At 34.9% G+C, this 57500-nt stretch overlaps 5 protein-coding genes and 2 long non-coding RNA genes across 10 annotated transcripts in view; 3 read left to right on the top strand and 4 right to left on the bottom strand.

Annotated features, from left to right (window-relative positions):
* Positions 1–16517: 16517 nt before the first annotated feature.
* On the bottom strand, positions 16518–17648 carry LOC116002107. The gene is made up of 2 exons (XR_004094370.1): positions 17521–17648; positions 16518–17312 (listed from the first exon to the last, which is right to left on the bottom strand). It is a non-coding gene; the product is annotated as an uncharacterized LOC116002107 (long non-coding RNA).
* Positions 16800–19999, top strand: LOC116002105 (LRR receptor kinase SERK2-like). The gene is made up of 4 exons (XM_031242132.1): positions 16800–17251; positions 17482–17742; positions 17844–18701; positions 19299–19999. Exons 1-4 carry the CDS (start codon positions 16831–16833, stop codon positions 19847–19849), a joined length of 2091 nt encoding a protein of 696 aa, XP_031097992.1. The 5' UTR covers positions 16800–16830; the 3' UTR covers positions 19850–19999.
* Positions 20000–20040: 41 nt separating this feature from the next.
* On the bottom strand, positions 20041–23140 carry LOC116002106 (putative transferase At4g12130, mitochondrial). The gene is made up of 5 exons (XM_031242133.1): positions 22405–23140; positions 21488–21732; positions 21200–21298; positions 20621–20779; positions 20041–20550 (listed from the first exon to the last, which is right to left on the bottom strand). Exons 1-5 carry the CDS (start codon positions 22845–22847, stop codon positions 20306–20308), a joined length of 1191 nt encoding a protein of 396 aa, XP_031097993.1. The 5' UTR covers positions 22848–23140; the 3' UTR covers positions 20041–20305.
* A 1304-nt stretch (positions 23141–24444) lies between these two features.
* Positions 24445–27546, bottom strand: LOC116002935. 2 transcript variants are annotated; one of them, XM_031243125.1, is made up of 7 exons: positions 27462–27546; positions 26196–26580; positions 25891–26063; positions 25703–25783; positions 25532–25607; positions 25363–25455; positions 24445–24789 (listed from the first exon to the last, which is right to left on the bottom strand). In XM_031243125.1, the coding sequence occupies exons 2-7, from the start codon at positions 26560–26562 to the stop codon at positions 24662–24664; spliced, it is 918 nt and encodes a 305-aa protein (XP_031098985.1). In that variant the 5' UTR covers positions 26563–26580; positions 27462–27546; the 3' UTR covers positions 24445–24661. The 2 variants fall into 2 exon arrangements, with proteins under 2 accessions (XP_031098985.1, XP_031098986.1); XM_031243126.1 differs by lacking the exon at positions 27462–27546 and adding an exon at positions 27327–27391.
* A 13038-nt stretch (positions 27547–40584) lies between these two features.
* On the top strand, positions 40585–42471 carry LOC116001628 (60S ribosomal protein L6, mitochondrial-like). Of its 3 annotated transcripts, none has more exons than XM_031241520.1 (2): positions 40585–40730; positions 41834–42471. In XM_031241520.1, the coding sequence occupies exon 2, from the start codon at positions 41839–41841 to the stop codon at positions 42145–42147; it is 309 nt and encodes a 102-aa protein (XP_031097380.1). In that variant the 5' UTR covers positions 40585–40730; positions 41834–41838; the 3' UTR covers positions 42148–42471. The 3 variants fall into 3 exon arrangements, with proteins under 3 accessions (XP_031097380.1, XP_031097379.1, XP_031097378.1); XM_031241519.1 differs by having other exon boundaries at positions 41816–42471; XM_031241518.1 differs by having other exon boundaries at positions 41810–42471.
* Positions 42472–51906: 9435 nt separating this feature from the next.
* On the top strand, positions 51907–52215 carry LOC116001128 (60S ribosomal protein L6, mitochondrial-like). The gene has a single exon (XM_031241021.1). The coding sequence runs from the start codon at positions 51907–51909 to the stop codon at positions 52213–52215; it is 309 nt and encodes a 102-aa protein (XP_031096881.1).
* Positions 52216–56290: 4075 nt separating this feature from the next.
* LOC116000887 overlaps positions 56291–57500 on the bottom strand; it is a 4110-nt gene continuing 2900 nt past the window's right edge. Inside the window, exon 2 of the long non-coding RNA XR_004094183.1 lies at positions 56291–56768. This is a non-coding gene — a long non-coding RNA (uncharacterized LOC116000887). The remainder of the gene's footprint in view (positions 56769–57500) is intronic.

Here is a 57500-nt window from a genome sequence, read left to right as displayed (position 1 = left end):
TAGTAAGTCCAATCCACTATCTCAACCAGTCAATCATACTGATGGTAAAGAGATCGTAATCTCAACCCAATGTGTGTTATACTTCACAAGGTAGCAACCCAATCTGATGATGCCTATAGAGGATTGTTGACGTGGAGATCCAAGCATTAAGCAGTCCAAAGAGTCCCTCGTTTAGAGATCCACGTTGTCACTGTCCAACCCACTGACTTACTCACCAGTGCACCACATTTGTATGGACTACCGTCGACAATTCAACACAGAGAAACTTGTCTTCTCAATAAAGCAACTTAACACAAATCAGATGGTATTGAGAAGATGATGATCCAAAGAATAAATTGTTAAACGCTCATGGAAAAAGAAACCTCTAAAGATGTAGAATATTCTCTCGTGTGTAAAGTCTCAAGCTACAAACTTCTTCAAATATAGAAAGAGTCTTCGAATCTTGGATCGCAAGTAATCTTCTAAGGTTACCATATAGACGTAGATTACTTGCCATACTTCTTCTAAGGAAATTCTGACTTCTTAAACTCTGATTTCCAAAAAGCATGAATATGGAAAACAGCTCTGCCGATTCTAAAGGTGACATGGTGAAGTCAACACATTTCCAAATCTTCACTGATGTAGGCCCTGGTCCATAAGTGCTTCTTCAGTAATAAAAACCTACATTAATCTAATTTGCCACAATATAGCCAATTATATAATAAGGGTTTTTTTTTTCAAAAAAAAATATAATAAGGGTTTACAATTATAAACACTAACATTGATATTTTGCCAACAAGCTTCTGAATAAGGAGCAAATTGGTCGAAATATGACTTAGCTTTTAGAGGCGAAGAACTAGTCGAAAAATATTCTAAAGATACTTTCATAAGACATTGACTTCGCAAAATTTCAATAAAGTGGGAAACTAGATGATGGATGGTGTACTAGGGCCCATGGCCCATGACCTGGCACAGGAATGAATGAGCAACTTGGGCCTAGTTATATTATGCTTATTATTTTCAATAATGTAATAAAGTTGGGCTAATTATTTATAATGTAATAAAGATTAGACTTATTATTCACATTGTAATAAGAATTGAACTTATTTTCATAATGTAGTAGGATTGGGCTCCTTATTCCCAATATAACAAGGACTCCCAATATGAGATAGTCTAAGATTTCTAATCATTGTAGGACTCCAAGTCCAAAATATGTGTTGGTTTTATGACTTTTGAGCAGTCAACGACTGGCTAGCACAACCGTTAAAATAAGAGTATATGGGAATAATATAGAGAAAATATATGGAGAGGATTTTAGAGAAAATGAATATTTTGTATTGCTTAGAATTGCTTATGAATGATGAAAAGTGCTTCAATGTGTAAATTCATGAGGGGAAGTTAATTGAAGAACTCAAATTTTCTCTCTTTTTTTTTTTATTTAAGAACTCAAATTTTCTCCTTTTTTTCATGTGGAGAGACTAGTCTGGTCAGCTTCACCGATCGATCGATCAATTGACAGACTGGTCAGTCTCAACCCTTTCCACCTTTTATTTTTTGGAGAGAATATATATGTATGCCCAGTCCTTTCATCTAGTTTGTTTAACTGGTCCACCTGACCAGTGACCTGACTAGTCACTCAACTTGCTTGATTGGTCTTGCTGACTAGTCGCTCAACCTGTATGACCAATTTACTTGATTGGTGGGTTCGCAAGAATTTTTTTATTGAAAACGTTCGAGTTCCAATCCCTCAGCATTTATGTGCCTAAACCTCTAGGGATTTAAAGAAAACTACAAGGGTTCAAAGAAATCTAGTAAAAATATGTCGACCGCCTCATGCCCAAAGGGTGTCTAACTATCGGGTAACCTGCTTAAGCTGAGTAGCCAAGGAATCTTGCTCTTTTCCGTTATAAAGACTTGAAAAATTATGGTCAGTCGACCTCGTTGCGAGGGGTGACTGGTCGGCTCCCGACCGAGCAGTTACCTGACCCTATCATACGCCAACTAATTATTTGGTGTGGCACGGTTCTTGACACGCAAACCATGATGCCTACGCACCGACCTCGACCGCAAAGGTCGGATCTCCTTCCCATGCTCCAATTAAGGTCAGCCGCCTCGCAGAGAGGAGTACCTTAGTCCAACCACTACGCTCCGAGTAGTGCATCCCTTATATCTCTACTGTGATTTTTGTCATATAGGTGACAGCATGGTGCTTAATTACGGAGTAAGATATTTGGTAGCGCGAAGATTACCATGTGATATGCGATTAGCCATCCACCGCCAAAATTCTTGAGAACTTTCGAGTTCTCAAATTAATCATCGAATACTCCGATTAACCATCCAGTACTCTGATCAACCATCCAGTACACCTCTCCGCCAAAATTTTTTAGAATGTTCCAGTTTTAAAATTATCTGTACCATTCTCCAATCAGGTAGCTTCCTACCTACTAGGCTCTTTACGCCGACCATACTCTGCTCTAATGAGTTCTAGACACTACCAAGAATACTCACCTATAGCCCCTATAATCTACACTAGACCACGCACTGATCGTCCACTAGATTCCTCATCGCCTGACTTTGTCAAGTGATGTTTTCAGCAGTGATCACCATTTTTACCACCGTGACTCGATTACCACATCACTGATGTTCGGGTGTAAACTGTCTAAATGAGGGTCTTGAAGATTGTAGTTACTAGTTGACCACCGAGTGGAGGGAAGACTTGTCGACCATCGGGAGGTGAAAAGGTTAGTCGACCACCGAATGGTGCGAAGGTTAGTTGAACACCGAGGGGTGGGAAGACCAGTCGACACCGAGAGGTAGGAAGTAGGGGTGGAAATAGGCCAGGCCGAGCTAGGCTTTAGAAAAATAGGCCTGGGCCTGCTATAGAAATCTTAGGCCTGGGCCTGAGCCTGGGCCTGTATATAGGCTTTTTTTAAGGCTCAAGCCTGAGCCTACAATTGACTTGGCCTAGCCTGAAGCCTACAATTGACTTGGCCTAGCTTGAAGCCTTTTTAAAAGCCTATTTAACATGTAGGCCATTAAAAAGGCTTAATGCCCGGGCCTGTTATCAATTTTTTTCTTTGATCTAGTTTATCATTTACATACTAAACTACTAGAATTACTCAGGTAGTTCTGGTGAATACAGTGAGCGATTCCAAAAACTAAAAGCAATATAAAACTAACTGTAATAGAAAAAATCATATATACAATTGTAGTGCCCTTACATTTTCTTTGACCATAAATCCATAATAAGTCATGGATTAAAAAAGAAGCCAAAACTATCACTGGGGGAAAAGCACCATACAAACTCAACTGGATATGATTACATCATTGATTATTTGAACAAAATTACTTGTGTTTAAAATAAAAATTATATAAAGTAGCCAGAAGGCATACAAGATCATCCATGAACAAAATGCTCACAATCAGACTTCATTAAGCAGTGAATCTGCAAAATTGGAAGGATGAAAAACACAAGGCAAATTCAGTTAGGCTGATCCATCTACACCATCATCTCCAGGGGATCTATGCAAAAACAAAATCGTTAACAATTAAATCTCCATATGCTACAATGCAAAACAAAGAGTCAAAGATCCAAAATACACCAAAATTACCAATAAAATTACAGAGAAAAAAAATTAAATAGTCACTAAAATTTTAACCAATAAATACTGTGAATTTTCATTTGTGCTCTAAGATCGGAACAGAAAACTAAAGCAACTAGACAAGTAATTACCAAGATAATCAACAGGATTCTTTCATTGTAGAAGCGGCCAGTAGGTTGGTGACTTGGCGAGTGTCGAAATCCCATCCGTAAGGAAGCCTGTCGGTCGAACGAACTTTCCAATTTCTATAATCAATAGAGGAGTCTTTGATCACGAACAAAGCCGGAACCAGCAACGGAGAACGAGTGTTGGGAGACAGAGCAGGAGCATCGTTGTCCGTTGATGAAACCTTGAATGTATGTACGTAGGCTTGAGTAGACGGAAGGAAAGGGGAAGGGAGCGGTGGAAAGGGGGAGGGAGCGGCGGAAGTAGATAAGAAGCAGAATTAGAATTGAGAATTTTGGATTAGGGTTTACACTTTACATGTATAAGTAGAGTTATATTTTAAATATAAAAATATGTTGGATATAATATATATATATATATATATATATATATATATATATAAACAGGCCTCGCCTGCAGGCTTGCGAGCTAGGCTTTATTCATATAGGCCTAGGCCTATTTACAAAATAGGCCTTAAATTAGGCCTAAGCCTGGCCTATTTATTAAATAGGCCAGGCCTAACCAGGCCCTAAATAGGCTAGGCCATAGGCCCGTACAAAGGGGCCTGGCCTATTCCCACCCCTAGTAGGAAGGTTAGTCGACCACGGAGGGGTGGGAAGGTTAATGCACCACAGAGGGGTGGGAAAACTAGTCGACTACCGAGAGGTTGGAAGACCAGTCGGCCACCAAGAGGTGGGAAAGTCAGTTGACCACCGAGTGGTGGGCAGACCAGTTGACCACCATGAGGTGGGAAAATACTCGATCACCGAGAGGTGGGAAGGTTAATCCACCATCAAAGGGTGGGAAGAGCAGTTAACCACTGAGTGGTGGGAAGGTCAGTCGACCAACGGTGAGGATGATTGGTGAGGATGACCAGCCAGGATGAGGGGTCAGTCGACCACCAGTGAGGCCCAGAGTCACCTCGCTTTCTCTTCTTTGTCTCGCCAAGCTTACTCATCTCCTGTAATTTCTAATTAGACCTTAGATCTTATTTTCACCCATTAACTTCTCTATATAACTTTGATGTATTTCTCTCCAAGTCGCCAGGTCCCCTCTTTCACTCCCCGCCTGCTAACTTACAGGCTCCTTTCACCTTCTCTTAAATATTTTTTTCGACTAGTCCCTCAATCCAGTTAGTCTGACTAGTCCATCCATCCACCTTGTCTGACTAGTCCACCTGACCAATCCCTCCACTTCTAACCAACAAAATATTGAGAACTTTTGAAGATCTTTAATCATCAATTTTGGAAGTAGGTTGTTAATTGTGACAACTTGTTCGGAATAGTCTCATACACAATGGAAATTACCTTCGTGTGATAATCACACGATTCTTATCGGTTTTTCATGATGCATGTTCAAAAGGTGGCCAACTACAGGGGGCCGAGTGACCAATCATCTTTCCTGTTGTTCAACTATGCAATTTTTGAATGTATTTATTTAAAGGATAAGCGAGATAATTCGTACGAATGGCTTTGTTACGATACCATAATAGTCGAAAGTACAAGGTAACTAGCTATACAAGTTTATCCATCTAAATATAGATAGAGTTTCTTGAGCCACCTTGAATACCAGATGCGCTCAATCCGTCTTTCGTCTATTGTCTCTAGTGAATTACGGGCTTGTGTTTCCAGTTCCATTCTTTATGTTTCTCACAGTTATTATCTTGTTAATTGGGACATACCGGTGTGGCTTCTGTGTTTAGATCGACAGGGCTCGAATCCACGATTGGGTGCCTAGGGTGTCGTAGCCCTTAGTTGGGGCGAGCGGCCGACGCCTCTTTGGATGAGGTCTTCAATTTTTTTAGGGTGGTGCATTCTTCGGTGGTGTGTCCCACGCTCTTGTTGTAACGGGAATATTTAGGCTCCCTAGTAGATGGTTGAACACGTTGTGGCTAATCATGTGGTTGTATGGGAGGTGGTTGCGGCAGGTCCGCTGTGGATGTGGGGCGAGGTGGTCGTCCGTGTGTACTTCGTCTAGTTTTCCCTTTTAACAGTCGGTCTGTTGGACGTGTTCCCGTCTCGTCGCAAGCTCGCTTTGCTTCCCAATTTTGCTTTTGTTGTAAGGCTTCTTCCGTCTCTACATATTTATTGGCCCGCTGGATGCCTTGGGTATATGTGTCGGGGGTTTCCCTCCACGGACTGGTGAATAGGTCTCTAGATCTTAAAGTTTCCATGAACAACGTCAAAGTCGTTCAGTCATCCAATTCTTCTACTGTTTACACCTATTTCTACCACCTCTTTAGAAATTCTTTCAACATTTTAGTTTCCCCTTGTTGTGCGGTGGCTAAGGCCATAAAGTGCTTTTTGGCTTTCATGCTTATCGTGAAGTGTGTTAGGAACTATTCGGCCAGGGTCACGAAGTAGTTGATAGATCGAGGTGGTAATGACATGAACCATCGTCGCGCTGCCCCCCTAGTGTCAAGAAGAATGCTTGACAGTACATGGGATCATTTGCTCCTATCACCATCATCTTTGCCTCAAAGCTATTAGGATCATCTATCATATGTAGGCATCATTGGGTACTGAAAGTATCTTGGCACGCGATATTCTTAGATCTATATAGAGAACGAGCTGACGGACAATAGAGATCGAGAGGTCGACCGATCCTTTCCACCCTCAATCTTCATTTGGAGTTCTCTTACTTCTTTAGCATGCTCTATCAACTCTCAGTCTCAGTTTTCTCGATCAAGGTCAGGGCTCTCACCATGCCCTCAAGAAACCATTCTTTACTATGCTCTACCTGTGGTTCCTGTGAGCGAAGACCGGCTGTCTGAGCGGCCACCGCTCGCCACTAAGGGTGGAGGCTAGCCTTTCATCTCAGGATTGGAGGTCCTAGACGACCAAGGATTGAGACTGTGCGATGATGCTCTCTAGGTGGGCCCAATCCTTGTGTTCTCTCGAGTGATCAGTACCTGTCGCCCAACCTGCGTAGGTTATTTCGTCGAGAGGGGTTCAATAGGGACTCGCCTCTAGGTATGCAATCAAGCTGTAGAATTTCAAGGAGACGTTTGGCGACTTCCACCACAGCAGGGGGATTCCGACCGGTTGGGTCCATGGGACGCTAGTGACCGGCAGGAGTGTGCTTAAATGAACCACCTCCTCCTCTCAAGGGTTTCCCAAATCATCATCCCCTTGGTTGGCGCTTTTTTTTTTGTTCCATCAAGGTGTCCATATAGATCATGGCCGATGAGAGTCAAATGCACCTGACCATACTAGAAAATTGGACTCAGTTAATCGAATGGGGAAATGAATGGGAGCATTTAAATGTATGATAGTAGTAGTTGCAACCATCAAGGTGAATACGGTGCACGGAAAGGAAAAGAGAGGGAAAAAATGAAGAAGGATCAGATAATCTCATAGGAGAGAAAGGCTCTTGATACCATATAGAGAAGTAATATTTCAAGCTTTATTAATGAAGTAATGCACCATTATTTATACAAGAGTACAATAACAGAATACCAAAATACAGAAGAAATAACGAAATAATAATCCTACTCTAAAGGAAGCACTACAAGTAATCAGGAATTCAGGATGACCAAAAACATAATATGTTCAGGCTTCCATAATAGAATGTTCATTAGACGGTTTTTAATTTATCCCTGCAAGTTTAGCAATTGCAAGTCTGTGTGAAAATTTTTTAAAACATTTTTAAATTATATGGTTTGAAAGCTTTCAAACAAAAATTGTATCTTTTTGTACTTTTTCGTATTTTTGTATTTATTTATTACTTATTATATTATGATTTTTTATTACTCCCCGGCCCATTCCTCATTTTATCGTTCTACTTACTATTCATTGATAAAATTAACTCTTTCTTCTTTGTTTATTTCTATTAGAATATATTTATAATTTTTAAATTTAATGTTTTGTGTTTAATAGTACTTGTATGTAGTTTCTAATATATAAATTTTACATACTAATTATAAATTTAATATTATACAAAATGAAATTTAAAATAATTTTAGTCAAATCTCGTTAATCAAACTCGACATTTAAAATGGGACGGATGGAACATTATATTGATTTGAAAGTGAAATTACTTTTAAAAGTGATAAAGTATTGCACGATATTAAAAAATAAAAAATAATAAAATAATAAATAGAATGAGTCAAAAAATTATAAATTTGATAATGTAAAAATATAATCCACTCTTAAAAAAAAAATTGCCTTAAGATTACGTACAACTGTTAAATTACTTTTTGTCATTTCAGGAATATGAAATAACCTTAATTGTTGCTACCTGAGCTAGCTGTTGGAAAGTCGTTGTACTTTACTCTGTTGACCACCTGTCAAGCCTGGAAAATGTTTCATTACCTCTCCATTTAACTCAAATCATGTCGTGAATGGTGGGGAGATTTCTAGATATCAAAAGCCACCACCTGTCAAGCCTCCAAAGCTTCTACTCCGTATTACACGTACGCACTTTTGTATTACCTTTTTTTTTTCTTAATCTTTTGAATTGATAATTAATTTTAGATAACAATGAGAATGTCCAACATTAATAAATTCTGAGTTGTCACTTTGTCCAATTCAGGGTTTCACGAAGGCGTTAATTGAGAGAGAGAGAGAGTAATTCAAAAGTGACGGTTGATAAGATTATTAAAATTGATTTCAAGTTGAGTAGTTATGGAAGCCTTTTCTCTATATCATTTGATCATTTCTACTATTTGTAATCTTATAGGGCGGGACCAGAGTTGTATCAGTAAAATTCATAGACAGACCAATATCGTACCTATTCAGTCTAATTGACAGTTCATTTATTTTATTCTCCTCATTTATATATATATATATATATATATATATATATACACACGAGTGCGGTTGGTCTTTTTCGGTGCGGTTGTGCGGTTGCTTAGATACGTGATTTTCCTTTTTAAGGTGCGTAGTTTTCCTTCTTAAGATGCGTGGTTTGTGTGTTTAAGGTACGCGGTTTTCCTTCTTAAGGTGCGTAGTTTTCCTTCTTAAGGTGCGTGGTTTGTGTGCTTAAGGTGTGTTAGTGCTGAAACTTAAGGTGCGTCAACTTAAAGCTTCAGGTGCGTGGTTTTTCTTCTTAAGGTGTGATGTTTTCCTTCTTAAGGTACGTGATTTGTATGCTTAAGGTGCGTCAGTGTTGAAACTTAAGGTGTGTCACTTTAAAACTTTAGGTGCGTTATTTGTGTTCTTAAAGTGCTTAGTTTGTGTGCTTAAGGTGCGTAGTTTGGTCGAGATTGGGAGTTGTGAGGAACGCCGCCTTCACCGGCGGTGGGGAGATAGTGGAAGTGCGAGGCGACGACCACATTCTGAGATGGATGACTCTGACTGATAACCTTGCCCAGGTGACCTCCGATCGTCGAGTTGAGGCTGTTGATCGATTGGAGATTGCGCAGGGATGGATTGCGACTGCAAAGGAAGAAGATCGTCGGTGCCCAACTATTTCAAAAGCCCTGGGCCCATTCTCTTCCATTTCTTTCACTCCACACAACACATTACACACGCACTCACTCTATCTTCTCTGCAAACAGGAACAGAAAACCCCACATTTTTTACAGAACCCAAACCCCTTCGTTTCTCTCTCCACTTCCCTTAGCCGGAGGCTATGCACTAATGGCAGCATCAAGGCCGATCAGGCTTTCCCCATGTTCCCCAGTTCTACCAAGAAGCGTGGCTCTACTTTTGAGAATCCCGAGCCGTCTTTCCCAAAGGTTACTTGCATTGGGCAAGTCTAGGTGAAGACTAAGAAGAAGGTGAAGAACAGCAGAAGCTTGTCGAAGAGAAGGGGTGGGGATTTGAGTTTCAGGAAATTAGAACAGGGCTAAGAAGGGATGAATCTGAGCGAGGAAAGGGATAGGCTCTGAGGACCACGGGTGTTAAAATATTTGGGTGAAAGGATAGTTTTGCATTCAAATTTAATGCCCTTTTGACAGCAAACTTAACTGAGGACCATGGGTGGTAATTGTTTTTTAAACTAGAAGGACGTCTAGTGGTCGTTTTAAAGATGAGAGACCACACCTGGTAAATCGCTAATTCTCGGAGGACCATTGGAGGTATTAACTCATATATGTATATATAGGAAAACTATAGGGTCCGAAGAGGCACGGTGTATGATACAAAAAATGGAATGTGTGTGTGGTTTGATATGATGTTGTTTAGTTCCAAGACAAATCCCTTAACCCTATATATGGTTAAGGGTACTTTTCTGTTTTCATTTAATGTTTAGTCAGTTCTAACATTTAGAATTAATGCGTTAAATGGGTGTCGTGACACGTGTGTAAAGTTACAATTAGTTTTTTTTTAATTAAAGAATCTCTCTCTCTCTCTCTCTCTCTCTCACACACACACACACAGATATATATATATATATGTCAATAATCAGGTGAGAACCTGTGGACAAATCTAAACCATTGATCTAATAGATTTAACGGTTGAAAATAAACAAAACTTTATAATATTTATGAAAATGACTTCGCTCTTCTTTTACTTAATTTCCCATCCATCAGATCTTGCAGATCAATGGTTTGAATTTGTCCACAAGTTCTCACCTGGGGAGTGGTTCTCAAATGATTAGAATTATATATATAATTCAATTTTCGCACAATTGGTTGTGTCCCGTGCATTTGTGCGATTAAATCTTAGCCATTGACCTTGTCTAAATCAACGTCCAGGATTAACAATGATTTAAAAAACGCGGTGGCAATTTGGTCTTTTTACATCTAGGTAAAATTTAAGGTGCTTGGTTTTTCTTCTTAAGGTGCGTGTTTTTTGTGCTTAAGGTGGTGCGTCAGTTGTTGAAAACTTAAGTGCGTTGATCTAAAGCTTTAAGTGCATGATTTTCCTTCTTAATGTGTGTGATTTTTGTGTTTAAAGTGCGTCAGTTGTTGAAACTTAAGGTGCGTCGGCCTAAAACATTAGGTGCGTGGATTTCCTTCTTAAGGTGCGTGATTTGTATGCTTATGGTGCGTCAGTTGTTGAAACTTAAGGTGCGCCATTTTAAAACTTAAGGTGCATGATTTGTGTTCTTAAGGTGCGTCATTTTTAAACTTTAGGTGTGTGGTTTGTGTTCTTAAGGTGTTGTGTTTGTCTGCTTAAGGTGCGTGGTTTCTACTTAAAGTGCACCATTTTAATGCTTAAGGTGCGTCTTTTTGTGTTAACCACACAACCGCACAGGAAGTTATATTTGCTCCTGATCCACTATATATATATATATATATATATATATATATATATATATATATATATATATATATATATATATATATATATNATTGGAGGTATTAACTCATATATGTATATATAGGAAAACTATAGGGTCCGAAGAGGCACGGTGTATGATACAAAAAATGGAATGTGTGTGTGGTTTGATATGATGTTGTTTAGTTCCAAGACAAATCCCTTAACCCTATATATGGTTAAGGGTACTTTTCTGTTTTCATTTAATGTTTAGTCAGTTCTAACATTTAGAATTAATGCGTTAAATGGGTGTCGTGACACGTGTGTAAAGTTACAATTAGTTTTTTTTTAATTAAAGAATCTCTCTCTCTCTCTCTCTCTCTCTCACACACACACACACAGATATATATATATATATGTCAATAATCAGGTGAGAACCTGTGGACAAATCTAAACCATTGATCTAATAGATTTAACGGTTGAAAATAAACAAAACTTTATAATATTTATGAAAATGACTTCGCTCTTCTTTTACTTAATTTCCCATCCATCAGATCTTGCAGATCAATGGTTTGAATTTGTCCACAAGTTCTCACCTGGGGAGTGGTTCTCAAATGATTAGAATTATATATATAATTCAATTTTCGCACAATTGGTTGTGTCCCGTGCATTTGTGCGATTAAATCTTAGCCATTGACCTTGTCTAAATCAACGTCCAGGATTAACAATGATTTAAAAAACGCGGTGGCAATTTGGTCTTTTTACATCTAGGTAAAATTTAAGGTGCTTGGTTTTTCTTCTTAAGGTGCGTGTTTTTTGTGCTTAAGGTGGTGCGTCAGTTGTTGAAAACTTAAGTGCGTTGATCTAAAGCTTTAAGTGCATGATTTTCCTTCTTAATGTGTGTGATTTTTGTGTTTAAAGTGCGTCAGTTGTTGAAACTTAAGGTGCGTCGGCCTAAAACATTAGGTGCGTGGATTTCCTTCTTAAGGTGCGTGATTTGTATGCTTATGGTGCGTCAGTTGTTGAAACTTAAGGTGCGCCATTTTAAAACTTAAGGTGCATGATTTGTGTTCTTAAGGTGCGTCATTTTTAAACTTTAGGTGTGTGGTTTGTGTTCTTAAGGTGTTGTGTTTGTCTGCTTAAGGTGCGTGGTTTCTACTTAAAGTGCACCATTTTAATGCTTAAGGTGCGTCTTTTTGTGTTAACCACACAACCGCACAGGAAGTTATATTTGCTCCTGATCCACTATATATATATATATATATATATATATATATATATATATATATATATATATATATATATATATATATATATTGATGCAATTTACACCACTAATGTTAACAAAATACACCATTAGTGGTAGGAAAAAAATACACAAAAATAAAAATGCACAGAAGCACCCCCATAAGTCCCCTGCCCCAAATTGTGCATTTCTAAACACTATGTGGTGTATATTTGCATACCTAGTGGTGTGTTTTAGGTGATGCATACCTAGTGGTGTGTTTTAGGTGATGCATACCTAATTGTGCATATTTGTGTTGTGCATTTCCTAACATTGAATGGTATATTTTGTTAACACTAGTGGTATAAAACGCACCGATCGCACGGGAAGGCGCGGCCGTACCTATATATATATATATATAGGTTGTGTTTGGCAGAGCTTATAGCTTATTTTAAGCTACTAATAAGCTATAAGCTTTGTTTGGTAATGTTCTCAAAATAAGCTAGTAGCTTAAAATAAGCTATAAGCTTTGTTTGGTAATGTTCTCAAAATAAGCTAGTAGCTTAAAATAAGAGCTTATTTTGAAACGCTACTTCAGGTAGCTTTTCAAAAATAAACTAGTAGCTTCTTAACTTTTTTCCATCTTTATCTTTATTATTTTATATAAATAACATAATTTATCCATCCCAATTAAAACTCTTTTGGCCTTTTTTCTTCAATATGTTTCATTGTAATTTTAATTTGATATTTCTGTTTGAACAATAATTTTTGTATGAACTAATTTTATGAATTATAAACATCTTGTTTTACTTTATATATTTTCAAATATATGTTCTTACTTTATATTTTATTAAATTATATTGATTTCATTATTTTATATTTTAATAGGTAAACAAACCTATTTAAATTTAAAAATATTTTGCTTTTATGAAAATGTCCTTTTTAGTCTTTTTACATTTATCAACTTATCAAAAAGCTAATTTTACCAAACACTTTTAAGTATAACAGCTAACTTAACAGCTCTTCAAATTTCAGCTTCGAGCTTATAGCTTTTCAACTTTCAGCTACTTTTCAGCTTTCAGCTACCGTTTCAGCTAGGTTTGCCAAACATAGCCATATTGAAAACAACAAATAGTATTTTGGGAGCGGGTGTGATGGTAAGTGGTATCCCTTTATGGCATTGCTCTATCGACAATGATGTTAATGACAAATTGTCTGCTAAAGAAGTTGGTCATCTGCTCTTTCTACAACTTAATGATGGACCACAAGTTGTAACCCATTAACCTAGCTAGGAAGTGGTAATAGAAAAAGATGGAATATATCAATAAAACAATAATATTGCTCTATAACCCATAATAACTATATTACAAAAAGAATTATATACTGAGTGAATATTTACCGAGCCATATATTTAATAAAATTATATTATGTGTTTTACTATTAATATAAAATAAATCAAAGAGATTGCCAACCCCAACCAAGTTTGTTTAACTTAATAACCACAAGGTTACAAGTTCAACTTTCAACTCTCAACTCAGGTCTAGTTTACTCCGTGCACATTCTTAGGTAGTGACTACGAGTTTCACTCGTCACCCAAAAAAAGATAAAAGGAGTGTGTACAACTTCATTATTTACAAACTATTATGCATTATATATGATACTGTAAAATCATCCATACTCAAATAGACCATCAAACTATTGTAAAAGATGAAATTTTTACTCTTAGAATAGTATAGACATGTATTACTCGTAATAAAAGTAACATGATATATTGTAATCTAAATAGTGTAATTTTATCTTTTTTAAAAATCAAAAATTTAAAATATAATGAAAGTTAGAAAATTTGTCTTGACATGAATGAAAGGCAATTACATAGTATACCTACCAAGTCAATAATGACTCTTCAATATTTTTCAAATTCAATTTTGTGAAAAGGATATGAGGAAATGGAAAATGATACCCACGTCAGCATGACAGACGCCTCACCTCACTCGCAGTTACAAGAAAAACAGTTATATTATGAATTATGGTCCACATTATAATATAGACAATATATAAATATTTATTTTTAATGTAATGATAATTTATTTTCTGTCTTTCTGATAATATACATAAAAATAAATCTTGAATAGACAAAAAGTGAACATTCAATATAATAAAAATAAATCTTTAATATACTAATAATAGACATTATATCAAATAGTTCATCTTGTAAAATGAATCATGATCCATGGTATATTTATTGTACAACAAAACAAATCCGTATAAGAGAATTGTCTTCCTATTTGTCTCGCTTGTCTTTTCCAATTTGTCATATTAAGAGAAAAAGAGAGATAACGAAAATAATAATAATAATAAAAATAAATTGTCATTATCTATACATTTAGTATTTATGTATATATATATATATATATATATATATATATATATATATATACATATATATATATGGGCGCGCTCAGGTGCGTACGCTTGCCCAAGAAAGAAATGAGAACGCTTCGCAGCCGTCTACGTGTCCAGATCAACGAATCAAATGTAATTTTTAAAAAAACGACGTGGTGGCATTTTTGTAAATAAATCAAACTTTGGTGCAAGTAATTGTGCTGTAAGTGCACCTAGTTTCACTTACAAGTGCACATATTTTCACTTACACGTGCACATATTTTCACTTACACGTGCAAGTAATTTACCTTGTTAACATTCAAGCACCTAGGTGCACCTAATTATAACATTATGTGCACCTAGTTATAACATTATGTGCACTTAGTATTGATACTCAGTGTACAATTTACTTGCACTGTAATACATTTTACTTGCACTTGTGCACCTATTTTCACTTACAAGTGCAAATAATTTACCTTGTTACTTGTTATATATATATATATATATATATATATATATATATATATATATATATATATATAATTCCAATCGCTATTTACTATTAACCAAATGCTCTTTTCACTTAAACTCATTATCATTACAAAGTATTTGATTCTAATGCTTGAACCAAATGTTTCTTGTGAGAACATGTTGAGCACCTAATATATAAATATAAAGAGTTTATTTTTCTTAAAATTCATTGTTAATATCACGTTATGAGATGAATATATATTGGTGATACAATTTAAAAAGTAAAAATCTCATATATTTTGAACTGAATACATTATACACTCATGATACGATTTTTTGAATTATTAATTGATTAGTGGGATGATGATTATCTTGGCAGACGGGTTAAAGAGATTTTGAAGCATATAAAAAGTGGATAATTGAGGTCATTAAAAACAGTTTGGGCTGACTAAAGTGCACAAGTCAAAGTTTGTTGTCCACTATTTTGACTTTAGAGTTTGCACTTCAATTTTTTTTTTATGTTGGTATGTCAGATGGGAACATGAAATTCCAACTCTTGATTATAAAATTAATAAAAATGAACTAGTTAATTGGTATAATTAGTTAATTAATTGAAATGAAATTCCAACCTACTTTTGAATTAGAGTATTCCCTTCAATTCTTTTTTATGTCGTTAGTCACCATTCGTTACAAAAGTTCAAATTTAAATATTTTGGAGGTGTTTGGCAAATAACTTATAACTGATAGTTGATTAAGTTAGTTAAAAGCTTATTAGGTTAGTTGGTTTAACTAGGTGACAATAGTAGTTGGTTGTAAAAAAAATATTTAGTAAATTAATTGTTTACTTTTAGTTGATGGTATGTAAAATGACCTATATGAGTATAAACATATTATGCTAGTTTATTAATTCTTAAATTACTTTTATAATTTTTATTTATTTATTTATTTATTATTATTATTATTAGAGTGAAATCAAATGATAATTATTGTTGTCACGAAAACAAAAAGAAAAAGGGACAAAGCTGATTAACAACAACAAAAGAAATATATTATTACGGAGGACAACAGTGAAATGGTCCTTTCATAATTAAAATAAATCAGCTAATTAAAAATTAGAATTTGACTTACTGTCCAAATAAGCTAATGTAATAAGTCATTTTACGAAATATTTAACTTATTGACCAGTCAAACCAGTCAAAATTAGCTTATAAACTATTTTACCAAAGAAGCCTAACTCAATAGTCATAACTATCTTATTTATTTTTGGTACAAAAGTTCAACTCTAAACCTTTTATCTCAAATAGTCATGATTGTCTTGTTATTTTAGGTACAACTATGAGTTATCCGTAGATAGCTACACATGTTTAACAGTATAATCAACTTAGTTGGCTTAAATAGTCACATACTCTTACCTCTCTTAAGATCGAAAATTCAAATCTCCCCTCAATGCAAACAAAGATTAAGATTAGATCTTCGTGGTCTAAGCAAAAATATAACTATCTTAGAAGACCTACGGTGACTATTTGCAGTTAATTGTAAGTTTTTAGGTGCTTTAAAGTTTGCAGTAGTTTATAGTCTTGTGTCCCAAAAAATACTGCAGAAATGGGGAGGAAATGATTGAAAAAAGGGTATAGTGATTCAAGAATGTGCATGCATGTGTCAGCTTGTACGCGCAAAAGTCGTACACCATACGCCCTTTATCCCACGGTATACGTTCATCTCTCTCTCTATCTCTATCTCTGCCTCTGTGAGGGTCTGACATGCGCTTTCTCTCACCCCCGAGAAAACTCCCCAACACTTGCTAATCTTTCTCGAAATTGCAGAGCAGAAGTTAAAAAAAGGTTGCGACGAAAACCCAGAAATGGTTTCACATCTTCTCTGCATTTGGCTTCTTCTATTTCTTGGATTTTCTTATGCTAGTGCGAATGCAGAGCTGAGAGCTTTAATGGAGATAAAGGCGTCACTGGACCCAGAAAACAGGCTTCTTTCTTCCTGGACCAGTGGTGGTGATCCGTGCAGTGGGTCCTTTTTGGGGGTGGTTTGCAATGAGCACCACAAGGTGGGTAACATTTCGCTGCCGGCCATGGAGCTCACCGGAAAACTGTCGCCCGCGCTGGCGGAGCTCAAGTGCATGTCTGGTCTCTACTTGCATTACAACAAGTTGAATGGGGAGATTCCAAGAGAGCTTGGGAATCTCACTGAGTTGACTCAATTGTATCTGGATTTCAACAATCTTTCTGGGGCTATACCTCCTGAGATTGGAAGAATGGCCAGTCTTCAAGGTGAGTATCACTTCAATCATAAACTGCACTCAATTTGCTTCACAAATTTTCTTCTTCCTACCTACAATGACAGATTTCCAGAAAGCACTGTCACAGATGAATGGGAATTGGGATGGATTTAAAAATTCATGGGGTTAACCTATTTATTTACAGAGCAGTAAAAAAGTTTGGGTGGGTCTGTCTTAGCTTCTTGTTTGTTTGATTTTGATATTTGCTTTGCTGTTTTTCAGTGATGCAGCTGAATCACAACCAGTTGACAGGAAGCATACCTAAAGAGATTGGAGAATTGGCCAAGTTAGAATATCTTGCTTTGGAACATAATATTCTGACAGGTGAGATTCCAGGAAGCTTGGGGGACCTGCAAATGTTAAGAAAACTTTATTTAGGCTTCAATAAGCTCGGGGGTCTAATTCCTGGTAGATTGCATTTTGCTAATAAATTGGAGGTTCTTGATGTCCAAAACAACACCCTTTCTGGTCCTGCTCCTTCTGGTTAGTTGCACTTCTCATTCATTTCTGTAAATGGTTTTCATAAATTCATCATTCCTTCTGAGTTTAAAATATCTTAATCTGTGTATGGAATGGATGTGAAGGCTTAATAAGGAGGCTGAATGGAGGATTCAATGGATCAAATACCAGCCTTTGTGGTGTCAGAATTCCATCGTTAAGAAATTGCACACCCTGGGATTATACAAAGGTTCCGGCTGAACCCTTCGTAGTACCTCCAGCTAGTATTCCCCAGACAGCAAGCATGCTTCCAGGTTGCAATCAAACTCATTGCCCAAGTTCATCCAAGTTTCGGAAATTTGGTATTATCATTGGGGTGGTTTCGGGTAGTGTCTCACTGGTGGTTGCAGGGGTTTTTATCGCATTCGTTTATTGGAGGCGGAAACAAAAGGTTGGGAACACTTGCGATGTTTCTGAGGCTAGTAGGGTTAGCACTGATCAGGCAAAAGACTTGTATAGACGAAGTCCATCGCCCCTCATTACTCTCGAGTATTCGGAGCGATGGGACCCAATGACCCCAGAGAAGACTTTTAGTAGCTTCTGTAATGAGTTTCTACAAGAGCTAACGTTTAACTTGGAAGAAGTTGACTCCGCAACACAACATTTCTCGGAGGCAAATTTGTTAGGGAAAAGCAACTTCTCTGCTGTCTACAGAGGAATTCTGAAGGATGGATCTGCAGTAGCCATCAAGAGCATAAATGTGACAGCTTGCAAGTCAGATGAGGACGAGTTTATGAAAGGGCTAAACTTAATAGCCTCGCTGAAACACGATAACCTTGCCAAGCTGAGGGGTTTCTGCTGTTCAAAGGGGAGGGGTGAATGCATTTTAATTTATGATTTTGCTTCCAAAGGTAATTTGTCACAGTACCTCGATGTTGAAGAAGGTAGTAGCCATGTTCTGAACTGGCCCACAAGAGTTTCTATCATCAAAGGCATTGCCAAAGGTGAGTTTACCTGATTTTATTCACCAGGCTCTATCTAAAAAATTACACATGATTCACACTGGTTATGCCACAGATAATTTTTTCTATAAATTCAGAACGGAACTTAGAAACAATTACCTGTTTCTTCTTCTTTTCAATGTGCTTCTTGCTGTCATAGTACCTCTAGAAATTAAGGATGAAGACATAATTAGCTTTTCTGTGGATACAAGAATGACACTCTAATTGTACTTCCAATTTTAAACAGTGCCATATGATAATGGCTAAAGGATAAAGCATTTATTGTTGTTTCCTAAACAAAACTCCAGAAACAGTGTTGCATTAATTGTTTTTGGGTGCAAGTAATTTTCTTGGTCCACAAAAAGGACTGACCAGATGAGCCTGAATATGAATGAGCTAGAAAATCTGTGAATTTAATGAGTTGTCTATTCTCTCTCTTTGGAAATTGTCTTTCAGATCATCATTAGATTAGGTAGGTGAAAGACCAAGTATTAACTCCTAAAATTTCAGGAATAACAAAGTTTTATACACTGAAAACATCAAATTTTTGTGTTTAAACTGATATATGCATTGTGTATTTGTGTTTTTCATAAACTGCAGGTATGGAGTACTTACACAGTTCTGATGCAAACAAGCCCTCCATTGTTCACCGCAACATATCTGTGGAAAAAATCCTACTTAGCCAACAGTTCAACCCAGTAATCTTGGATTCTGGCCTTGTAAAGCTCTTTGCTGAGGATGTTGTGTACTCGGCCCTCAAGGTCAGCGCCGCCCTCGGATACATGGCCCCCGAGTACATTACCACCGGCCGCTTCACAGAAAAGAGCGACGTCTATGCATTTGGAGTGATCATCCTTCAAGTACTGTCCGGGAAGTGTATGCTCACAACCTCAACACGAGTCGCGGCTGAATCTTGTAACTTGTTAGGTTTCATTGACCCGAACCTCGAAGGAAGGTTTGATGAAAGCGAAGCGACGAAGCTTGCAAAGGTTGCTATGGCCTGCATGAACGAGGTCCCAGAGAACAGGCCAACCATGGCCGCTGTCGTCGAAGAATTTAAGGAGGAACCTTGCGATGAACAGAGTTTTGTGTTCAGAATTGCCCAGGATGAGAAATGCATAAATGGTGGTTCCATGAAGATGTTTGATTGATTCTTTAAGCTGCAGCCTCTCAGTACTAACACTGTTCTTCTCATGAGCTGAAACCTGCCTTGCATGTAACACATACACGAGTGTAGATGTTATGTAAATGAAGACAATAATTATTAATTACTACTTACCGCCATTGCTTTTGGCTTTTAACTCTGCAAGAACATTTTTACAGTTGGTTTTAGAAGCCAGCATGGTAATAAATTCATGTAAACATTTTAATACATATGGGATATAGTTTTTCAGAGAACATTTTGCAAAGAAACAATATTACAAGACCTAGCTATAAAGAGGTCTGCATCTATGAAACTGGGGTGATAAATCAGTATCAGTGTTGCAGAATTCAGAGAAAGAGAACTGAATATGTTCTATTATTTTCCCTTTCAAGAGATTATTTCTGAGTTTTTGAGAACTAAACAGAACCTTTAAGAGAGGTGAAGCCTGTAAAAAGGTATGTTCTTAAGTAGCTGCAGTCTGCTCTTGATGATCATCAACCCATTCGGCAGGCCACCATTTTGGTTTAATAGCCTGGACCTTAACATCTTCCTGACCTTGTATGGCCAAATTACCTGAACCCTTTAAGGCATCATCTATACGCAGAATACCAAGACCACGACATCCTAGTGCAGTTGTGACAGTCCCAGCTTTCTTTCTGGATTGTGCATCGATTACATCGGACCCTGGAGCAACTCTCTTTTCTACCTCTGGATAAGAACACAAATGTTAGACACAGAACATGTAAATATTATGTAAAGCAAAATCCAGGCAACTTACCGTTCCCACCATCATCCAGAAATCTGAGAGGAAACAAGCGTTTCCTAATGACCCCACGGTGATGAGTACGAGCAATGAGTTCTTGGCCCACATAACACCCTTTGTCAAAACTGATTGCATTTAAAGCAGCCAGATTATACTCAAGTGGGATAGCTTCACCTGATAAATAACATTAAAAAATGAGATCCTCATGACATCTATACAGTCAAACAGAGCTTTAAAAGCTCACCACAAAGTTAACACAAAAAATTTTCCAAATGTGAGAAAATTGAGTTCTTATCATGCTATCCAAGTATCTTGATAAAATCACTCACTCTAAAGCCATAATTCCATAAATAACTTAGAAACTCAACAAGGCACCATATGGTTGGTATTATAAGTGCTTAAAGAACTAATAATTCCTCCCGGCCCAAAAAAAAGGAAAATGAACTGTGAAGATAATGAACTACAAGAACATATACATTTAGATACTAATATGCTTTGCCATATGACAACTCAAGTTAAAAAATTATAATAAAATTTAAAGGAGATCAAACACAGCCAAAAAAAAAAAAAAAAAAGAAGAGAGAAAAAACAAACCTTTTCGAATCTCTGATGGTCCTTCAGCAACCCCCTTCTCCAACCTCCATAGAAGATAATTTTCTTCACTGGTTTCTTTGCCTGCCTCAACTAGAGGTGCTGCAATAATGTAGTTACATAAATGATTGGAGTAAAAGATCTGAAGCTCAAATTCTCAAAACATACGGGCTATAATTATGTGGAGTTAAGTTAGGATGCAAGATCAAACAGCTATCGCAAGTCACATGCAACATTGAATATTTGAATAGAGGCTATGCAGGCTTGGGAAGGTAGGTTACCAAGACTTACGTTCTATGTTAGAAGGAAAGATACCCCTAAATCCAAGACAATATAATCTAGGATCTCTATGCCATAACCATCCCTGGCTATTTCCTCTTGCAGATGATTCACTGGAATGATCAGCTCTGGCACCCCATCCGACTGTATCTGCTTCAGGCTCTTCAGAGGATTTCTCCAAGTTTTTACCAAACCTTTGCCAACAACAAAAATCACCTGACAAGTTCTCAATATCAACCTTAGACCGTAATCTGTATCTGCAAGTCAAATATAGAAAATTTTAGCTGAAAAATATTGGGCATCAGTTTCTGGGCGTGAATTTGAGTGTTCCCTATGCAAGAATCCACCCTCTACTCCTTGACAATTTCTTTTGCCATTTCCCATGTAAGCAAATGCATTTATAGCATATAGTTTTCCTTCCGTTTATAGTTTCCTCAATCTTTCTCTGTTCAATTTCTTTGTTCAAAATGAGGTGAAGGGAAGAAGAGAATGAACCACAGAAAAAGAAAACCAAGAAAGCCAAAAACAAAATCAAGTCGATTAATCTTTCATGTATAAAACTTGTTCACATCAAAATTTTCATCTTATCAGAACTTCCCAAAGCTTAGTAAGCTGCAAGTCTAGAAAAGTAAGCCCTTAGAAAAACAACTAGTAACTTCATACTTGAAGGAAATGAGTAGTTAAGAAAAAGGTACTCCCTAATATTTATCATAAAGTATTTTATCTGCAATCTCAGATGCAGAGACATTCATTTCTTGCTAACAGTTTCAATTGCAGGGAAATCCATTATTTGTCCAGATAACTAATTAATTTAATACATTAACAAAAAATGAAAGAAAAATTAAATTCAACGTCCAAAACTTGAATGATGCTGCACTGAAAAAACAAAAAAGAAAAGCACCCCAAAGCAAGAAATGACAAGAGCTTACTTTTTTAGTGTTTCCAGCAGTTCATCCAACACAGACCTATCAACATCAGCATAGAGTTCCAGCTCGCCCGGGCTGGGGCCGGGCATTGAACCCGTGCTATCGAGCTTTTCATCGGACTGTGGCGGTTTGTACAGAAACATATCGTATAGGAACCTTCCTTGAGGAGTCAAGAGCGCAGCGTAGACAGGAAGCGGCGTCGTAAAGGGCACGTTTGAAGTGGCCAAGCTGGTCTTGTCCTTATCCTGCTCCGGAGGCTCCGCGAGGCTCCGTATATCGTTGGTGAGCAAGCCCTGAAGGAACTTCACGGTGTCGGCTCCTCTGAACCGGATCACGGACCGGGTCTTTAGCAGCGAGGCCATGGTAGCCGCATTCGCCAGCTGGGACGCCTCAGAGGAGAAGTATCTCAAGTGGCTGGGTTTTAGGAAATGGCGGAAACGCTGCATTGCCGGAAAATGTTTTAGATAGCGACGGTCGAAGTCGAAGTCGGCGGCGTGTAGCGGCGATTACTAAGCTCTGGAAATGGCGATCATGAAAGATGGAGGGGATAAGTATACGGACACGTGGGGTTTGGAGGTTGTAATGGCGCGACACGTAGTGCTTGGGGGGGATGGTCGTGTGGTGCTGTTGATCGATAGGTGCTCGATGAAATTTCTCAAAGAAACTTCGAATTAGCGCAGTTGATTTGCTTCCGAGTTGCGGCAAACCGATGGACCAAACTCTGCCCAATTTCAAACAGTTTCTGGGCCTTTTGCCCATATACCCTCCAAAAGCTCAACTGGGCAATCCCTTAAAAGGGAGTCCGTTATATCATACTACGTATTTATTTATTTTAAAAAATACTAATGAACTTTTACAAAGTATTTTTAAAAACAAAATGATTTTTTACAAAGTAATATTTGTTAAATTTAGTTCGAATTTATGATTACCCATTTAAAATGATACTCCGTAATTGAAATATCATTACACTACATAGTAGTTAGCATATCATATTTATTAATATAATAAATATACAATTGCATTGTTATTGAAAACTCATTATTAAAAATATGTCTTTTGTTAAGTAGCGAAATAAATTAGTAATCATTACTCTTTTTGTGTTAGTGAAACTAATAGGGTGAAGGATATTAGGGGGAAGGGACTGCAATTTTATAAGAAAAGAACAGCATAAAAATTTAAATTTCGTTTAATTTGTAGAAATAGAATTACTAACATTTCAAGTCTAAATCCTAAAAAATGACTTTCTCTAGAGGAAGTTATTTACCAGGAAAACATAGCTAATTTCTTTTTGACTGGAAGTCATTTTCCTTTACTTAATAAACTTTGATTCCAATTTAGTGATCTCGGTGGGAAGAAGATGGTTGTAAATAGGGGTAGCATTTCGGTCTTCGGTTCGAATTTTTTTAGTTTCGGTTTTTTGGTTTTAAAAATTTTAAACCATTCAGTTTAACATTAGAATTCAGTTCGGTTTCGGGTTCGGATTTGTTTCGGTTTGATTTAAGTCCCAAATTTTAGCGTTTCCTAATTTTCCGAACATATCATCACATTATCCATATCCAAAATCTAAACATTATAAAACAAAACTAGCAATTCAAAGTCCAAACATACTACTAAGTACTAATTGTGAGGTAAAGAACAATTGTAACAAACAACAAAAGTGCAAAATAGAGAACAAGCTATAAAGAAATCAAATAAAAAATTTAAGAGATATCAATGAGAATAGGAATTAAACGACGAAGCGCGTCAAGGGACTTAGATATTAGTATTATCATTATTAATTTATTACTATTATTATTATTATTATTATTATTATTAAAACCTAACAAAGTTCGGTTCGATTCAGTTTTTACTAAACCGTTCGGTTCGGTTCGGTTTTTAATCGAACTGTTCAGTTTACAAAAATCCCAAACAGTTCGGTTTTGTATTACTAATTCGGCTCGGATCGGTTCGGTTCGGATAAACCAAACCAAAATGCCCACCCTAGTTGTAAAGCCTTATGCGGTCAAAACGGTTGACATGAAACACATTTCTGTAACCACTATATTGCAAAAGTGATACGTATATAGATCAAAATGGTGAATTCTTGATACAAGAACAGAAGCAAAGACTATTGACTAAAAGTAGGATAAGCAGAGAAAAAATTGGCTTATGACAAGTGGAAGCAGAAGGCAATTTGTATGGAAACTCATCCAAGGCATCCTAAATTTACCAGATGCTTTTGATTTAGCTCCAGAGGAAAGTTTCGTATCTTCAACGCCAATTAAGTTTTCCTATCTTTGAAGCTTCTAAATTTACCAGATGCTTTTGGTTCGGGCACTCTGGCTCTTGAAAATAGTGCCCAACCTCCTCCCCTTCTTGGTTCTCCACTCTGAGCTCTCCTTCCAGCTCCTACACACAGAAACATATAATTTTTTTGGTAGAAAAAGCAAAACTAAACAAGATGATTACATAGATCTAGGACAAGTCAGAACCCAGAAGAATAATGGGTTGACTCCATTTGACAGGATAGGGAAAATGATCAGACCAAATCAAACTGTTGAGAGGCCAACACAGATGTTTTTAGTGCATGGTTTAAGCCCCATCAACTGTGAGGAAGAACAACAAAACCATCAGCTTTCATTAGTGTGTATAACAGTCGAGCATCTTCGACTGTCCAAACAGATGGACACTATTAGCATCAAGCGCTTACCACTTACACCAAAAGCTATAGCTCGTAGTGAAGGCGCAACTTTATTTTCTTATACCGCCACACATTTTCAATTTTCAAGACGCGTGTGGGACTTGGCCTTTACCGGTTTCCTCCCAACAGACACAAATAAAATGAGAGGTGGGGGATTTGGAATGACAAACAGAACAAACTGTTATTATATAAACCCCATCTTGTCCATTTTAAAATCAGCCCTGAAGTCTGAAATCAAGGAATGCTGAAAACCAACAGAGTGAAGATGCTCTCACTCTCACCTGTGGCACCAGGGGTGTTTAAACCCTCAGTCCATCCAGGAAGACGCGTTTTAGATTTAGCCCTCCAAGCCCCCTCGAAACTTGTAAGTTCATCTACAAGATCAAATTTTCAGCAAGAAGTTGATGAAAATTTTGAAAGAATAAAGCAAAATAGTGACTGTTGTTTTACCTTCATTGAGATTGTGCAAGGTCTGCATTGTGTCCACCCTACCATCTGGGTTGAGTTTCCGCGTGACAGAATGACCCTATAATCATACACTGTGATCTATAAGGTGCTACAAGGAGAAAGTTTGTACCTGCATCAAAGTTGCAGAATAAAGTTTAAGATCAACTCAAATACCTTATCATGGATTCCCCTTGAGATCTTGTGCTTGGCTTTACCAGTTGCTGAATTAGCTTCTTTGCTTTCTTCAAATGTTAACTGTTAGTCCAATGCAAATTAAGGCCACAGCCATAAATAGGGGGTGAAGGAAGGCCAAAAAAAAAAAAAAAACTACGATTATTTTAAACACTAACAAATTTACTCACACCATCACTCCCTGTCCTCCTGGTTCTAGATGAAGTATAATACGTTCCATTTGCATCACCATAAGTAACAGTTGAGCTACTATGGAAAGTGAAACTATGAGCCCGGTGCTGTGGTCGAAAATTATTTATCCACCCATGCTCATTCCCATATTGAGTTTTCTTACTCTTCCTCTCTATCACAACATAATACAATAATCAACCACCATGCACTCCAAAATCAAACAAAGAAAACAACTAAACAAGGGAAGCGGACATAACAGATGTATAAAAATAAGATGAACTGTAGGGTAAAAGATAGAAGACACCTCCAATTTCATCATCTGGGACCTCAACAAAAGGCTCATTAATCGATCTCCTCTGTTTTCGTGTATTATCATTCTTCTCTGTCCCTTTCTCTTCTTCATTTTCATCATCAGAGCTTAACTCTTCAATTATAAGCCCCGTAGATCTAGTGCGCTGAATGGTTTGCTGTTCATGGAATACATTTGGACTCAAGCCCACAAATGGATCTCCATTAGCACCAAAAGAGCTGGACTCCAACATTCCCCCAAATGGGCGTTGGAAGAAAGGATCATCAAAGGGATCCCTCCCACCGAAAACACTAGGCATCAAACTTCTGTGATGACCAAAACCATCACCAAAGCCAAAGAAAGGGTCTCTTCCTCCCTGCATTTTCTACTTGTGATTACCCTGAAAAGTTAAACAGGTATGATCAATCATTAAACTGAAACTTGCAACATAAAATGAAATTAATGGTCCAGGGAAAGAAAAGAAAAGCCACCAATATAAAAGCATCAAACACATACACACATCGATCTATGTATACTCCAAGGCACCAAAATTAAACTACCAAAATGATTACACAACTCAAAGAATCCCATAACACCACCCCCAGAAAAGATGACATGCATCAAGCAAACAAGTTTGATACAGCGCAAATGCAGCAGCCAAAAAAAGCCAACATGAAGAGTTCATTCAACACAGTTCCACAATCCACAACTTTCAGATTAAACAACTCTTCTCACCATCTCTTATTCAACCATCTCCTGATTTCTAGAACGAAAAACCATCACAACAAATATTATATCAACCGAGCCTTAGAAGCCTGCTATTTATTATCAATCTCAGCATTGGCACCACCTCCACTAGATACCAAAACTGCAAAAGAGCACCAATACACACGTCTATGTCTATATGTTTACTGCATTTCATATTTTCATCATGATAAAAAGATGTACAGAATTCTCAGAAGAGCAAAATCATTCTAACTAGGGATATAAACCACAACCAAAAGCGTTATCCACCCCGCCATTTGCCATTCCTACAACGAGATGATCACTGCTACCTCGACGTAAACTCAGGATAATCCACAACCAAAATTGAGAAACAATCCATCCACGATCAAATAGCACAAAGAAAGCAAGCAATAAATAAACCTTTGAAATTCGAAATATCACGAAACGAGGCCTATCAAGGCGATAAAACAAGAATTAAAACTTTGTCATCCCGACCGGAATCATTGGCTACATTATCTGAAGTGCAGGAAAATATAGAGAAAAACAAGAGAATACCTGCTGAATTTCAGATTCCGATGATCATGGATATAGGAGGAAGAGCCGGTACGGTCTTTACCGATATCTTGGGCTTTCTATATATTTGCAAAAAAAAAAAAAAGTAAATAAATATAAAAATTAAATGTTTATTGATGATTGCGGTTTTCACTTTGGTTCTCAAATTTAAAATTAAATTGGGAGAAGACTCTGAAGAGTCAAAATAAGCCTCCAAATTTTACGTAATTAATAAGTTTTTGAACATTCAAAAAGTTTAATTAAACATATTAACTTGTCATTTTAGTATATTTAAACCCAGATGACCGGTTGTTCACCTGAAACAACGGGATCATAGATTTTCCGACCAACATTTGGGCGGGCGGCGACAGGAAGACGACCACACTGTTCAATTGGAGAAGACGACTAGCACCAACGGAGAAGACGACCTCTCCAATGGAGAAGACGAACGCTGTAGTCATCTAGACCGTTCGGTCGACCGTAATATAATTTCATATTTTCTACTATAAAAATTATTCTTTATCAAAAAAAAAAATTTAAAATAGATATAATTTCATTAGCTATATTGTCTTTATTTTGTACCATACAAAGATTCATTACCTTCAAATTCATTAATTAATTATATTCAGTACATTATTATTATTTTTCTTTTTATACTGTTTTGTAATTAAATACTTTATATCAAAGTTATAATACAAAATAATGTTAAATATATTACTTGGGTATTCTATAGTGTATTTCTGTACGTATTCACATGGATGGCAGGACCAAATTTATTGTTGAATACAGAGTATACATAATAATAGCATACGCTTAGCTATTAATCTTTACTGTAATTTAAATATAAGATCGAAATTATATATAATTAAATTTGAATAAAATAAAATTATTTCAATTTTAAAAATTTTGAATGGAAATACAAAACAAATAAATTTAAAGATATCTACCAAATGAAGATATTAAATTAAATAGAACACTTCAATTCTATCTAATTATAATAAATTCCACATATCAATTTCAAACATGAAATTTTCATTTTATTTTATTAAATTTTCTTTTCATTTTATATGTAATTTGTTGCCATTAAAATTTTAAATTTATTTTAATAGAATATATATTTTCCTTTTTTATGAATTCTATTACCATTAAAATATTATATTATTATTTAATCACTATAAACAAGATAGCAATATATGTATATATATATATATAAATTTTATTCATATGCGGCCTGCACAGTACGATCGTGTGGCCTAACATATGTTGTTGGATTGAGGTGATCTGACGGTGGATGTTATATATTAGGATTTAGGAAGTTTAATTCACCTAAGGTAAGTGGGGCTTTATGGTAATTGTAAGTGGGGGAATGTAATGTTATGGGTACAAAATGCACCAACAAACGTATTAAAACACATCATTCTACGTACTAAAATGCATCAGTTCTCATATTAAAACACACCACTTAACCACTACACACCAGATGCAACTACTCTCGTAAAACTCACCAACATGTGTATTAAAATGCACCACTGGACAAATTAAAACGCACTATTCCCCACCATACCCAAATACACCTAGTCAATTCAAATGCACCAACAAACGTATTAAAACACACCATTCTACGTTGTAGAATGCACTAGTTCTCATATTAAAACACACCACTTAACCACCACACACCAAATGCAACTACTCTCGTAAAACTCACCAGCCACCATGTGTATTAAAACACATCATTATACGTTATAAAATGCACCACTAGACAAATTAAAACACATCATTCCCTACCATACCCAAATACACCTAGTCAATTCAAATGCACCAACAAACGTATTAAAACACACCATTATACGCTATAAAATGCACCAGTTCTCTGATTAAAACACACCACTTAACCACTACACACCAAATACACATACTATTGCGAATTACACCAATATTATCTCAAATATGAACCAAATTAATGATGATAATGCACAGACTATTGTGAATTACTCCATTCTCGTTTCTCGGTTAGAGTCGACCTGTGCGTTTTGTTCAGGACGGAGCGTTCGTTGCTGGTGATGGAGTCCTTCTACGCTCGTCTGGTGTTCATTGCTCAGTGCTCATCGACTTCAAGTCTCCGTCGTCGTCGTTGCTCGTTGCTGAGTTTTGCTATCTTGCTCATTACGCAAAATTGTCAACATTATCCTTCCGGTTCGCGTAACAAAAGATTAAGTGCCTTTATTGGGTGGATTAATATGAAGCCTTAGATCATGGAATCCAATGGTGCAAATTAGACCACACAGCCGCACCTAAGAGACTGTTCACATCTGATGAGGCCTCTCTCTCTCTCTCTCTCTATGTATATGTATATATATATATATATATATATATATGGGTGCGGCCGTGCTCTCCCGTGCGGCCGTGCGGTTCACACCACTCAATGTTACGAAATACACCACTCAATGTTAAGAAACACACCACACAAATATGCACTGTGGTGTGTTTCTTAACATTGTGGTGTGTTTCGTTGTGGTGTGTTTCTTAACATTGAGTGGTGTATTTCGTAACATTGAGTGGTGTGTGACCGCACGGCCGCACGGGAGAGCACGACCGCACCTGAACCGATATATATATATATATATATATATATATATATATATATATATATATATATATAACACTCGTGCGATGCACGGCATAAAATTTAAATAATTTTATTGTTGATAAGGTTTAAAAATAAAATTATAGATTAAAATATATAAACATAATTATGCAAATTACACATACATAAAATATGTTAGTAATATGCATAAACCAAATATATTGTATACATGTCATTTAAAATAGATACATGTAGAAGATAATCATTACTATTATTTTATTCATCTAAGTAAATAAAAAATACAATAAATAAATGAATAAATACAAAGTCCAATGAAATAAATCTAAAAATATAAATTTGCAGCAGTTCATTACAATTAGGGGTGCTAATAGGCCAAACCCCTTGTAAGGGCCTATGTCCGGGCCTAACTAAAGCCTAGTTAGGGCTAACTCGTTTAATAGAGAGGTCAGGTTTGAGCCAATTTCAAAAGCCTATTAAACTAAACAGGCCAGACCTATATATACCAGGCTCGGCCTTCAGGCCTACAGGTCTGGCCTATATATATATATATATATATATATATATATATATACACACACTATTTTATACCTAATATACATTTTTATATTTACAATACAATTCCAAATATATATAATTACCAAACTCTAAGGGGGTGTTTGGTTATTGGCTTATAAGCCAAATTTTAGCCTATTTGACCCAGTTTAGCTGTTTGACCAACTAATAAGCTATTTTGAAGTGTTTGGTAAATGGCTTATTGGCCTTGACTGATTGGGCCAATAAGTTGAAAATTGAAAAGCTAATGAATGTAGCTTTTTGTATCAGCTTGTTGGAAAAAATGGGTATATTGACTATTTTATCCTTTGAAATAAATGAGATTTACTTTTAAATGGGTGGTGTGTTTGTTATTTTATAATAATAATAATAATAATAATAATAATAGTAATTATAATAAAAAAATAAACGGGTAATGGGTTTGTCATTTTTAATAATAATAATAATAGAAAATAAATATGTAATAAAAATTGTTTTAGAATACTCGTATAATTTAATAAGAGTTAAATAAACAAAAATAATTAAATTATGTCCTTAAAAAAAGTATAGATATCCAAATTTTATAATTGAGTCATTTCCATTTTTGGTCCTATTGTTATTGGGGAATTACCAATTTTAGTCCACTTCATTAATTTTTGCCACATTGCGGCCAGTTTTATTTAGTCTTTGTCACTTTTAGTCCACTATTAAAATTTTTGTCAAATAACCGTGCAAAATAGGAGTATTTTGGCATTTTCATGCTTTGATCATCTCCTTTATCCTTTGCAGTGGTTTTCCTTACACATTTTCATCCAATGAAGAGGTCCGGCGAAAGCCATGGCTTTGTAATGTGGCTCACATGGCTTGCGTCGAACCTCTTCATTGGATGAAAATGTGTAAGGAAAACCACTGCAAAGGGTCAAGGAGATGACCAAAGCATGAAAAGACCAAAAATACTCATGTTTTGGACGACCATTTGACGAAAATTTTAACGGTGGACTAAAAGTGGCAAGGACCAAATAAGATTGGCCACATTGTGGCAAAAATTAATGAAGTGGACTAAAATTGGCAATGCCCTAATAACAGTAGGACCAAAAGTGGAAATGACTCTTTTATAATTATTTATTAATAAGAGTTTATCTTCTTGTTATATTTAAAGGTTGAAATAATACAATACACTCATACCCTTAAATGTCATTTTACATTCAATCAGCTACTAATAAACAGCTAATTTACCAAACAGTTTTTTTTAATCAGCTAATACGACCAGCTGGTCAAACCAGTTAACGCAAGCAGCCATCAACTACTAGCTAAACCAACCAGTTATCAGCTATAAGCTATCAGCCGTTTGCCAAACACCCCTTAACTCTCCACCTCCAAAATCTCATTCTAAATTATGATTCAACTATAAACATTGCTGCTAATCATGATGTATGTATTTTTATTGTTTAATTTTTTATTAACTGTTCTTACTGTCATAATATTTAATTAAATAGTGCAACTTAATTATATGAGTTGATTGTTTATTATTTATGATATTATATAGGATAACAAATAATAATACAATTAAACATAGATATTTTTTTGTAAATTTTTTACAGGTATATTTTAAAGGGCTTAAAAATGTAGGCCTTAGTCTCAAAGCCTATTAATGATCTATTTTGAAGCATTTTTAAAAGCCTATATGTTAAATAGGCATTTAAAAAGGCTTTAGGGCAGGCTAGGCCAACTGTAGGCTCAGGTTTGAGCCTAAAAAAAGCATACGTGCAGGCCCAAGCCTAGGCTCAGGCTTTAGATTTCCATAGCAGGTCCAGACCTAAATTTCTAAAGCTCGGTTCGGCCTAGCCTATTTCTACTCCTAATTACAATTGTCTTTCGAAAAAAAAAAACAAAATCAGAAAAAAAAAAAAAAACAAAGATTATCTCAATCTTTTAACCCTAACACCTCGTACAATCGAATCAATTGTACCCTTATTGTCCAAGAAACACTTTAGGCATTTATTTCATTGAGTAAAACCAAAGTAGGAGCCATTACGGGTAGTTTTTTAAGTATGTAGCTGAAAAAAAGTAAGAGATACAATAAAAATGATGAATTATGGTAAGGTAAAAAAAATATTGAAATGTATTATTTATATATTAGTCTCAAAATCAATTAGATACAAATTATATTAGGAAAAATATTTAAAAAAAAGTTTAATAATTATAGTACATTAATGCCGGAAAAAATTACTCTTTAGTTATAATATATATATATATATATAACCATATTATTACCATAATAATTACACGGAGGAAGGGATTGTGAATTATCATAATGATCACAATAAATAAAAATTATGTAATTATATTAATATTTAATTATTAAGTTAAGTATTTGCAAAAAAAATAAAAGTAAGTATAATTTATTTTGTGTCAATAATATTATACCTTAAGTATAAAATATATATATATATTTTTTGAAAACAAACCAACCAGATATATTAATGCAAAAACGCAGAAATAGAAACGGGAGGGACAGAGTCCCAGTACAGAGTCTCATCCTGAGAAAGCGCCAAAGTGGCAAGTGTATGGGCACTAATGTTTGTTGTTCTAGGAATTAGACAAACATGACAGTGATTAAACGTGGAAATAGAAGACTTGCAGTTCTCAATCGTGAAACCCACGTAGGACCGGAAGGAAGAGCGTAAAGACGTTAAGCCAGCCTAGAGTTGCGCACAGTCCGTGTGCAGTTGGACGTCCGTCACCTCCTTGGTCGTCAGCCATAGCAGGACTTGTTTACATGCATGCGCCTCCGCTATGAGTGGGGACAAACAGTCCGGTATATAGATTATCATAAAATTATCATAAAAATCTCACGGAAGAAGGTGATGAGAATTACCATAATAATTTTCATAAATAATTATTATGCAATAATATTAATATTAATTATTAATTATTAAGGCATGTATAATTTATTTTGTACTAATATATATAATATTATTAATATAAAATCAATTATACTTCATAATATGTATATATATCTAGAATATCAATTTCATGAAAATGAATTTTCGAGATCCAATTTTCAATATTGGGATCCCTCATCCAGAAAACATCCCTCCCCACATCTTTCCCTCTACCTACACCGCACTCCCTCGTCAACTCCTCCACCTCTCTCCTCATCACCGACAATGAGTCCGGCACTGCCACCTGTCCCTTCACACTCTCCTCTGCAATTGTATAAGTTCTCTTGAAGAATTCTATATTGATAAGCATAATTTGTGTATATACGGATCGGTGAAGACCTCAACGTTCTCGCAGTGGTCCACAACAGCTTCCTGCTACAACAATTAATTATTACCATAAAGTGAAATTGTAATATGATTTAGACAATTATATTATTATTAAAATAAAGAGCAAATACCAATTTTGATCCCATGGCTATTAGCAAAATGACAATTTTGGTCCACATGTTTATTTTCTACCAATTTTGATCCCACGACTATTATTTTAGTACCAATTTACATCCACGAGTATTGTTTTAGTGCAAAAATTTACCGCGCCGGTTACCCATCCGTTTAAAACGTGCAAAAATCTAAAATTGTTAAGGGTATTTTTGTCCTTTTTAACTTAATATCCCAATTTGAGCATGAATAAACGGATTTAAGTCCTAAGATCGATCAAAATTCGCAGTTGTCCTCTTCATTTTACCTTAATTTTAGGATGAGAACTGTGAAATGTGATCAATTTTAGGGCTTAAATTTCTTTATTCATGTTCAAATTGGGATATTGAGTTGAAAAGGACGAAAATACCTTTAAAAAATTTAGATTTCAGCACGTTTTAAACGGATGGGTGACTGGTGTGATGAATTTTGGCACTAAAACAATAGTCCTGGACCAAAATTGGTACTAAAACAATAATCGTGGGACCAAAATTGGTAGAAATCAAACATGTGGATCAAAATTGTCATTTTCCTTATAGTCGTGGGATTAAAATTGGTATTTGCTCTAAAATAAATTTAGAAAAATAAAAGAGAAATAATTTAAAAAGCAAATATAGTGTCAACTATTATATAATAATGCATACTACATGTCAATTTATAAAATTGTAATATGATTTCTTAGCAGGCGGTGGAAGAGGTGAATGAGAGAGTCACCCGCACGGGAAGAGGATGGAGACATATAAATTAGTAATATCAGTTCATTTCTCAATTTACCTTTTTAATCTAATATTATTTCCAATTAATAATATATGTTTCCTTTTTCAATTTGCCTAATTTTCGTTTCCTTCTACATTAAGTCCTTTTATATTTTCAGTCAATTAAAAATATCATTTTCTTTTTTCAATTTACCTATATTATTTTTTGGCGGGAATTTCACAAAGTAGGATTTTGTTTTTATTAATATTATAGATTATAGATTATAGATTAGTTAATTTCCATATAACATTTCCTAACCAATTATCTATACTATTAAAGTTGAATAGGGAGATTTTACTTTTATTAATAGAAAAGAAATAGATAGATTACTAATTTTCATGCCAAGGACCTTGTGGTCTAGTGGCATCGAACCCTTCCCTTTATATGGGAGGTGGTGGGTTTGAGTCTCAGTGGAGGCAATACTTACTCTTGTGCTTCAATAAGTTATGAACAGATATTGATTTTCATTCGTTATCCTATTTTGTTTATTGATTTTTTTAATAGACACTATTTAAGAATGAAGTTATGTTATTTAATATACTTATTAATGCAGATTATTGTTCTGTTTCATTACGAAACAAAATAAAGTTATGTCATTTAATATACTTATTATTACACTCTTCATTCCATTTTATTTACACTTTTTTTTTTTTGAAAAATGCATTTTACTTGTATTATTTATTCTTCATGGTGCAAATTAATTTTTTTTCTTTAACATGAATATCAATTCTTATATACTAAAATTATTATTATTATTATTATTATTATTATATATTAAATATTAGTATTTATGAATATAATTATTATAAGATTATTAAATATTACATCAATTTCAATTTTGGGTAATGGCCGTGAGCCCCTAGCATATATATATATATGCTAGGGTTCCAATGAGATAACTTGTTTAGGTAAGATCGTGAGATCAGATCTTGCGCATCCATGTAATATTTTTTAATGATCTAGATTGATTGACACATACACTCCGTTCGTACACATTTAATCACTGTTCTCACACACTTCAACTTGGAATCTTAATCAATCTAGACCATTATAATATTTTGAGATCAAATCTTGTACATCAATCTAAAACATTTTAATGGTCTAGATTGTTTGACACACCCACTCCGTTCGCACACATTTTATCACCGTTCGCACACACTTCAACTTAGAATCTTAAATCAATCTAGACCATTAAATTATTACATGGATGCACAAGATCTGATCTCACGATCTTACCTAAACAAGTGAGCTCATATGATCCTAACTATATATATATCAATTGCTTATATTAGTTCGTGATCCCCTAGCGTATACAATAAATAGTAAAAAAAAATGCAACCCTATGCAAAATTACCACTGGAAAAAATATGAAAAAAAAAAACTTCATTCGTGGAACTGAATGTGCGTGTATATGCTTTTTTTTTTTTGGAACATAATTTGCAAACAATAATATTAAAAATTATATTATAGAATACCATACACAATATTACCATTTATGCTATTATGTTATTACATAATTAATATGTCTTTTATACACGGTATTATAAAAGCGTAAAAAAAATACGCAGAATTTGCAAACAATAATATTACCAATTATATTATAGAATAGTATACATAATATTACTAATTATGCTATTATGTTATTACCTAATTAATATGTCTTTTCTACACGGTATTATGTTATTACGTTAATACGTGAATATAGAAACAATATTACTAATTAATAGATATTAGTTAATTTTCATTTTACATTTTCTTACCAAATAATCTTTATTAATTATTTGACCAATAAAATATTTAATTAATTAACTACAAAAGTTTGGGCCGAAAAATGAAATAGGAGGATTTTACTTTTATATATAGTACAGGTTTAAAATGTATAAATTTTTATTACCAAAAGTAGTATTTATTTAAACTATCACTTTTAGACTAAGTATTTAGATTAACGTTTTAACAAAATTGCAAACATTTATTTCAGTGACAATTATAATCAACCTCTCATATATTATATTGTATTCATATACTTTGAATTATCGATTTAAATAAACAAATTCAACATTCAATTACGAACATCTCTTATATAATCTTGTATTGATATACTTTGAAGTACTTATTTAAAAATAAACATTGGCATTATCCTATTCGCGCAATGTGCGTGGAAAACTAGTGATATAATATAATATAATATGAAATATGACATACACCTACACACATGTACTATTTTTTGTTTTGTTTTTATAGGTTGTCGCCTATCGCCTAGGCACTAAGCGTTATAGTCTACTGTCTGACTAGCACTTAACGCCTAATCGCCTACTACAACCATGACTGTTATAGATTGAATCTTATTGTACTCAAACTTTAAGTCTCATCCCACTCTTATATAATAAGAGTTTGATTAATTTTCAAATGTGATAATCATGTTCGACATACTTAATAATCAGAGATGCAATTGGCCAGTGAGAGTGACATCATTGTTGGTTTTGTGACCTGGGATAGTCACTCGGCGGGCCAATATAACCGATCGGATGAGAAATAAAACTTAAAAACAAATAGAGACAAGAGTAAAAACATTAATTTTACTATGACGAGCAAGGTTAGGGATTTGGAGATCGAACTTTGGATCAACTGAGCGGCGATTTGGAGATGGTATTTGGGTGAGAATTAACGGAGACATATATACCCTAAGGGCCATTTAGGAGAAAAGTTAATAATAATTAAGGGTAATATAGAGAAATTATTTTAAAATATTTAATCAGATATAATCTGAATCATTCATTGAGTAAATTATTACAACCGAACATTTTTTGTTCCCGTTAGAACCCTAACTTTATTGGCTCTTATTAAAATTGTAGATTGTAGATAATTGGATAGTCAATACTGATTGATAACGTATCAAGTGTTGATTGTTGAGTCCGAATGTCACACTCAACTACTTGCTAGGTGGTACCAACTAGTATCCATTAGTCATGATTTAAGGCAACGGAACAGTGGTCCCATATTGTGAAGACAAAATAACCCCCACAGTGCTATAACCCACCTCTTATATATTTACTACACCCTACACAATACAGTATATAATAAGTCCTCTGAATGGAGGACGAGCTGTGGAATGGATCATCAGCCTTTGCTGGAAGCCTGCTGGAAATCGACGCTATACTATCAATGTCGATGGTAGCGTAAAAGCCTCTATCAAGAAGGTGGGTGTCGGAGGTGTACTCAGAGATGCTAGCGGACGTTGGCTCGACGGATTCTCGGGTAGCATGGAGGTCACCTCGCCGGAAGAGATGGAAGCTATTGCCATTATCAAAGGGATGCAATGGGCTTGGGAAAAGGGAGTTCGGGGTGTCGAGCTCCAATCTGATGCTAAGAAGGTTGTTGAGTGGATCCAAAGCAGCCCCGTTCTCTGAGGTCCAATCAGAGACATTGTAGAGGATATTCAGTGTTGGATGCGAAGAACTTGGAACATATCTATCAAGGTGATCTACAGAGAGCAAAACATGGTAGCAGATTCCCTCGCAGAACTTGGATCGATGCAACAAGAAAGTTGGAGGACATTTTGCTCTAGTTCGGCAATTAGCGACAGGGCTTATCAGCATGATCTGGCCAAAGTGACCTGTGATCATAGAGTTCGGGAGAGCAACTAGTCCATATACTCTCCCTCGAGTATCCCCCGTCCCCCTGATAAAAAAAAAAAAAAAGTCTTCCCCCGTAACTTCTTTTTTATATTTTCCCACTTTTTCCCACCCTTTCTTTCTTACTGTCCTTTCTCTCCTGCTTTCCCAATGGGAAGAAGGATTACCCATCTCTTACGTCGTCACCTCCTACCCCCTGCCCCCTTTAAATAATTATTGTTTGGGTATTCTATAGTGTATTTCTGTACATATTCACAAGGATGACAGAACCAACTTTATTGCTGAATACGGAGTATATATAATAACGGCATAGACTTAGCTATTTTCGTCTATTCAGGTAAATTATTCTGTAGATCCGGATCTAAAATACACAATTTACATGTTTAGAGTTTATAGACTGAATGTTCACAACTAAATGTTTACAATTTATATACTAAATGTTCACTAAAATATTCGGTAGGTAAATTATTATAGGTCCATCTTGCAAGGTGGACCGGGTCCATGGTATAACTATTGGAAAATTTATATCGTGCACCCTGTACCAAAATGTTAGGATATGAGTTCTGTGTATTCTAGGTAATCGTTCTGTGTATTCTAGGCAATCATTTTGTGTATTCTAGGCAACCGTTCTGTGTATTCATGTTAGTAACACATGTTGTGATGTGTTTGTGCATTTGAATGTTTAGGAGGATGAGTTCTGTGTATTTTGTGTCAATATTATGTGTGTTCATGTTATTAACGCATGTTCTGACGTGTTTGTGCATTCGAATGTTAGGAGGATGAGTTCTGTGTATTTTGTGTCAATATTCTGTGTATTCTAGACAAACGTTATGTGTATTCTGGGCAAACGTTCTGTGTATTCTAGATAATGAAATCCCTGGAGTCATTCGCGTCCGCGTCTACTAACATAAAAACAATGTCGTTTCGGACCAGGGTCCACAGTGCACTGTGGACCGTGGTCCACGATATAACGATTGTAACTATTGTCCGCTCACATAAAGGGCCATAATCCAAGGCTCCAAGCCCATTGCCGATAGCTTTTTCAGGTCTTTTGGTAGTGAAAATGTAGAGGAAAAATAGAAAATAAAAAGAAAAAATTATTGTCTGTAGAAAAAAATTATTGTTTGTGCGCCCGCTATATGCAGTTGGTGCACAAAACGCTCACCAATGTGAGTATTTTATTTTTTAATAAAAATTGTGGAGCCGACTAAAAATTAGGTTGTCTAGTAGGAAAATACTATGTACACTATATTTTTTACTCCCAACTTTTATTCTCATACACAAAATTTTGATATAGACATTTGTATTGAGACCTACATGAAAAAAGTCACTTATCAGTGTCGGTCACATCAGGAAGTAAAATTTAGGGAATAAGATTTGGGAATCCCTGTAGTAGAACTTATCCAGTAAATAAGTTTATTTTTTCTCTCTTTCTTCCCCACCCCCACCCCCCTCCTCCAACTCATCTCTTTCCTAGTTCATGTGTGCAAAAAAACCCTTCAAAAATTACTTGTGGGCATGCTCTTAATAACTCAATAAAAATTTAGTAATATATATTTTTTTGTTTGAATACTACTAACTCAAAAAAAAAAAAAATATTACTAAATTTTTATTGAGTTATTTTAGTAATATTAACCACTCATCTAGGCATTTTAAAGTGTTTGGATTATGAAAAATTATTTCAACTCAACCGTCATCCTATAAATAAAATGAATGGACATAATTATTAATTGCATGTATATAATTTATGAAAAAATATTTGATGTACTGTCGATGTATAAATGCTATATACCAGCGGTAAATGTAATAATAAAAAAAATCAGCATTGACCAAGCCTTTTTTACAAAATTTATATTGTTTTTTAAATTATTATATTTTTAATTAGAGAATTTTTTATTTCTTATTAACAAAATATATAATTTCCTACGCCTATTTTTTATTACCTATGAACATGTACGTTATAACAATTTTGGTTTGGGGTCAAGCTAGCTAGCATTCATGATTCTGTTTAATTAGCTTCTTTCTAATTTCGTTTTCAAAAAAAAAAAAAAAAGCTTCTTTCTAATTTCCTGCCGGAAGTAGAACGAGCGCAGCCAAAAAATTATAGAGCCCAGAACGACGTCGTCTTCCGGATGTATTATAAATATAATTTTTTTTCCTTATTTAACATTTTAGATCGCGCAGCTCGTCGCTTCTGTCTCTCTACCTCGCGGCTTCTCCCGTCCCTGCCTACCGGAGTACCGGCGTCCGGCGTACAGCCTAGAGCAGTATCGCCGTCAACACCGCTCAGCCGCCTCAGCGCTTCTTGTCTCCTCTCAGTACTCAGGTTCGTATTTTTGCTCTAATTTCTCAAATTTAACTTTGCCCTAGTTCCTAAAATTTCTCTAATTTCTCTAATTTTATTTTAATCTTTTTGTATGTGCTTTGTTGAATACTTGAATTTTTTTATGAATTATGAATTTATGATTTATGAATGTGAGTTGTGACTCCTGTGAGCAGTTTGACGTATGGGCCGTAGGGCAGATTGGCAAAAATGCAGAACTAATTTATCCTTATTGCCTTAGAGTTATTGGTAATGGTTTTTAGCTTGTGATTTTGTGGTTTTTAATTTATCCTGTGAGCAGACCTTATCGCCTTAGACTTTTAGCTTGTGATTTTGTGAATTTTTGCTTTTAATTTATCCAATAATGTGAATGTCAGAATTCAGAATGTGAATTCGTTTAGTTTATGAATGTGAGCAAACGAGCAGTGTCTCAATTTGTTAAAACAGTGTCTCAAACTCTCAATTTGTCTCAATTTATATCAATTATATGAATGTGAGGATTGTGAGCAGTGAGACAGTGAGTATGCCTAGATTTTATTGGTTTTGTCATAATTTTCTTAATTTTGTTTTATTGGTTCAGTTATGGAAAATTTTTTCAAAAGAAAATGAACTTTTGGGGATTCATCTAGTCAAGGTAGTCACGAACCTTGTATTTGAACATTTTTTTTAATTTAGTTTACCTTTGCTTCTTCGTCTCCCCCCCTCCCCTTCCCCCTCCTCAAAATGTTTAATTGGACTTTTTCTCTTAGTTATTACAAAGCAAAGGTTGCAATCTTGTGTTTAGCTGCTGTTTGAAGTAACAGATTTTCATATGTTTTTCATATCCTTTATGAAAAATTATGTCTGCATTTGTAATTTCTCTATGTCACCAAAGAATGTTTAATCTCTCCGGTACAATTGAGGTGCCGGATATGTGTTCGATGAAATACTTGTAAAATGTGTTTAATGTTTCTAAGATTGTCGATTTCTTATTTTTTCGATCTAGAAATGTTTAATTGGATTTTTTCTCTTAGTTATTACAAAGCAAAGGTTGCAATCTTGTGTTAAGCTGCTGTTTGAAGTAACGGATTATGATTTTGAAGTCTTAGATTGATTGATGAATGCAGTAGCAATGGAAGCTAAATTCTTTAGATTTCTCAAGATTGTTGGAGTTGGTTTCAAAGCACGAGCAGAATCTGAGGGCCGTTTATTGTACCTCAAACTGGGTTACAGTCATGAGGTTGAGCTGACTGTTCCTCCTGCAGTTCGCGTATTTTGCTTCAAACCCAATGTGATCTGCTGCACTGGGATCGACAAGCAACGAACACATCAGTTTGCTGCAGCAATCAGAAGCTGTAAGCCCCCTGAAGTGTACAAAGGGAAAGGAATAATGTACATTGATGAAGTGATCAAGAAGAAGCAGGGGAAGAAATCGAAATGAGCTCCCAGGTTCCATTTCTTTGCACCTTTCTTGTTCAATTTCTCTGCTGATACACTGTATGTGCTGGAGGGATCAAAAACCATCATTGCATTGATGATATTATAGTACTCTATTTCCCTTCTAGATATTGTCATGCAATATGTTTGCTTTGGAAGGAAGTATTACAGTTTCCTTGTTCTTGAATTTGGTGTTCTCCCTCTGCATTCTATGACAATCTGATATAAACATAAGCTCATTGAAACAACTTAGAAGTTGTATTTATTTCTTAAACTGTTTGATTGCACATTATTTTGACAAGGAAAGCCAACATTTTGGTTGTGGTCTTGTGGAGATCTCTCAGTTGTGTTCATAATATCAATGAACAGACTATATATACATTGCGTTCAAATGAGAACTACCCCTTAGGTGAGAACGTGAGAATCTACAGGAATGCACACAATCTACTATATTCCAGGATAGATTGTGTGCATTGTGTGGTTGAAATATTAGATTGTGTGCATTCAGCAGTAGTTTGCACCTTACACCTTCTCACTTAAGGGATGGTTCTCACTTGAACGCAAGCCTCTCTCTATATATAATGAATAATGTTCTTATGGCAATTGGCAAAGCTATTTTCAATAGCAAGAATGATACATTATGACTTTCAGAAGAAGGTTGGATGGCTGGATGTGATATTTCCCTTATGGTAGAATCTCTGGTGCGCTTTTTCAACTCTGCCGGTCAATCGAAGAAAACAAAATTGCAAAATTGATGATTGATGAAATGACAATTATGTCTATAAATGGCTGATTATCGAAATTATAGAAATGAATATGTTATTTTAGGGGATTGAAAAAAATCACAATTGAATGGCAGATTGATTTGTGCTATGGTGAAATATGAAAAATTTCATGTTGATCAATATTGAATTGCAAGTTATATTCTCTCCCAGAACAATAGACATTGCGAACATGGGTTTAATTTAGTTTTTTTTTTTTTAAATAAAAAAAAATAGAATGACTAGAATTTGATTTTTTTTTCCTTGTCAATGGTTTTCTAATTAATTTGTAATTATTTACATTGAAACAAGCACCTACAATTTGTTAAAAACCACAATTGAATGATAGTTTTATCTGTGCTATGGTGAAATATGAAAAAGCAAGCATGATTTCAGGTTGATAGCAATATTTATAATCGTTATATTGTTTACCATGATCTATGTTCGAAGGTGGACTCTATTCAAAATAATGCTATTTCGTAACTTAAATAATGTCTTTTGTGGAAATGTTGAATGTTGTAACATAAACAGATACATGTTTATAAAATTAATACATTAAGTTTATATTAAAAATTTATTAATTTTCAACCAAATATCTCTTAAAACTATATCATAATTATGATTAGATGTCAAACACTCAATTTATAAACTTTTGTTTCCAAAAAACAAAAACTTTTAACTTTTGGTTTGTAGAAAATATTTGAGGGGAAATTGAATTGAAATTTCAAAAATTACTTGGAAGATTGTTTCTATGGTTTGGTTTGTGGAAAAGAAAATTACTAGGAATATTAATTCCGATGTTTGATTGGGTCGGATTTGTAAGGAATAATGAATATAAAGACTAAAATGCACTACACAATGATGATGATAATAAAATTAATAAAGGCAAAATTGTCCAATTATGTGACACTTTCTTCTTAACTTCCATGGAAAACAAAATACCACCCCGCCCAAAAGGAAATTTTTTTCTTCAAAATTAAGAAAAACATTTTCTATTAAGAAAAACAATTTCTTATGTAAAAGGTTTTCCATGAACCAAACATAGAAAAATTGAGTTATTCCTACTTTTGGTCCCATGAGTACGAGACAATTTCTACATTTGGTCTCTAAATATTAAAATTTTCAGATTTGGTCCCATGACTTTTAAATCCTTGCCACATTTGGTCCCCGACTATTAAAATGTTCAGATTTGGTGCCACAACTTATAAATTATCGTCACATTTGACCCATTCAACCAAAATTTTAGTTATCGGGGTGATAAAATTTCAGGCAAGTGAATTATCTTAAGGGTAAATTTTTTTTTCTAATACTTTTTTCTTGAACTTATTTTTTCTCCAAATCACTTTCTTCAGTTTTTCCCCAATGAGACTAAATAAAGTTGCAAACTATATATTTTATCAACTTTATAAAGTTTATATATGGTGTTTTTTTTTTTTGAAAAGGATATATGGTGTTTAATTAACGATATTGTGATTACAAAATACAAATATTATATACAAACTTTAATCATGTTAAAATTTAAGTTAAATAAATTAAAATTATATTACAAATTTAAATTTACAAATACATAATGTTTTATACAAACAATACAGTTTATTTAATTAGAAAGGAGATTAGTTGTTAATTTTGCGATTAGAGAATCACCCGATCAAATTTGAAAGTTTTATCATCGATAACTAAAATTTAGGTTAAATGGATCAAATGTAGTAAATATTTAAAAGTCGTGGGACCAAATCTGAAAATTTTAATAGTCGAGGGCCAAATGTGGCAAGGATTTAAAAGTCATGAGACCAAGTATAAAAATTTTAATAGTCAGAGATCAAATGTGGAAATGATCCCATATTCATGAGACCAAAAGTGAAAATAACTCAATGGTACCTGTTTTTATTTTCAAAAACAAAATCAAGAAAATAAGTGAATGTCAAAATTGAAAATTAAATGAGTTTGAATTATAACCATAATCACCAATGAAATTAATTCTCTTGGTACAGAAAATTGTGCGCATTACAATGGTATTAATGTACAATTACCCAACCACACTAGTATAACAAGCTCTGCGTGTTTGTTTTTTTTTTTTTTTTTTTTTTTTTTGAAAACAACTGACCCTATAACAAGCTCTGGATCTCTAATGAGGCATATTAAGAGATTTATCTCCTCCACAAAATCTTAGAGATTGGATGATAGGAGACCCTTGGGATTAGGGTTCAACCTTTTAAAATCACAAATAATTTAAAATCGCATTTGCAAATAATCTTACAATAGACTACACATAAATTGCACAAAACTTATATGGCAACTGTAATACATGAGAACAAGGTTGCTATTTTGCACTCATCTCTGGAGCGACTGAGAGTGTCCCTTGTAACATCTTTCATGTTCTGCAAATCTCTGTACCACACAAAGCGGTGAAGATCTCTAAGGTGTGGGCATGATATCCATGAACAAACAATGTGTGTGTGTATAGGGTCATGTTCAGGTGTGGCCGCGCCTTCCCGTGCGGTTTACACCACTCAATGTTAAGAAATGCACCACTCAATATTAAGAAATGCACCACACAAATAACATTGAGTGGTGCATTTCTTAACATTGAGTGGTGTAAACCACACGGCCGCACGGGAAGGCGCGACCGCATTTGAATAGAAATATATATATATATATATATATATCACATTATGGCACACACAGTTTAACCCAAGTATACACATTAGTCTTTTTTTTTTTTTTTTCCAGTCGCACGACGCACATCAAATCATGTTGTTGTTGCGTATGGAGTGTAGAATTGAATTCCTGCTTCCAAGCTTGTGAATTGCTGCCCAACCACGGGTTTTATTGATTCTTCACATTCTGGAATCCAATACTTCGCCGATAAAATATTCATTAAACATGCACCCACCCAGTGGGAGTCCTTGATGAGTCATCATGACATGTGAATCATTCAAATCATTATTAGCTCAGTATTTATTAGCTCAATATTGAATTAATAATTTTAAAATTTTGAATAAAATTAAATAATTAAAATATTTAGCTTACATACTTTCACCCTTTTTATCGTGGAAGAATACAAAAATTGAGGATGCAAAATGCACAAGCAACCCACATCAAATTAATGATTATTGAGACTGAATTCCTGCTTTGTGAATACAAATTTTGTGTGCATGCATTATAATAGAAATAAGAGTAATTTTTTACTCTTTATATATAATAATTTTACAATAGTCAAATAGCTCCGCCTCAATTCCTACAATTTATAGGACTGCAACTCTATACGTAAATCAAGTCTTTAGAAATTAGGAATGTAAGGAAATATAAGCTTTTTAGAATTTTAGACCGTCTTAATTTCTTTATATTACACCAACACTAATATATAAAATATAAATATACAATAATATTTTTTTTTAATAAAGTGCCCCCAAATTTTGGGGGAACAGCAACCACACTATGCAGTATCTAGTAATCTACATATATGCTCCGTAATATTATTTTGGGGGCCCTGTGTGCAGGCCCTGGCCAGGGCCGGCACTGGTTATACCACAGCATGATGCTTTGTTGGGTGGTGTTGCTCGCATTGACTATCATTCTTCTGGCCTTGCTCGACCGGTGTCGCTGCCGGTGCCTCACCTCTCGGAGGATGCTTTAGTTGTGAATTGGTTTTAGCTAGTGCTGGCTGTGACATGTATGCTTGTTATGTATTCTTACTTTAGTCCTCTACGTGTTGTTTTCTTTTGTTTTTTTTGGCTGATATTTGGGTGCTGGTTGTTTATGGGAGAACATTGTGAGCATGTTTACCAACAGAAAATTGTTTTCTATTTTTCAATTTTTCAGTTATCATTCTCTGTTTTCTGTTTAGAAAACTTGTTTACTAACATTTATTTTTTCAAATTTATTTTTTTTAGATTAACGTTATAAAATTAATAATAAATAAAAATATATCCAAACCAATAACCTATTAAGTTCACATAAAATTTACTTTAGATAATATTAATATTTTTTGAGCTAGTATTTAAAATATGTTTGTATATATTTATTTGAATGACATGTATATAATATAAATTTTTATTTTGAACTCTAGTATAGTAATATATGTGAAATTTCGATATTCGATATCGAGACCAAACTTGTATCCGATATAACATAATTAAAAATATCCAAACGAATAACCAATTGAGTTCAATCAAAATATAAAACATGGTATAGATTTCAATTTTTAATTTTGATAATGTGAATGATGTATAATTTTAAGCATAAGCAAATAAGTTATGTTTAAATAAGTAATGCAAGTAGAAAAGATAGAAGATGATAATGAATGTAATCATAGTAATGGACACATATGTAAGTAGATAATTGTGAGAATGTGGTTATAGTAACATATAGTCTAATAGATGATAGCTGATTCTGTTTTCCATTTAGAAAACAATTTTTAATAGTGTTTTAGTTTTCTGAAAAACTGGAAAATTATTTCATGTTTTCAAAATGGAAAACTGTGCTAGTAAACATATTTTCTGTTTTCTGTTTTCTAATTTTTCAAATTTCCAGAAAACTGAAAAAAATTTCCAGTTTGTAAACAGGCCATGTGTTTTCTAATGGGAGGAGGTCTGCAAGGTGGGAGGATTTGTTAACCTTGGTCCCGGGGTCTGAAGTCAGGGTCGCGGTTATAGATGCATGGGCTTGTCTCCTTAATCACCGGGAGGCTTCCAAGGACTCGTCGGCTCCTTCCCGGGTATTTGCCTCTACTTGGACTACGGTTAGTTTTTTGCTCCGCTTATTCTTTGGCTATTCGTGTTTATGGGGTTTTCAATATTTTGCTTTGGCATATTTCTAATAGGTTGTTTGCTTTTGTTTTTTTGGTAGCTTAACACTGTTGTGGATACTACCCACGATCGGGAATAGAGGATTGCTTGGTTCAGCGAGAGTTTGGTGTTGGACTTTGCGTCTACGGCATATGATGATATTACCAAAGTTGACATGGTATGTGTTTTATTTTTGGACCTTTCTGTGAACACCAGTGTGCGCAATGCATTTGGGATATGTGTATGTTGGTTAATTACTGGTTTGTTTTCTTCATGTGTGTTGGTTGTAAAGGTTTGGCATTTCTGTGTTGTTTGGTTTTTGTTTTTGGCATATGTTTTTCCCCATTATTCGTTGTGATCACTATTTATTACTCTGTTTTGATTTTCGAAAATTTCGGTATGAGGTCATTGATAATGCATCTGCTTCGACCGCAAAAAAGTTGAAATATGGTGAATCGTTGGAGGATATGGTTAGTCTTGCTCCATTCTTTGTGTTCAGTTTGGCTCTGTTTGTTGTGGTTTTTTTGTTGTGTTTGTGGCGTATGCATGTTCTATTACACTGTGTGCTGGGTGTTTTAATTGTGTGTTTGGCTCACTTATAGTGGATGCTCCCTATTATTATTATTTTTTTTTGTGAATTGTATACATTTTAAAATACTCATTTTTCTGTCAATGTAGAATGATATGCTCTATGAGTTTTTTAAGGATACTCACCCTGGAAAGTCAACCATGTGTGCCTGTGTGGAGGGGAAAATGATGAAGATGTCTTGGCGGGATTCAAAGAATAAGACTGACTGTGGCGTTTATCTTATGCGCCACATGGAGACATACATTGGCCAAGGAGTCTCCAAGTGGCGATGCGGTCTTGTTAAGGGGGACACTATGGAGCTGCACAAATTGATGCTGAATTATATGGAGGAGTTTGTAGTTTCTAAATACAACGTACATAAATCTAGAAGTTTAGCCCGGGCGTACCAGTATATCAATGCTCCTGTCGGTCCTTCGTAGACATTGTTTCTTCTTCTTCTTCTTCTTCTTTTTTTTCTTTTTTTTTTTTGGCATTATTGGGTGTGGCTAACTGTTGGCTTCATCTAAGATTGTTATCACTTTAGATGGTTGTGGTGTTTATTTTCTTACCACTTTAGATGGTGGTGGTTTTTGTTTAGATCAGGTGTAAGTTTCTGGATTTCGACCTGTTGGTGTTTTACTTAGCACATATTACTATGCCTTTTGTTTTGTTTTTAGTTATGATTACCTTTTTGACTGTGGATTGTTTGGATTTCTTGGTTTGTGTTCATCCTTTTTTTCACATGGGTGCCGAGTGAGTAGTGGGTCCATGCCTGTGTGCACAACTGCAGACCCGGTGCATGCACATCGCCCCTATAAATATCACAATGTTTACAAAGATATGAAATTAAGTGTGGTTAAATTAAAATTAATGATTTACATATGGTAATGTGATAATATTTGTAGACGTTGAAGCCTTATCTTTTTAGTAGGGGAATGACCCGAGCCTCCTCTAATTGGCACTCTGAGGGATGTTTATTATACCTCAAACTAGGTTACACTCATGAGGTTGAGCTAACCGTTCCTCCTGCAATTTGTTTGTTCTGCTTCGAACTCAACGTGATCTACTACACTAGGATCGACAAGGAACGAATGCATCAGTTTGTTGCAGCAATCAGAAACAATAACCCCCTGAAGTGTACAAAGGTAAAGGAATAATTTACATTAATGAAGTGATTAAGAAGAAATAGGGGAAGGAATCGAAATGAGCTCCAAGGTTCCATTTCTTTGCACATTTCTTGTTCAATTTCTCTGCTGAAACAATGTATGTACTAGAAGGATAAAAAAACCTTCATTCCATTGATGAGATTATAGCACTCTATTTCTATTCTTGATATTATTATGCGATATGTTTGCATTGGAAGGAAGTATTACAGTTTTCATGTTCTTGAATTTCGTGTTCTCCGTATGCATTCTATGACAATCTAATATAAACAAAAGCTCATTGAAACACCTTAGAAGTTGTATTTATTTCTTAAACTATTTGATTTCACATTATCTTGACAAGAAAAATCAACATTTTGGTTATGGACTTTTGGAGATCTCTCAGGTGTGAGCATAATATCCATTAACAAATAATATACATACATACGCGCGCGCGCGCACACACAGGCATTGTTTTATGCACATTATGGCAAACTAAGTATACACATTAGTCCTTTTTTTTTCAATCACCCGACGCATATCAAATCAAGTTATTGTTGCGTATGGAGTGTAGAATTGAATTGTTGCTTCCAAGCTTGTGAACCGTTGGCCAACTACGGGCTATATTGATTCTTCACATTCTTGAGTTTAATACTTCACTGATCCTGGTTAAATATTCATTACACATCCACCATGTGGGAGTCCTTGTTGAGCCATCATGACAAGTGAAGCATTCAAATCGTTATTAGATCAGTATTTATTTTCACTGTGTGGCACAAACGTTTTGTCTTAGGTGCACTTCGTCTTTCATGCGCATATTAAATCTGTACATTATGACACACACAGTTAAACTCAAGAGCACACATTAGTGTGTTAAATCAAATTGTTTGATGTTTATTCATAATGATCGAACATAATAAAGAGTGAGCACATAGATTTACAACAATAGTATTCAACGTTGGTATTGAACAAACATTTTGTCCTAGGTGCACTTGCCCAAGGTCACTGAAGACTGTGTGGTGGAAGATCAATAGTTAACGCCGACGACGACGGAAGTAAGATACATTTATGATGTTATAAGCTTTTCACAGCTTGAGTTTTATAAAAAAAAAAAATTTAATGTAGCAACGCACTTTGTGGTGGGAATATTGAACAATATTGTTGTTTTTCAATTAGGGTCCATAATATAAGGTAGATCTGCATTGGAAACTTTGGTCCATGAAATGCATGTACGATGAATTCTTACTTTTTCGATCTAAAAATGTTTAATTGAAAAATTTATCTTAGTTATTACAATGAAAAGTTTGCAATCTTGGCGTGGTATATAGTTGTTGTTTGGAGTAACTTATTATGATTTTATAGCTTTAGATTGATTGATGAATGCAATTGCAATGGAAGCAAAATTCTTTCTCTTTCTCAAGATTGTTGGAGTTGGATTCAAAGCACGAGCAAAATATGAGATTTGTTTATTATACCCCTCAAACTAGGTTAAAATCGTGACGTTGAGCTGACCGTTCCTCCTGCAGTTCGTGTATTCTGCTTCAAACCCAACGTGATCTGCTGTACTGGATCGACAAGCAAAGATCTCATCAGTTTCCTACAACAATCAGAAACTGTAAGCCTCTTGAAGTATACAAAGGTTAAGGAATAATGTACATTATCACCTTTCTTGTTCAATTTCTCTGCTGAAACATTGTATGTACTAATAAAGAATGTGCACACAACTTAAGGACATCAGTATTGTAGTCACTATTGAACAAACGTTTTGTCCTAGGTGTACTTGCTCAAGGTCACCGATGGAGGTGTGGTGGAAAATTAATAGCTGACATCGGCGACGATGGAAGTAAGATACATTTACGTCGCTACAAGCCTCTGACTACTTGAGTTTTATTAAAAATTGAATGCAACAATTCACATTGTGGTGGGAATATTGAACAATATTGTTGTTTTCAATTAGGATCCACAATATAAGGTGGATCTGTATTGTGAACTTGGGTCCATGATATAACAATTAAGTCTAAATGAATTCAACTTTTTTAAATTGTACCGCATATAGCTTATGAACAAGGTCCACCAACTGCCCATTGTATAATTGGTACTTCCTGAAAACCACAGCAACATTCTTCTTGTTCATTCAGAACAACAACTTGCGGGTATCATAAGGTTTCTAAGGTATGATTTTTGCTTTCTCATTTAAGCTAATTTCTGTCAGACGTTTATTATGTTTTTCATATCCTTTACAAAAAATTATGTATGCATTGGTAATTTATCTCTATTACTAAAGATTTTTTATAATCCATTTGGTACAATTGAGGTGCCGGACATGTTTTCGATAAAATGCATGTACGATAATTTCTTACTTTTTTGATCTAAAAATGTTTAATTATAAACTTTATCTTAGTTATTACAGTGCAAAGTTTGCAATCTCGGCGTGGTATTTAGCTACTGTTTGCAGTAACTTATTATGATTTTACAGCTTTTGATTGACTGATTAATGTAGTAGCAATGGAAGCAAAATTCTTTCGCTTTATCAAGACTGTTGGAGTTTGTTTCAAGGCACGAGCAGAATCTGAAGGATGTTTATTATATCTCAAACTGGGTTACAGTCATGATGTTGAGCTTACCGTTCCTCCTGCAGTTTGTCTATTCTGCTTCAAACCCAACGTGATCTGCTGCATTGGGATCGACAAGCAACGAACGCATCAGCTTGTTGTAGCAATCAGAAACTGTAAGCCACCTAAAGTGTACAAAGGAAAAGGAATAATTTACATTAATGAAGTGATTAAAAAGAAATATGGGAAGAAATCGAAATGAGTTCCAAGGTTCCATTTCTTTGCACCATTATTGTTCAATTTCTCTGTTGAAACAATGTATGTACTAGAAGGATAAAACAAACCTTCATTCCATTGATGAGATTATAGCACTCTATTTCCATTCTAGATATTACCATGCGATATGTTTGCTTTGGAAGGAAGTATTACAGTTTTCATGTTCTTGAATTTTGTGTTCTCCGTATGCATTCTATGACAATCTAATATAAACATAACCTTAGAAGTTGTATTTATTTCTTGAACAGTTTGATTTCGTATTATCATGACAAAATAATATCAACATTTTGATTGTGGCCTTTTGGAAGATCTCGCAGGTTTGTGCATAATATCCATTAACAAATAATATATATATGCGTGCGCGCACACACACACGTACAAACGCATTGCTTTATGCACATTATGGTATACACAGTTTAACCTAAGTATACACATTAGTCCTTTTTTTTTTCAGGGACGCGACACACATCAAATCAAGTTATTGTTGCGTATGGAGTCTCGAGTTGAATTCTTGTTTCCAAGCTTGTGAACTGTTGCCCAACTACGGGCTATGTTGATTCTTCACATTCTTGAGTTTAATACTTCGTTGATCCTGGTCAAATATTCATTACACATCCACCATGTGGGAGTCCTAGTTGAGTCATCATGACATATGAAACATTCAAATCATTATTAGCTCAGTATTTATTTTCACTGTGTGGCACAAATGTTTTGTCTTAGGTGCACTTCATCTTTCATGTGCATATTAAATCTGTACATTATGACACACATAGTTAAACTCAAGAGCACATATTAGTGTGTTAAATCAAATTGTTTGATGTTTATTCATAATGATCAAACATAATAAAGAATGAGCACATAGATTTACAACAATAGTATTAAACATTGGTATTGAACAAATATTTTGTCCTAGGTGCACTTGCCCAAGGTCATTGAAGACTGTGTGGTGGAATATCAATAGTTAACATCGGCGACGACGAAAGTAAGATACATTTATGCTACTATAAGATTTTGACTACTTGAGTTTTATTAAAAATTGAATGCTGAAACGCATATTGTGGTAGGAATATTGAACAATATTGTTGTTTTCAATTAGGGTCCATAATATAAGGTAGATCTGCATTGTGAACTTTGGTCCATGATATAACAATGAACTCTAATTGAATTGAGCCTTTTTATATTGCACCTCATATAGCTTATGAACAAGATCCACCAACAGCCCATTGTATAATTGGTACTTCTTGAAAACCCTTGCAGGATTCTTCTTGTTCATTCAAAAAAACAACGGGCATGTATCATAAGGTTTCTAAGGTATGATTTTTGCATCCTCATTTGAGCTAATTTTTGCCAAACATTTCTTATGTTTTTTATATCCTTTACGAAATATTATGTTTGTATGTGTAATTTCTCTCTGTTACAATAGAATGTATAACATCCACCTGGTACAATTGAGGTGCTGGACAGGTGTTCGATGAAATGCATGTACGATGAATTCTTACTTTTTCAATCTAAAAATGTTTAATTGAAAAATTTATCTTAGTTATTACAATGCAAAGTTTGCAATCTCGGCGTGGTATTTAGTTGTTGTTTTGAGTAACTTATTATGGTTTTACAACTTTAGATTGATTGATGAATGCAATAGCAATGGAAGCAAAATTCTTTCTCTTTCTCAAGATTGTTGGAGTTGGATTCAAAGCACAAGCAAAATCTGAGATTTGTTTATTATACCCCTCAAACTAGGTTAAAATCGTGACGTTGAGCTGTCCGTTCCTCCTGCAGTTTGTGTATTCTGCTTCAAACCCAACATGATCTGTTGCACTGGATCGATAAGCAAAGATCGCATCAGTTTGCTACAACAATCAGAAACTGTAAGCTTCTTGAAGTATACAAAGGGAAAGGACTAATGTACATTATCACTTTTCTTGTTCAATTTCTCTGCTGAAACACTGTATGTACCGGAGGGATAAAAAACATTCACTCTATTAATGAGATTATAGCACTCTATTTCCCTTCTAGATATTGTCATGCGATATGTTTGCTTTGGAAGGAAGTATTACAGTTTCCATGTTCTTGAATTTGGTGTTCTCCCTCTGCATTCCATACTCAATATGATATAAACATAAGGTCATTGAAACACCTTAGAACTTTTATTTATATCTTAAACTATTTGATTGCACATTATCTTGGGAAGGAAAGCCAACATTTTGGTTTTGGCCTTATGGAGATCTCTCATGTGTGGGCATAATATCCATGAACAGACAATATATATATATATATATATATATATATATATATATATATATATATATATATATATATATATACACACACACACACACACATTGCTTTATGCACATTATGGCACACATAGTTTAAAACAAGTACACACATTAGTCATATTTTTTTTTCAGCCGCGCGACGCACATCAAATCATGTTGTTGTTGTGTATGGAGTGTAGAATTGAATTCCTGCTTCCAAGATTGAGAACTGCTACCCAACCACAGGCTTTATTGATTGTTTATATCTTGGAGTTCAATACTTCGCTAATTTTGATGAAATATTAATTAAACACCTAGTGAGAGTCCTTGATGAGCCATCGTGACATGTGAAGCATTCAAATCATTATTAGCTCAATATTTATCTTCACTGTGTGGCACAAACATTTTGTCTTAGGTGCAATTCGCTTTTTCTTGTGCATATTTAATTTGCACATTATGGCATACACAATTAAACCCATGCGCCAACTTTAGTGTGTTAAATCAAATTGTTTGATGTTGATTCATAATTATCGAACATAATAAAGAATGTACACACAACTTTACGACAACAGTGTTGTACGTCACTATTGAACAAACGTTTTGTGTTAGGTGCACTTGTCCAAGGTCACTGTTGGCTGTGTGGTGGAAGATCAATAGCTAACAACGGCGACGACGGAAGTTAAGTAAGATACATTTACGTTGCTACAAGCCTTTGACTGCTTTAGTTTTATTAAAAATTGAATGCATCAACGCACATTGTGGTGGGAATATTGAACAATATTGTTGTTTTCAATTAGGGTCCACAATATAAGGTGGATCTGCATTGTGAACTTGGTATATGATATAACAATTAACTCTAATTGAATTGAGCCTTTTTAAATTGTACCTCATATAACTTATGAACCAAGTCCACCAACAGCCCATTGTATAATTGGTACTTCTTGAAACCACAATAGCATTCTTCTTGTTCATTTAGAACAACAACGGGCATGTATCATAAGACTTCTAATGTATGATTTTTGCTTCCTAGCTAATTTCTGCCAAACATTTCTTATATTTTTCATATCTTTTACGCAAAATTATGCATGCATTTGTAATTTCTCTCTGTTACCAAATAATGTTTAAAATCCATATGGTACAATTGAGGGGTCGAACGGGTGTTCGAAGAAATACATGCACCATGATTTCTTACTCTTTTACTCTTTCGATCTAAAAATGTTGAATCCATCTGCTATTTACTTGTTTGGAGTAACTTAATATGATTTTACAGTTTAGATTGGTTGATGATTGTTGTAGCAATCGAAGAAAAATTCTTTTGCTTTCTCAAGATTGTTGGAGTTCGTTTCAAAGCACGGGCAGACTCCGAGGGTTGTTTATTATACCGTTCCTCTTGCAGTTTGTGTATTCTTCTTCAAACCCAACGTGATATGCTGCACTAGGATCAACAAGCAACGAATGCATCAGTTTTCGGCAACAATCAGAAATTGTAAGTCCCTTGAAGTGTACAAAGGAAAGTAATAATGTATATTAATGAAGTGATCAAGAAGAAGTAGGGGAAGAAATCTAAATGAGCTCCCAGCTTCCATTTTTTGCACATTTCTTGTTCAATTTCTCTGCTAAAACACTGTATGTACTAGAGGGATCAAATACCTTAATTCCATTGATGAGATTATAGCACTCTATTTCCCTTCTAGATATTGTCATGCGACATGTTTGCTTTGGAAAAAAAGTATTAAAGTTTCCATGTTCTTGAATTTGGTGTTCTCCCTCTGCATTCTATGTCAATATGATATAAACATAAGGTCATTGAAACACCTTAGAAGTTGTATTTATATCTTAAACTATTTGATTGCACATTATTTTGACAAGGAAAGCCAACATTTTGGTTGTGGTCTTGTGGAGATCTCTCAGTTGTCTTCATAATATCCATGAACAAACTATATATACATTGTGTTCAAATGAGAACCACCCCTTAGGTGAGAACGTGAGAATCTACAGGAATGCACACAATCTACTGTACTCCAGGATTGATTATGTGCATTGTGTGCTTGAAATATTAGATTGTGTGCATTCAGTAGTAGTTTACACCTTCCCACTTAAGGGATGGTTCTCACTTGAATGCAAGCCTCTCTCTATATATAATGAATAAAGTTTCTATGGCAATTGGCAAAACTATTTTTAACAGCAAGAATGATACATTATGACTTTCAGAAGAAGGATGGATGGCTGGATGTGATATTTCCCTTATGGTAGAATCTCGGGTGCACTTTTTCAACTATGCCTGTCAACCGAAGAAAAGAAAATTGCAAAATTGATGATTAATGAATGATTGTTATGTCTATAAATGACTGGTTATCGATATTATAGAAATGAATATGTTATTTTAGGAGATTGAAAAAAATCACAATTAAATGGCAGATTGATTTGTGCTATGGTGAAATATGAAAATTTTCATGTTGATCAATATTGAACTGCAAGTTATATTCTCTCACAGAACAATAGAGACATTGTGAACATGTTATTTTAGGGATTGAAAAAAAATCACAATTGTAGCCTTGTGGAGATCTCTCAGGTGTGGGAATAATATCTATACATGGTCGGTCATGTTCAAGTGTGGCCGTGCCTACCCGTGCGGCCGTGTGGTTTACACCACTCAATGTTAAGAAATGCACCACTCAATATTAAGAAATGCACCACTCAATATGCATTATTAGGTACACATCACCAAAAACACACTAGGTATGAAAAAAATACACAACACAATGTTCAGAAATGCACAATTAGAAACATGGGAGCTATGAGGTGTTTTTATGCATTTTCATTGTGGTGCATTTCGTAAAATTGAGTGGTGCATTTCGTAACATTGAGTGGTGCATTTCTTAACATTGAGTGGTGTAAACTGCACGGTCGCACGGGAAGGCGCGGCCACATTTGAATAGAATTATATATATATATATATATATATATATATATATATATATATATATATATATATATATATATATATATATAT

Source organism: Ipomoea triloba, chromosome 13 (genome assembly GCF_003576645.1).
Source record: "Ipomoea triloba cultivar NCNSP0323 chromosome 13, ASM357664v1".
Classification (NCBI taxonomy): domain Eukaryota; kingdom Viridiplantae; phylum Streptophyta; class Magnoliopsida; order Solanales; family Convolvulaceae; genus Ipomoea; species Ipomoea triloba.
The sequence above is the reverse complement of the archived record's forward strand: the minus strand, read 5'-3'. Positions and strand labels throughout refer to the sequence as shown.

Excerpts from the sequence above, each read along its gene's own strand:
- LOC116002935 (XM_031243125.1), bottom strand. The coding sequence starts at position 26,562 with ATGCAGGGAGGAAGAGACCCTTTCTTTGGCTTTGGTGATGGTTTTGGT. Across the intron at positions 25,608-25,702 it reads CAAGGGGAATCCATGATAAG|GGTCATTCTGTCACGCGGAA; the intron begins GTATTTGAGTTG and ends GTATGATTATAG. Across the intron at positions 24,790-25,362 it reads AAACACCCCTGGTGCCACAG|GAGCTGGAAGGAGAGCTCAG; the intron begins GTGAGAGTGAGA and ends TTCTGTGTGTAG.
- LOC116001128 (XM_031241021.1), top strand. The coding sequence starts at position 51,907 with ATGGAAGCAAAATTCTTTCGCTTTATCAAGACTGTTGGAGTTTGTTTC.
- LOC116002106 (XM_031242133.1), bottom strand. The coding sequence starts at position 22,847 with ATGCAGCGTTTCCGCCATTTCCTAAAACCCAGCCACTTGAGATACTTC. Across the intron at positions 21,299-21,487 it reads CTTTCCTTCTAACATAGAAC|CACCTCTAGTTGAGGCAGGC; the intron begins GTAAGTCTTGGT and ends ACATTATTGCAG. Across the intron at positions 20,780-21,199 it reads ACCATCAGAGATTCGAAAAG|GTGAAGCTATCCCACTTGAG; the intron begins GTTTGTTTTTTC and ends GTTATTTATCAG.
- LOC116001628 (XM_031241519.1), top strand. The coding sequence starts at position 41,824 with ATGAATGCAGTAGCAATGGAAGCTAAATTCTTTAGATTTCTCAAGATT.
- LOC116002105 (XM_031242132.1), top strand. The coding sequence starts at position 16,831 with ATGGTTTCACATCTTCTCTGCATTTGGCTTCTTCTATTTCTTGGATTT. Across the intron at positions 17,252-17,481 it reads AAGAATGGCCAGTCTTCAAG|TGATGCAGCTGAATCACAAC; the intron begins GTGAGTATCACT and ends GCTGTTTTTCAG. Across the intron at positions 17,743-17,843 it reads TTCTGGTCCTGCTCCTTCTG|GCTTAATAAGGAGGCTGAAT; the intron begins GTTAGTTGCACT and ends ATGGATGTGAAG.